Raw genomic sequence first — 72089 nt, 5'->3', positions numbered from 1 at the left:
TATTTTGTAGTGCAAAAATAGCAAATTTGTAACATACATTTGTATAGCTTCCTGGCAGATCTCTGGCCCGGTACCAATGCTGTGTTCTACGAGGGACAATGAGTATGTTGGGTGAAATTTGCCATTTTATTCCAATGACTGAGCAAGAAGAGGAAAGGAATTAAATTGCGGTAAAATTTAATATTATTTGACATTTTAAATATTCACACAAAACTACGCCCCCCACCGATCTCGGGCCCTACACGGAGTTCGAGATTTGCGTTTAGCAAGAGGGCGCTCTGGGTTTACATTTAAGTACATTTTACAGGTTTGGACAGTTTTAACACTATTATATTCCGAAATATAGAGCATTTTAATGAACACATTTTACAGAGAAAAAAAACACCCAGTACTAATAAAAAGATGCCCATTGTAATCTTTGGGTTGACATAACAAAATTGTCTTGGACAGACAAACCATCACGGTTAAAATATATTTTATTTTTTCTGTTTACGTTTTAGAAAACAGAAAACATACCTAATCTTTAGGAAGTTCAAATGTGGAAATAAAGACTTTTAGGGAGTCACCACGGTTGAAATGTTGCTCCAGCTTAGCGGCCTGTGTTAGCTCTGCTCTGCACATTTGCACATCTGCACCCATATATCAGTGAATTTCCACAAAAACATTCCTGAGGAAAAAGCCGGCAGTTGATTTGTGTGCCTCTCTCCTTCTTTTTCATTAAAATGTATTCAGGATCTCGACTGATCGCTGAGCTAAAAGCTAAAAGGCCTTTTAAATCAGTCAGTCCTGCAGAATTTGGACATCAGCGCTGATACAAGTGTTTCCTTCATGCGTCCGCTATAAAAGTCCCTCAGTAAATAGACACAATGGTGCCTCAAGATGTTTTTAAGTATTTAATAAATTAATCCAACATACAATATAAGGGGTCTAAACATGGTAGACCATGTGGCCCCAAACATACAAGCTGGTTCACTTGGACAGTTTATGACTCTGTGACGAGCGAGTCCACATCATACTTCTAATTTATAGAGTGATATTTTATTTGGAAATGCAGCGATGTGTTTTCTAGCAGAGGTGGGTAATAAAAGGACACAGGTGATGTTGGAATGCAGCGGCTTTCATGTTTTATCTCACAAAGGAGGAGTGCACTGGTATTATGTTCTTGTAGGGGGTAATATATGACGTTTGTTTGACTTATTATCAAATCATGGGAGCGCAGTGACCCCAGTGGACCATATGGATTCCTCTGGACATTAGTTCATACAGTTCAAAACAATACTCCCAAACAAAGCAGGTAATACAATAATTCTGAAAATGAATGTGGGTGCTCATTAAACTGGATAAATCATACTTGGGAGTCAAACAGGAGCTGCAGTTTTGACATGCAGTATTATATTCACTAAATACAAGGTTTTTAATGAAACTATATTCAGATAAATTACATGTGGTGGATAAATAAGCTATGTCAAAAAATAAATCCTGACTGATGAAAAGTCACATTTGAACAGGGATGCATAATTAGAAGAGGCAGGTGAGGCTCCTTAACTGTCCATCCATCCAACCATTTTTTTCGCTTATCCGAGGTTGGGTCGCGGGGGCAGCAGCCTAAGCACAGAAGCCCAGACTTCCCTCTCTCCAGCCACTTCGTCCAACTCCTCCCGGGGAATCTCGAGGCATTCCCAGGCCAGCTGGGAGACATAGTCTTCCCAACGTGTCCTGGGTCTTCCCCGTGGCCTCCTGCCGGTCGGACCCTAATTTTGTCCTTTCGGTCATAACCCAGAGCTCATGACCATAGGTTTTTTATTGATTGATTAAGACTTTTATTAGTAGGTTGCACAGTGAAGTATATATTCCGTACAATTGACCACTAAATGGTAACACCCGAATAAGTTTTTCAACTTGTTTAAGTCGGGGTCCACTTAAATTGATTCATGATACAGATATATACTATCATATATACTATCATCATAATACAGTCATCACATAAGATAATCACATTGAATTATTTACATTATTTACAATCAGGGGTGTGGAGGGGGGGTGGGAGGATATGGACATCGAGTAGTGGACATAGAGAGAGAGAGAGAGAGAGAGAGAGAGAGAGAGAGAGAGAGAGAGAGAGAGAGAGAGAGAGAGAGAGAGAGAGAGAGAGAGAGAGAAAGATCACAAGGCATAAGAAAAAGTATCTGCATTTGATTGTTTACATTTGATTATTAGCAATCCGGGGAGAGTGTTAGTTTAGGGTTGTAGCTGCCTGGAGGTGAACTTTTATTGTGGTTTTGAAGGAGGATAGAGATGCCCTTTCTTTTATACCTGTTGGGAGCGCATTCCACATTGATGTGGCATAGAAAGACAATGAGTTAAGACCTTTGTTAGTTCGGAATCTGGGTTTAACGTGGTTAGTGGAGCACCCCCTGGTGTTGTGGTTATGGCGGTCATTTACGTTAAGGAAGTAGTTTGACATGTACTTCGGTATCAGCGAGGTGTAGCGGATTTTATAGACTAGGCTCAGTGCAAGTTGTTTAACTCTGTCCTCCACCTTGAGCCAGCCCACTTTAGAGAAGTGGGTAGGAGTGAGGTGGGATCTGGGGTGGAGGTGAGGATGGGAACGTAGATCGACCGGTAAATTGAGAGCTTTGCCTTCCGGCTCAGCTCCTTCTTCACCACAACAGATCGATACAGCGTCAGTATTACTGAAGACGCCGCACCGATCCGCCTGTCAATCTCACGATCCACTCTTCCCCCACTCGTGAACAAGACTCCGAGGTACTTGAACTCCTCCACTTGGGGCAGGGTCTCCTCCCCAACCCGGAGATGGCACTCCACCCTTTCCCGAGCAAGAACCATGGACTAGGAGGTGCTGATTCTCATCCCAGTCACTTCACACTCGGCTGCGAACCGATCCAGTGAGAGCTGAAGATCCTGGCCAGATGAAGCCATCAGGACCACATCATCTGCAAAAAGCAGAGACCTAATCCTGCAGCCACCAAACCGGATCCCCGCAACGCCCTGACTGCGCCTAGAAATTCTGTCCATAAAAGTTATGAACAGAATCGGTGACAAAGGGCAGCCTTGGCAGAGTCCAAGCCTCACTGGAAACGGGTCCGATTTACTGCCGGCAATGCGGACCAAGCTCTGACATTGATCATACAGGGAGCGGATCGCCACAATCAGACAGTCCAATACCCCATACTCTCTGAGCACCCCCCACAGGACTTCCCGGGGGACACGGTCGAATGCCTTCTCCAAGTCCACAAAGCACATGTAGACTGGTTGGGCAAAGAGTATAGAGCTGGTCTACCGTTCCACGACCAGGGCGAAAACCACACTGTTCCTCCTGAATCCTAGGTTAGACTATCCGGCGTAGACTCCTCTCCAGTACATCTGAATAGACCTTACCGGTAAGCCTGAGGAGTGTAATCTCACGATAGTTGGAACACACCCTCCAATTCCCCTTCTTAAAGAGAGGAACCACCACCCCGGTCTGCCAATCCAGAGGTACTACCCCCGATGTCCACGCGATGTTGCAGAGTCTTGTCAACCAAGACAGCTTAACAGCATCCAGAGCCTTAAGGAACTCCGGGCGGATCTCATCCACCCCCGGGGCGTTGCCACCGAGGAGCTTTTTAACTACCTCGGCAACCTCAGCCCCAGAAATAGGAGAGCCCACCACAGATTCCCCAGGGACTACTTCCTCTTAGGAACACGTGTTGGTGGGATTGAAGAGGTCTTCGAAGTATTCCCTCCACCGATCCACAACAGCCACAGTAGAGATCAGCAGCACACTATCCTCACCATACACGGTGTTGACAGTGCACTGCTTCCCCCCTGAGGCAGCAGATGGTGGTCCAGAATTGCTTCGAAGCCGTCCGGAAGTCGTTTTCCATGGCTTCCCCGGACTCCTCCCATGTCCGAGTTTTTGCCTCCGCGACCGCTGAAGCCCCACACCGCTTGGCCTGTCGGTACCTGGCAGTTGCCAAAAGGACCCAATAGGACTCTTTCTTCAGCTTGACGGCATCCCTCATCTGCTGGTGTCCACCAGCGGGTTCTAGGATTACCGCCACGACAGGCACCAACCACCTTGTGGCCACAGCTCCAATCAGCCGCCTGAACAATAGAGGCACAGAATATGGTCCTCTCAGACTCAATATTCAGTGCCTCCCTCGTTCAAAGTTCTTCTGGAGGTGGGAGTTGAAACTCTCTCTGACAGGAGACTCTGCTAGATGTTTCCAGCAAACCCTCACAATGCGTTTTGGCCTACCAGGTATGTCCAGCATCCTCCCCCACCATTGGAGCCAGCCCACCACCTGGTGGTGTTCGGTAGAAAGCTCTGCCTCTCTCTTCACCCGAGTGTCCAAAACATGAGACCGCAAATCCGATGACACAACTACAAAGTCGATCATGGAACTGCGGCCAAGGGTGTTCTATGGCCAAGTGCACATATGGACACCCTTATGTTTGAACATTGTGTTTATTATGGACAATCTGTGACGAGCACAAAAGTCCAATAACAAAGCACCACTCGGTTTCAGATCTGGACGGCGATTCTTCCCAACCACGCCTCTCCAGGTTTCACTGTCGTTGCCAACATGAGCATTGAAGACCCCCAGCAGAACAAGGGAATCACCCGAGGGAGCACTCTCCAGTTCTCCCTCAAGGAAATGCAAAAAGAGTGGGTACTCTGAGCTGCTGTTCGGTGCATAAGCACAAACAACAATCAGGACCCGGCCCACCACCCGAAGGCGGAGGGAAGCTACCCTCTCGTCTGCTGGGTTAAAGTCCAACGTGCAGGCTTTTAGCCGGGGGAAAACAAGAATTGCCACCCCAGCCCATCGCCTCTCACTGCATGCAACGCCAGAGTGGAAGAGAGTCCAGCCCCTCTCAAGAGAACTGGTTTCAGAGTCCGTGCTGTGCGTCAAAGTGAGTCCGACTATATCTAGCCGGAACTTCTCCACCTCGCGCACAAGCTTTGGCTCCTTCCCTCCCAGCGAGATGATGTTCCACGTCCCAAGAGCTAGCTTATGTAGCTGAGGATCGGACCGCCAAGTGCCCTGACTTCAGCTTCCGCCCAGCTCACATGGCACCCGACCTCTATGGCCCCTCATATGAGTGGTGAGCCCATTTGAGGGGGGACCCACGTTGCCTCTTTGGGGACAGGCCCGCCATCGTGCCCCACCTCCAGGCCTGGCTCCAGAGGGGAGCCCCGGCGAGGGAAATCTAGGTCCTCGATTTTTACTAAAGGTCTTTGAGGCTCCTTAACTGTCATCATTAAAAATATATATATTTGTCCATTTGAACAATGTTAAACCTTTTTTAAAGGTTTCCAGCTGTTTTTACCATTTTCTTAAGCAAAATTGCTAATTATACACATTTCCTGTTCAAATACAGGGCAAAAACCTGTGATGAGGCTGCTCTGATTGTCTCCTCTCAGCTTAGTGCGCAAGCATGAGGCTAATTTAGTGTTTGCAGAAACATTTATTTACACCATGACTTTATACAGCCTGCATAATGTGTTTATGTAAGTGTGACATGATTATTCTTATTAATCAGACCATAACCTGCATAAATGTCATCAATAAGGCACGTGGAGAAGAATCATGGGCGTACATGAGCTGGCAAGTGGTTGACGCTTCTGTCTTTCTACAATGAAGCGCAGCTGTTGTGGCAGTGTAAAACAATATAACAAAGTGGCTGAGAGACCTAAAACTCAAAGAAAGTAAGGAGGACTACAAATAAAGTAGCATTACTTTTCCCGGAGAAAGATAGGATATGGACTTCTTACACAAATGAAGGTAACACCACAAATGGTTACGGTTATTTTGAACATGTGTATACATCTACAATATGATACATCACATATCTTCAGTTTCTCATTGCAGCAGAGAAGCAGAGCTTATTTAATCTTACTCCTTTTCATTTCATAGCAATTTCCAACACATTTGTTGGTACTCAATCTGTAACATAATAGTGACCAAATTAATAAATTAGTAAGTAAATAGATAATAAATACATAAATAAATAATACATAAAGTTCTCATGAATAACTAGAATTTGAAATTCCGGTTGGAATTGCGTGTAAATGCCCTATGTGCGCGAGCCACCAATACGCGTGAGTGGAACTGATATGCATAAATGTACAGGGTGAGTGGAGTGTGTGGATGTTAGAACGGTTCGAATCGGTTGAGGGATATGGGATATGGAGAGGTTTGTATATTTCCCATTAATTTTCAATGGGGGAGAATTCCTGGTAGTTCCGGGTAATCAGGGAGTTTTTAGAACTGGGCAACATGCTGGCTTGTTGTGGTTGTGGCGTGTCTGTGTTTACTAACAAGACATCATGGCGGAGCCAGAGTCGAGTTTCTTAACATGGCGATATTCTCACTACTTTTCTTTTGTCGAGCACAAAGAAAATAACATTGTAGTTAAATTTAAGTTGTGTCTTGGATCAATCACACACTCTGTCAATTCTCTTATATACTGTTACTCTTTCATTCTAGACTTCTAGAGTGTCTGATTATCACACCACTCTAAATGTATAGACTATAAAGTTCACAAACAAACAGGGATCCTAGTGGGCCAGGCCAATCTTTCCTTTTCTCTAAACTAAAACTGGGGAAATGCGTAGAGTGTTCTGGGCTTCAGTACAGTGTTGATCTCCTGAAGACATGATTTTATTTCACAATTCCTTGAGAGAAAAAAACATCTGGTTAGGCGTGTGTATGCAGTATGTGTGCTGTATATAGTGACATGACATATAACAGGGGTGGGCAATTAATTTTTACCGGGGGCCGCATGAGCAACCCGAGCACTGCTGGAGGGCCACACCGACAATATTTCAATTAAGTTTTGCACAAATTATTTTTGATATACCGTAAGATAGATAATAATAATAATAATAATATTTTCATTTAACCTAACTTATCTTTATACAAAAGCAGATGGCTTTTGATGGTTTTATTTTTAACACTTTCTTACACAACACTTCTTGATGTATATTACAATACAAAAATTTCAATTTCTGTCACTTCATCCTGCATCCTCTTTGTTGTGAACGTAGCACGCCTGTAAGGTGATTGGCGAAAAAGGAAGAAGCGTTGCTGTTGCGGAAATGAGGAGTGAGGATTGGTTTTCCTTTTGGAAAGAACGAGATAAGTTGAGCTGTGTTAGTATAGCATGCTCAATAAAAGTTTAAAAATAATGTCAGACTTGGTGTGCACTTCTTCTGGACGCTACAATTGATGTCACAAGTGGGATGAAATGCCTCCCAGTTCGCCTTGCCATCACACCTGGGAGTCTTCATTGAGGGCGGAATTCCCCCCGTGGCAAGCAGCGTGGCTGCACCTGTAAACGCTGTCTCTCTCTCTCGCTCTCTCTCTCTCTCTCTCTCTCTCTCTCTCTCTCTCTCTCTCTCTCTCTCTCTCTCTCTCTCTCTCTCTCTCTGTCTCTCTCTCTCTCTTTGCGGCGAGCTCCTCACGTGGCACGTACCTCCCGATGACGTAGCACACAAGCAGCGCAGTATCCGCAAAGTTTTACTTCTGACACCAATTGTAGCGTCCAAAAGAAGTGCACAGCAAGTCTGACGCAATTTTTAAACTTTTATTGAGCAAGCTATACTAACACAGCTCAACATATCTCGTTCCTTCCACACGCACGTCTCCTCACTTCTCATTTACACAACTCAAGAAGACAACATCTACTTCAGCAGGTCGTTACACTATATTCTTTAAACACAGCAACATGTGTACCACAAATAAGCACAAGGCTTTACCTTTACCTGGCAGTCCATGTCTTTTTTAAAACACGCCATTCGTCATCAACTTTTCTCTTTTTAGCGTCTCGGGGATAACCGCTGTGCGCCTTCCCTCACAGGACATACGCACATATAACACTTTTCAAAATAAAAGCAGCACAGTTGTATTGCACGCACGACAAAGATGTTTTTTTAAATTTATTTTGTATTTGTGATTGCCGCTGCGCGCACGAGCATACGTCCACGCGGAAGTAATACAAATAACACTTTTCAAAACAAAAGCAGCACTGTTGTATTGCACACTCGAAATAGATACTTTTTTAAATGTATTTTGTAATTTATAATTGGCCTCACGCGGGCCGGACAGGGACGTACAAAGGGCCGGATGCGGCCCGCGGGCCGCAGAATGCCCAGGTCTGACATATAATCATGTCATGTGTGCCTTCTTTGGGTGAAGCCGGGTTTACAGCTATGTTGTGACATGTTGTTATTATGCGGTTTGTTACTTATGTATGTTATGTTGCAGCTATTTCAAATAGTTTTGTCAATTTGTTCTGGCCTGGAATAAATTGGCCCTTTGAAACATATCTTTGTCTTTGTGTGTTGTATGTAGACCACATTGCTTAGCATAGTTCAGTGATGCAAATGCATGTCAAGTCGATCAACAGATTGTATTATTCTCCAGTGCAATAACAGAACTGAAATGAAGGCTAAAAGGGCATTAATGGAGCCTTAAAAAAAAAAGGAAAAAAAAGAAGTAACTAAATAGTTACTTTTCACAGTAACGCATTGCTTTTTGGTGTAAGTAACTGAGTTAGTAACTGAGCTACTTTTGAAATAAAGTAGCTAGTAACTGTAACTAGTTACTGGTTTTCAGTAACTAACCCAACACTGGTCATTGATGAGCTCTCCTGCCTTCATAAGCCTGCACAACCTGCTATCCGACGCCAGAACCTAATCATCCGTTGGAGTACCTCTGCCTTCGTTCCTCGTGACGAGCTGTGCGTCTCGTCTTTTCCCCCGTCTTCCTTCTGCTTCCCTGACTGCCTCTTGGATCTCGACCTCCCGCTTGGACACGGACCTCCTACGCCACGCTATTGCCCCCGACTTCCTGCTTGCCTTACGGTTCTTTGAGCCTGCCCTGCCCCTTTTGGACTTGCCTCTCGCTCAACACTCTGGTAACACTCAGCAGTTAATTCCTACACATAGACACACACATACACACTCTTGGATTTTTGTCACACTCCATTCCCTTGTTGATTAATATTATTATTGTTTGTTAATATATATATATATATATATATATATATATATATATATATATATATATATATATATATATATATATATATATATATATATATATTATAAATCATAGAACTATACTACGCCCCCTTGTGGTCTGTGCCGTCTACTCCTCCTTTACACAACAATCATATTAGTACATTGTTTAACTTCTTTGCTTAATCCATTCCATAATTTCATTCAACATACTGATATACTAAAGGTTTTAAATGTTGTATGTGCATACAAATGTTTTAATATAGATTTTTCTCTAAGGTTATATTTCTCCTCTTTTGTTGAGAAGAATTGTAATAGATTTGTGGGTTGCAGGTTATAGTTTATTTTGTGCGTAATTTCAGACGTTTTGCAAATGCACCAAGTCATTGAATTTCAACATTTGCGATTCAAGAAATAAAGGGTATTAATGTTATCTGTATCCAACGTTATGCTCTCCGACGTGTCTACATGCAAGAGAATCCCCTGCTGACCCCACTATGGACTGGACTCTCCCATTATTATCCGTATGCACTCGGCATCCATTGGGGATCCCCACATCTGCGGTCCCTTCCAAGGTTTCTCGTTTTTCCTATTGGGTTGAGTTTTTTCTTGCCCTGATGTGGGATCTGTGCCGGGGATGTCGTTGTGGCTTGTGCAGCCCTTCGAGACATTTGTGATCAAGGGCTATATAAGTAAACTTTGATTGATTGATATGTATTATTCTCACTGACCTCTTTTGTAACACGGTTAGTAAATGAGGTGTACTTTTGTAGTTATGTCCCCATATTTCTACTCAATAACTCATACACTACGGTAAAAATAGCTAGCAGTAGAGAATATGGAGTGATTTTTGGTCCTGAACATATACAGCTTTGTTAATTTTTGAAATATTCCTTGCAACCTTATGTTGTAAATTGCTTACAGTATATGAGAAGTTCAATTAATTTTATCGTCTATTATAACACCCCCAAAATGTGATTTATTTTACTTTGTCAATGTCTACTAAGTCTTTTTGTATTTGCATTTGATTTTCTTTTCTACGATAACCAAATAAAAGTATTTTAGTTTTATTGAGATTCAAGGATAGTCTGTTTTTGTCAAACCATCTCTTTATTTTGTTAATTGCTTCTGTTATTTGTATTAGCCTCTGGGTGTTTTCTTCTTTCCTTTGTAACTTTACAAATGTCGTTTATATAAAGGTTAAACAATTTTGGTCCCAGTCTTGATCCCCGGGCTACGCCCCAAGATGTATTGTATTTAGCGCTGTAGACATATGTTTGTCTCGCTTTACGCATTGCTTCCTATTGTCATGAAACGTGCACAATCCCGCATGTTTTGGTCTGACAAAGGATTCATCCAACACGCACATACAACATACCCTGGTAACATTTACATTGTTAATTCTACACATCGTTTTGCATTTACTTAACAAGACCAACCTCTAATGCCATATTGTTGTAATTTGTTAAATAAGATATTACAATTAATTGTGGCAAATGCTTTTGTTATATCCATAAACACTGCAACATTGCTTTTCCGTTATTTCGACTAATGCCATCGATGTTGAGATGTTAGCTCTGTAACCGTATTGGTTGTCCACTTTTATTTATGAATTTGTCCAATCTGTTGTTAAACATTTTTTCAATAATATTATAAAATTGTGGTAGGAAGAAAACCGGTCTATAGTTTGTAAACTGGTGTTTCTCCCCAGTCTTATAAATCGATCCAACTTTTGCTATTCTTATTTTGTTTGGGAATGTTCCTGTTTGAAATCACATATTGCTTATATACATGTTAAAGGTTCCGAAATCTCGACTTGTCCAGGGTGTAACCTGCCTTTTAGCTGTGCATAGTCTTTGAATTATCTTTAAATCGTCCTTGTTCCTCTTCCTGTAGTTTTCATCATAGATTGTGAAAACTGGTAGATGATCACTGATGTCGGTTATTAGCAGACAACTTGAAGTATTAGTATCAAAATCGTAAGTAAAACATATATACTGTATAAATATATATATATATATATATATATATATATATATATATATATATATATATATATATATATATATATATATATATATATATATATATATATATATATATATATATATATATATATATATATATATATTTATATATATATACACACACACATATATATATATGTATATATATATATATATATATATATATATATATATATATATATATATATATATATATATATATATATATATATATATATATATATATATATATATATATATATATATATATATATATATATGTAACCCTTGAAGCTGGCTTCCCCTATCCCGGGTCCGTCTAGTCCTCGGTCTCCCTATGAAGTCTCTGCGTTGTGTATTGTATTTTTGTGTGCGTGGGAAGACGGAGAGAAAGACCAGGCAAGGAAGCATAGGATCTGGGTGGAGTCGTCTTTATATCAAATCTTCACCTTTAGAAAAGACATGGAGTTGTCTCAAAATACAAAATATGTCACACTATAACACTTTATATTTTCAAACACAATCAACTTCTCTCATCGTGACCAGTAATATACCCAGCAGGTAACGTGTGTGTGTGTGTGTGTGTGTGTGTGTGTGTGTGTGTGTGTGTGTGTGTGTGTGTGTGTGTGTGTGTGTGTGTGTGTGTGTGTGTGTGTGTGTGTGTGTGTGTGTGTGTGTGTGTGTGTGCGTGCGTGTAGACATAAACGACTGAGTGAGTGGATAATCATATGAAAAGAGCCAAAACATGTCCTAGCATAACATGCTTCTGGGATACCACACACACTGGCATAAAAACATAACAAAATCAACAGTCTCTTCACAATTTACAAAACCCCCACCTTAATATAACTCTTAGCCATCATATTTTGTGAATACATCGGCTTAATAGTGCAAAACAATAACTTTTTTTCATCTTTTAACTGGGGAGCCTGGTCCCTTCCTGCTTACCTTTAGAAAAGACATGGAGTTGTGACCTAAGATGGCCACAACCAACGAAGAAGAACATTCACAGACAACAGTGAACAGACCACGAAGTGGCGCCCCCTGGAGGCTTCCCTAACAACTGTCCCAACCTTTTGAAAGAACCTCTGCAGACTCCCCACATCAGTTCACCTCCTTACATATATATATATATATATATATATATATATATATATATATATATATATATATATATATATATATATATATATATATATATATATATATATATATATATATATATATATATATATATATATATATATATATATATATATATATATATATATATATATATATATATATATATATACCAGCTCTTCACTGGTGATCTGAAGGATACCGCTGCACGTCAAGCTACCAGCGATAACTTCAACATGTGGCTCTCAGCTGTGGACAAGTCAGGACTTCCTGGAAAGTTCAAGGCCTTGATATATCAGCATGGCATCCTGCCTCGTCTCCTCTGGCCGCTGCTAATGTACGAATTCCCAAAGACCATCGTGGAGGGATTTGAGAGGGAGATCAGCTCGTCCCTGCGCAGGTGGCTGGGTCTGCCACGGAGCCTAAGCAGTTTTGCTTTGTTTGGGCACAACACAAAGCTGCAGCTTCCTTTCAGTAGTCTGGCAGAGGAGTTCAAGGTTTCCCGGGCCAGAGAAGTCCTGCTCTACAGAGATTCTGCTGATGGGAAAGTATCTTCAGCAGGTGTGGAGGTCAGAACAGGAAGGAAGTGGCGTGCCCAGGATGCAGTGGAGCGGGCAGAGGCGAGGCTGTGGCACAGCACCCTGGTGGGAACCGTAGCCACTGGTCGGGCTGGGCTGGGTAGCAACACCAAACCAAACTACAGCAGAGCCAGAGGAAAGGAAAGACGAAAGCTTGTCCAAGAGGAGGTTCGCGACGAGGTGGAGGAGGCTCGCTTCAGCAGAGTGGTGGGAATGAGCAAGCAGGGGGCCTGGACCAAGTGGGAGCACATAGCTGGTCGCAAGATCACCTGGACCGAACTCTGGAAAGCGGAGCCACACCAGTTTAAGTTCTTGGCCCAGTCAGTTTATGATGTCCTCCCAAGCCCCGCTAACCTGTTCACCTGGGGCCTGATAGACGCACCTGTGTGCCAGCTCTGTCAGAAAAGAGGATCATTAGAACACATCCTCAGCTGTTGCTCAAAGGCATTGGGAGATGGCAGGTATCGGTGGCGCCACAACCAGGTCCTGCGGGCAATAGCAGACACCATCTGCACGGGCATCAACACCAGTAAGCGGCAACACCCAACCAAGAGCACAATTGCCTTTGTCCGAGCAGGAGAGAAACCTCAACCCTCCAAGAAGACCCAGGGGGGCCTGCTAACAACAGCAAGGGACTGGCAGCTCTTGGTTGACCTGGGAAGGCAGTTGCGATTCCCAGACATCATCGCAACTACAACACTCCGGCCAGACATGGTCTTGATTTCTGGAACCAGCAAGCAGGTGGCACTCCTTGAGTTAACTGTCCCCTGGGAGGACAGAATGGAGGAAGCTCAGGAAAGGAAGAGAGCAAAGTACGCAGATCTTGTGGCTGACTGCCGGAGGAACGGGTGGAAGGCCCGCTGCGAGCCTATTGAGGTGGGCTGCAGGCGTTTTGCAGGCAAGTCCTTACACCGGGTCCTGGGGCTCCTTGGGATTTGTGGACTGCACAGGAGAAGAGCCATAAAAAACATCTTGGAAGCATCTGAAAAGGCTTCACGTTGGCTCTGGTTGAAGAGGGGGGACGCGTGGCGTAGTGCGCTACCTGGACACAAGTCGAGGGACTGATCACCCTCGGCTGGGTCGCCCGGGTGAGGGTGTTTGATTAAGACCCGAAACACCCTATGACCCCGGGAGAATCACTGATGATGTGTTCAGGTTGCACCATGAGGTGTATTATAGTACTATATATATATATATATATATATATATATATATATATATATATATATATATATATATATATGTATATATATATATATATATATATATATATATATATATATATATATATATCTCAACAAGCAGCACAGTGTCCTGTGATTCGGCTTGATCTTGGAAATGTTGGATATAAACTCATGCTATACATTGTATCCATCAGGTCATCGATGGTATTGTGCTTATTATAGGGTTTAAGAGGTCAATGATGAAGTCAACACATAAGAAAATTACTTTTTGATGTATTTGAAATTTTCAGGAGTTATGCAGATCCCAAATGCACAACAGCAGGTACCTATCGGTTCTACATGATAGGGCCCCTTTAATCCAATCCTTAAACATTTCAATACTTGATTTTGCTGTTCAATATATACAGATGATCAATATGTTTTTGCTTTTTTTCATGACCTATTGCAGAGGTTAGAATTCTAATATATTATCGATATCAAATAACATGGTTTTTTTAAAGGCCTACTGAAACCCACTACTACCGACCACGCAGTCTGATAGTTTATATATCAATGATGAAATCTTAACATTGCAACACATGCCAATACGGCCGGGTTAACTTATAAAGTGCAATTTTAAATTTCCCGCGAAACTTCAGGTTGAAAACGTCTATGTATGATGACGTATGCGCGTGACGTCAATGGTTGAAACGGAAGTATTCTGACCCCATTGGATCCAATACAAAAAGCTCTGATTTCCTCACAAAATTCCGCAGTATTCTGGACATCTGTGTTGGTGAATCTTTTGCAATTTGTTTAATGAGCAATGAAGACTGCAAAGAAGAAAGCTGTAGGTGGGATCGGTGTATTAGCGACGGACTACAGCAACACAACCAGGAGGACTTTGAGATGGATAGCAGACGCGCTATCCGATGCTAGCCGCCGACCGCATCTATGATCGGGTGAAGTCCTTCGTCGCTCCGTCGATCGCTGGAAAGCAGGTGAGCACGGGTGTTGATGAGCAGATGAGGGCTGGCGTAGGTGGAGCGCTAATATTTTTATCATAGCTCTGATGAGGTCCCGTAGCTAAGTTAGCTTCAATGGCGTCATTAGCAACAGCATTGTTAAGCTTCGCCAGGCTGGAAAGCATTAACCGTGTAGTTACATGTCCATGGTTTAATAGTATTGTTGATTTTCTGTCTATCCTTCCAGTCAGGGCTTTATTTCTTTTGTTTCTATCCGTATTTAAGCCCGATGCTATCACGTTAGCTCCGTGAGGTCCCGTAGCTAAGTTAGCTTCAATGGCGTCGTTAGCAACAGCATTGTTAAGCTTCGCCAGGCTGGAAAGCATTAACCGTGTAGTTACATGTCCATGGTTTAATATTGTTGATTTTCTGTCTATCCTTCCAGTCAGGGGTTTATTTCTTTTGTTTCTATATGCATTTAAGCCTGATGCTATCACGTTAGCTCCGTGAGGTCCCGTAGCTAAGTTAGCTTCAATGGCCTCGTTAGCAACAGCATTGTTAAGCTTCGCCAGGCTGGAAAGCATTAACCGTGTAGTTACATGTCCATGGTTTAATACTATTGTTGATTTTCTGTCTATCCTTCCAGTCATGGGTTTATTTATTTTGTTTCTATCTGCATTTAAGCACGATGCTATCACGTTAGCTCCGTAGCTAAAGAGCTTCGCTGATGTATTGTCGTGGAGATAAAAGTCACTGTGAATGTCCATTTCGCGTTCTCGACTCTCATTTTCAAGAGGATTTAGTATCCGAGGTGGTTTAAAATACAAATCCGTGATCCACAATAGAAAAAGGAGAAAGTGTGGAATCCAATGAACCCTTGTACCTAAGTTACGGTCAGAGCGAAAAAAGATGCGTCCTGCACTGCACTCTAGTCCTTCACTCTCACGTACCTCATCCACGAATCTTTCATCCTCACTCAAATTAATGGGGTAATCGTCGCTTTCTCGGTCCGAATCGCTCTCGCTGCTTTGTAAACAATGGGGAAATGTGAGGAGCCCTTCAACCTGTGACGTCACGCTACTTCCGGTACAGGCAAGGCTTTTTTATCAGCGACCAAAACTTTATCGTCAATGTTCTCTACTAAATCCTTTCAGCAAAAATATGGCAATATCGCGAAATGATCAAGTATGACACATAGAATGGATCTGCTATCCCCGTTTAAATTAAAAAAATTCATTTCAGTAGGCCTTTAACACTTTGTAGTTCAGGTTCTTTCACCTACATTGCTACTCCTCCACCGTTCTTGTTGGTTGTGTTGATGTAATTTAGTTCATATCCTTGCAAAAGCTATCCCTTTTTTTTTAGCATCGGTCCATGTTTCTGAGATAGCGAATACTTTAAAATGTTCATTAAATTGTTCCAAAAAAATATTTTTCAATTTTATAAACAAAAAAAAATACAAACAAGAAAACAATTGTTTTACTTAAATTTAATTATTTTCTTATTTGTCTTGTTATTATCTTTATAATGAGCAACTGTTTTTATTATGAAATAACCTGTATGAACACAACATTTACAAAATCAAGAAATTATTGTGATGTTGCCTTTACGTTGCCTTTAATTTCTTTATTCTGATTTTAATCACAATAACACATGAGATGAAAATGTTAGTATTTTTATCAACCTATTTGTTAGCAATGAAACAATACAGTAAGTATATACCCCTGTTTTACATACAATTGATTGAAAACAATAAAGTCAGTAGTGACAAAAGTAAATACTACATATGTTTCTTGAATCCAAATCCTCTATCTGAGGACGTATTCCCTGACTTCGTAAACAATATAACCACTGCAAGCTACCTCGAAAATATAGTAGGCTAAGTTCCAAGATATTCTACATTAATGTAGCTTCACTACACTGAAGCTATCCACCAGAAGTAAAGAAAATAATTTATTTTCATGACATTTAGTTCTCATTTTCTAAATAAAATCAGTTATGATACACTGCACTAGCATGTTCCATGTAAAAGTAGTTTTAACTGAATTTGACCAAATTCAGTTAAAGGGACGAATGGTAGAAAATGGATGGATACATATTCAACAAAATAGTTAAGCCTGACACAAGCAAGGATGGTAAAAATGTTTCACTTGCAAAGGTTACAGATACAGCGACGGCTGCTAATAACCAGAAAATGCATCCAAAATGCAACAAGTGTCTTTACACTACACGTCACATTCACTATTCTCTCACATAAAAATACACATAACTTCTTTAATTCACTTTGGGTGTATTTTTGTTTAACACACTTAAATATACAGGGTGTCCACAAAGTCTAAGCACATGGTTAAAAACACATAATATTTTGCCTCGAGACCAGTATTGAAGATTCTGTCTGTTGATTTCACCATTTACGTAAAACATAGCTTCATCATTGAACAACACAAAGTCTTTAGTACAATTTATATTTTCATCTACCGGTAATTGATCTGAAAACCATTCGCACATCTGTACCCAGACTTTATGGACAGCCTGTATACACTGCAGTAGGTAGGCTATACTTATTAAATAATTTAATTCATGATTTATTTTTTGATAAAATGGATTAAAATAATTTAATAGCCTTTTATTTATAACTTTTGATACACATTGTACCACTTTTGTCGCCTTAGTTCAGATGCCAGTGTGACTTTGCAAAGAAAGCCACTCACAGTCATCATTCCCTTGCGGCTTTTGGGGTGCTTGGATGACATAATGCAGTTGAAAAGAGAGCAGAATAAAAATAGCAAATTTTTATTGGATGAATTTAAAGCAATACTAAGACATAGGTAACTGCAAAATAAGGAGAAATTGATAAACACAAAGGTTTTTACTTTTCAATTTACGTGGAAACACTAAAAAAAAGTTTATTATTACAAAAAATATATAGAGCAGTGAATAGGGAAATATAAGCCTGAGAAATGTCTAGTGTGGCGTGAGGCGTGAGAAAGGGTTACATTGTGTGACTCTTAACACTCAAAGCATGAGGCTTGGCAGCCCTGAGTTGGCTATTTCTTGTCTTCCAGAAACATAGTTTAATATCCGCCATGGAAGTGAGGATTGTTGACTTAGAAGTGGCTCTACACTGTAGAGGGAGATTAGCCGCTAGCAAATATACTACAGTGCTACACGTTTGTTCGCTTGTTGCTGTCAAATTTGCGAGACACAGTTAGAATGTGTCATCAACATGCATTATCACGATATAGTGAGAGTATTAAAAGCTATGATAAATTTGTGTAATTAGTTTTCTATATCATCTTTAATTGTGCAACCCTACACCACGCTACCGAAAGATTTAGATAAACTAGCCGCTATTCGTAGTGCTGCTTTGTGTACCCAACAATGGATAGGTGTTTTTTAATATATGGTAAAATATTATTTATGATATACATTATGAACAATACACAAAAAAACACAGATTCGTGAAACCAAACACAGAACTTAAAAATATTAATCCTATCACTGCATTTTTTTTTTTATCCCATACTGATACTACCCTTGACATTGATCAACTGTATATTGCACTGTATAAATGCAATTGGAATGTTAAGCTGAACAATATAATATTGGGTCAGCCATTTTTAACTAACCTTTAGCTTAATTCAAATTTTTTGGACAAACTTGTGTTCGATGAATGGCATGGCCAGACCCCAGCCTGGTGGTGTGTACCTTGAATGTGTACAATGCAGTGGATGCAGCACATGATAAAACCAACACAGCTTGGTGTGTTTGGTTAAGATGCTCTTGTCAAGTGGGGTGACAATCAAGTCCGTGCTCATTCAAGTGAACCTCTTATCTGTACCTCCATGTCCCACTCAGGGGACGAAAGCACTTCCTTGTGTTTGTATGATGTACCTCTCAAGCAAAGTGCACACGCTCATTTTGCACATTAACTCGCTTTTATTTGATTAACAATGATACCTTGCTGGAGATAATGTTGCTTCATTTCAGCTTAATCATTTCAGTCAAATCATAGCTACAAAAAATTGAAAATATAGTATAATGTGTTAATATTTCATTTGTTTCTATGTGTTTCATTGCTTTCACATGCCACGTAATTATGTTATATCTGTGAAGCTGTAGAGGTCAATCATCTGTTTGTGGAATGTGAGAGTGTACATGTGTTTTGGGAGGAGATCAGAGATTGGCTGAGAAACAAGGGTGTGGAGATGTCCCCATTCTCTACAGAAGAGCTCAAATTTGGTATTTTTATAAACAACTGTAACATAGAAATGTTTGTCAACATTATTATGCTCCAGGTAAAAAAAAAAAATCTACATAAATGTCGATTTATGAAAGTAAGGTCAACATTTTCTATTTGGCTTAGAAATGTACAATTTTTAATCAAATCTTGGAAGATGATTAAGAGTACAAATGCCCTTAAATTGATATTTTTGTTAAAAACATTTAAAGTGATTTAGGTAGCCCTTTTTGTCTTTCATATTTGTTATTATTATCATTATTTATCATTATTTATTATTTTGATTGATTGAGACTTTTATAAATAGATTGCACAGTACAGAACATTTACCGTACAATTGACCACTAAATGGTAACACCCGAATACGTTTTTCAACTTGTTTAAGTCGTGGTCCACGTTAATTAATTCACTCTATATGTATTTGCTTTTGTTTTCTTTCCTTGACATGTTTCGCTGATGTTATAAATGTATGTTTGTCGTTCAATAATAAAATAAAATAAAAAAACATGCCACGTAATTATTTCCGTTGGGTGTGTCGTTTTACAGCAGCAGGAGGGAGTTATAGAGGCTTTGCAGCTGACGTCATCAGCCACGTGACATTAGCTTGTCGGCCATCTTGCCGGTCACCAGTTCACTGCCGGTCAACGACTCACACACGCTTTCTTGTTTGATCTGCTGCTATTTGAGCTTGGAAATGCCGAAAACCTGCTGTGCTGTTGGATGTAGCAATAGACGAGGCGATAAACCAAATCTTAGCTTCGGATCGCGGCCTCAACTTCCGCCGGCGTGTACAGGAAGTGACGCCAGACAAGGAAGTAGCTGTCGTATCCGGTCGACGGCAAGTGATTAGCAATGGAGAGAAAGAACTCGAACTACAACTTATCCTAACAAGTACCTGGTGTAGGAAAACAAAAGCACCACGTTTGTTTATCAATGAAGTCGAGCCGTGTTGGACTGAAATGTCGCCTCAAATGACTCTCAGGTAAGAGTAATCTATAAAGTGGTGTGTGACTGCTAGCGCTGTAGGTAGCCGCTTAAAGCTAATGTTGTGGTGCAACTTGCTCGTTTTAAACAATCACAACATGTGTTCGGTAATAGTTGTTGTTTATTGTTAGTGTCTTGTTCGGTAAACAAATGTTTTATTCTCCGTGTCAAGCTTCTGCAAATTGGCTGACGATGGCAAGCGACATGTCACACTCACAGTAATGTACTGTGCACTTTCTGCGTTATGTAGTTGAAATAGTAGATTAAGACTCTTCATTGTATAACATTGCATGTGTCGATGTGAGCCATATACAAAACAATAATTGAAAATATTGTCAGTCACTAGTAGTGATAGTGTAATCATGGGCGTTTCCTCTGCATCACTGATTTAAGTGTCACCATGATGTGATCATCACTTTTATTTCATCCATCCATTTACTACCGTTTGTCCTTCTTGGTGATAAAATAATCACATGCATTTCAGCAGTGTTCAGTGTAGCAGGACGATTATATTCTGAAAATACTGTATATTAATCTCTCAGAACAAGTAATTATTGCTGTAATTCCTGTGCACCATGACTCATGCCATCGATCATAGGACAAGATGTACATTTTCATTGTGTTTCTTTTTTCCCCCCTCCAGATGACTTTCTAATGGCTTGGACACCTGTGAATTGAACTGTGTATGTTTATTACTGTAGGTAGACATCATTAACATGAACAACAAGTTATTGTTAAGTATGTTTTATTACATTACACTACACATTATTTACATTACACGTTCAGTTCTGTAACACTATAAACAATTGACAATGTCCCTGGGTGAACAATCACAGAAGTGGTTTCCAACTCATGTCCAAGCCACTGTTCTTCAAGCTTCGGGTTTACAGCCCAAAGGCAAAAATGGCACCAATGATGCGTACACTATCATCCAGCTGGGGAAGGAAAAGTACTCAACATCAGTGGCGGAGAAGACACTCAACCCTGTCTGGAAAGAAGAAGCTTCGTTTGAATTACCAGGGTTACTTTTGGATGGCAACCCGGAAGTGTATGAACTGTGCTTCATTGTTATGCATCGGTCATTGGTCGGGCTGGACAAGTTCCTCGGTCAGAGGACCGTCAATCTCAATGAAGCGTTTGACGACAAGGAAAAACAGAAAACAGAGTGAGTATTCCAGATTTCCAGCCTTAATAATCAATTGATTAAGAATAACAGATACATAAATAATGACTAATTTAGAATTTGGTAAAGTTTTCCCACCATTCTCCTTAGATGGTCTGCCTGGTTTCTATCATAAACAATGGTTCATTTTAGAACAGAGTATAGGAAGTGGAAAATATTTACAGAAGTTGCATCTACTAAATCAGTTTTCTCAATAGGAAGTAGTGTGTCATCTCTTAAAGGGGTCATATATGATTTTGTTTCTACATTTAAAAATGTTGTGGTCTACATCAGTGTTTTTCAACCACTGTGCCACGGCACACTAGTGTGCTGTGAGATACAGTCTTGTGTGCTGTGGGAGATTATGTAATTTCACCTAATTGGGTTAAAAACATTTTTTTATAAACCAGTAATTATAATCGGCAAATAAATGTGCCGTTGTTGAGTGTCTGTGCTTTCTAGAGCTTGGCAGAGTATCCGTATTATACTCTTTCATATCAGTAGGGTGCAGCAGGTAGCTTATTGCTTTGTAGATGTCGGGAACGACAACGATGGTTTGTAGTGATCACAATATGCAGACGACAGCGGTCAAAAGCTATCTAATGCTTAAACCAAAAATAAACAAAAGGCGAGTGCCGCTAAGAAAAGGCATTGAAGCTTAGGAAAGGCTATCCAAAACAAAACTAAAACTGAACTGGCTACAAAGTAAACAAAAACAGAATGCTGGACGACAGCAAAGATTTACAGCGTGTGGAGCAGAGACGGCGTCCACAAAGTACATCCGAAATGAAAATGACAATCAACAATGTCTCCACAAAGAACGATAGCGTCCACACAACTTAAATAATCTTGATTGCCAAAACAAAGCAGGTGTGGGGAATAGCGCTCAAAGGAAGACATTAAACTGCTACAGGAAAATACCAACAAAACAGGAAAAGCCACCAAAATAGGAGCGTAAGACAATAACTAAAACACTACACACAGGAAAACACCAAAAAACTCAAAATAAGTTCACGGCGTGATGTGACAGGTCGTGACAGTACACCTACTTTGAGACAAGAGCTATAGTGATGCATAGTTGGTTATGGTTTAAAGTCATATCCAACAATGGCAAGAACAACTTTTTATTGTCAATATCGACTACTGAGTTTCATTTTTTAATGATTTCTGCTGGTGGTGTACTTCTGTATTTTTTCAATGAAAAAAATGGGCCTTGGCTCAAAAAAGGTTGAAAAACGCTGGTCTACATAACTTGTTAATGCGGTCCTTGGTTTCTCAATGTCTCTTCAGGATGTGCCGTTTTGTCGGCTGTCTTATTTACGTGCCTCCACTTCGACTTTGGCTTCTTCCCCTCAGCTATGTTGTAGTTTTCTAGCGTTTTTATGTCAACATATAACTTTGTATTAGAAATGGCAACAGTGGAGAATGACCATGCATTTACGAGTCTCGGCCAAAAATAAAATTTCAGATATTTTTTTTTTTATTCAAAAGAGGAGATTTACAATTTTCCCTACTTTAAAAAAAAAACAATAAGCACGAATGAGAGATAATTCATAATACGTTTTTTTTTTTAATTTGATCGAAAAACTAGTAGTTTGAAATGGCAATGCATACACTGCATCTTACTTTTAGCAAAATTCTAATTTGAATAATGCTGTTCCTTTTAGACCAGAAATAAATTTTACTTTTTTGAAATATTTTTCAAAGAACTATATTAAGAGCTTCCTCTGGAAAGCTATACTTCTGTCTTGAATAAAATACTTATGTTAACAAAAATTGCACATTGGATGTAAATAAATAATAATCTTCAACATTGAGGTTAATAAAGTCCATCCATCCATCTTCTGCTTATCCGAAGTCGGGTCGCAGGGGCAGCATCCTAAGCAGAGAAGCCCAGACTTCCCTCTCCCCAGCTACTTCGTCCAGCTCTTCCTGGGGGATACCGAGGCGTTCCCAGGCCAGCTGGGAGACATAGTCTCTCCACCGTGTCCTTCGTCATCCCGGTGGTCTCCTACCGGTCAAACGCGCCCTGGACACCGCCCCAGGGAGGCGTTCAGGGAGGACTATAGTTTTAGTAAGTGGATAAACACTAGCTTTTTCTTTCACACATCTTGGCGATGTGCAAAGCAACTGCTTTAGTGATCGTTCTTTACTGTGCTTCTTTCTCATCATACATGGTATCGTCATACATACTTGGTGTAAATGATTCCTCCACAATAAGCTGCTTTTTAGCCGGAGTTTGTTTGTTGTTGCGGTCTTTTCGCCTTGTAAACAGTTACATTTCCTGCACTCAACTGTAGAACACTTTAATTTTCTTTGGAATAAACGTCTCGCTTTCGTTAGCGTTAGCATTAGCCATACTTTGCTAGGTTTAATTTAGAGGGAGGGTGGAAGATACGGAAGCTCCTGGGGTCAAAAACTGCCGTAGCAAGAAGAGAAAAATAAAGATTTTTGGATTTTTTTTAAATTGCTTGCAACAAAAAACTTGGAATTTATCAATAAAACCGATATGCCGCCCAGGTCCATACGAGCCAGTCTGCCCCACGACAAGATGATAGAGAAAAATAAAGAACTTATTGACTACAATGTCGGACTACAGTGGCGGATATTGCGCACAGCTCTTCGGGTAAGCCTTTACCATTTATGGACCTATTCGTTGATGTCACATGTCACAAGTTGTGCAAATTCCAAACGCCTCGTTTGGAGGTAGTACTGTATGAAGGAAGGAAAGATTGTTTTATAAATATCTGCGCAATGTTTTAATGGATCCTAACTACTCAAAAACAGGTACCAGTAGGTAAGACATTTTATTTTTGCATAATACAGGCATGTCAAATGTTGCGTCAAAATATCACTAATGCGTTTTTTTATGAAATTTTGTGCAAGAATGGCAGTCGAAGAAAGAGTGTCAAAAGATTAAGCTAATTGTTTCAATGACTTTCAGACCTCCATGGCTTCTCAGTGCAACAACACCGGAAATGTGTCCCGTGAAAACCCGTCCGACCGGACTCCCTAACAATAACAACAGTTCCGTGGTTGAATTATTACCCACTACAACATCAAAAAATAGGATCAAAACAAAATTTGTTGAATACTTGCCTCAAGCGCAGGTACTCGCTGTTCCTCTTACCTAAACGCCGCACTGAATTGCAGGACCGGGAGATGATTAAGGGCACCGAAACATGCTCACTAGTTAGCATAGTTAGCATCATTTAGCCTAGATGCCTTATTGTCGCCTGCATTCGCTCCCCGAGCCACAGAGTTGAAGGCTTTCTACTTTGCTGCTTATCATATTTGGATGATTACAGTCCGATGACTGTTAGTTCCGAATCAGTTGTAGTTCTAGAACATCTATTATTAGCCAGCGAGAAGGTATACATTCTGTGGTACATTACATGGGACATGTCAATGTCAACAAGACTGCCAAAAGAGGTTGGTAGATGAGAATAAAATCTAACGGTAAAATATTGTGTAGAAATGTGGGCGGTGTGATTCAGTTTGTAGAGCGGCAGTGCCAGCAACTTGAGGGTCCCTAGTTCGATCCCCGCTTCTGCCATCCTAGTCACTGCCGGTGTGTCCTTGGGCAAGGCACTTTACCCATGGCACTGGGATTATCTAAATGTAATCAGTTTCACAATGTAAAGCTCTTTGAGTCGCTCGAGAAAAGTGCTATATAAATATAATCCACTTCACAAATGCACCTAATTGCATGAAAGGTAGTCTTGATTTTCAAAACGTTCTTTCGGGGCTTGGGTGGCAGCACTTCTTGCCGATAGAAATTTTATTTTTTTTCTGTCATTTGTCCTTTTTTTTTTTTTTTTTTTTCTCTCAAAGGGTGCTCACATGCCTGATAATAGGTCCCATTTAAATTAAATGATCATGTGAAACACTTAGAATATAGAGACTAGCACCTCTGTTACTGACCTGGTAACCCTTGGATTATCTATTTTAGTGGTAGCCTAAACAGGTTTTCCCACAGGACTGCAATCTATTTTGGCATTGAGTTGTGAGTGGCCGTGGGTGGGACATTGTCTAATTTGCACAAATGGCCTTGGACGCATGTGCATGCAATTTTGAGTGATGCTGTGGGAGACCAAAAGTGAGCAGCAAACATAAAACTCAAAACCAAATATTTTTAAAAATTTAAATATTTTTTTTTCTATTGCTTGTTTTTCTGGGGCGGTCCGCGGCAGCACCAGCTGCTTGTTGAGAAGAGCACTACATGTTTTCATAAAAAATATCCCAAAACACCAGAATAGTTTGCTCAGTATATTTTTATTAAACAATCTAGATGGTTTTAAATTAGGGATGTGCGCATCGATTGGCCACCGGTCATTATCGCCGATTTTCACGAAAAAGTGTGTAAGCCCCATTGCCGATTATTAGCACAGGACCAGGAATGCTAAAAGCTAACATAGGTGCTCAGCTGGCTTGAAAAAAGAGACAAAATACGTTCTTAATAATGTTTAAGAAGGGTAGATGGAACTGCGTTACAGCAGAAAGTCATTTGTTATTAACAGGAAATTTAACAAGTAGATTAAGAGTCTAAAGAGAGAAAAATACAACAACAACCGTTGTTGCAGTCAGTACACAACATGTAAGGGAAGTGGGTGGATCGATCCATAAATTAGTAGTGTCGACAAAGGTAATATAGTAACATTATATGATCGATACTAGAGTAATTAGATGGATATTTTTATTTTTTTATGTTGTTTTTGTTAATGTGTACAGATTCAGGGAATAGAGCATCATCTTTTTTAGGGCAAAAAGGATTTAAAATACCGTATTTTTCGGACTATAAGTCGCAGTTTTTTTCATAGTTTGGCCGGGGGTTTATACTCAGGACCGACTTATGTGTGAAATTATTAACACATTACCGTAAAATATCAAATAATATTATTTAGGTCATTCACGTAAGAGACTAGACGTATAAGATTTCATCGGATTTAGTGATCAGGAGTGACAGATTCAGTGTTTCCCACACATTCATTTATTTGTGGCGGCCCGCCACGAAAAAATTAAGGCCGCCACAATTAGGTTTTTCTGCTTTTTTTTTTTTTTTTTTGTCCTGTCCAGCTTCTCAGGCAAATCATATACTTGATGTAGATGCCCATATCGGCTGTTCAGATTTACTTTACAAAAGAGAAGTGTAGGATCAAGATTTATGGAGCTCTTTGTTCAGTGGATCAGATGTTTGATGAATTTCTGTGTCTCGACCACCACTACTGTTTTATGTTTATTTGTTACTGACTGTGGCAGGACACCTCTGCCTCTGTTTCACTGTATGTTGCTGGTAAATAATATGGTTGTAGTACAGTGGCGTGCAGTCACTAGAGGCAGGGGAGGCGGGGCCTCACCTGCCATCATGGAAAGAAAAAAAATGTAAAAAGAAAAAAAAAAAATTTAAATTGTTATATGTATCCAGTCCATCCATCCATCTTCAACTGCTTATCCTGAATCGGGTCGCGGGGACAGCAGCTCCAGCAAAGACCCCCAGACTTCCCTCTCCAGAGCAACATTTGCGACTTCCTCCTGGGGAATCCCGAAGCGTTCCCAGGCCAGAGAAGAGATGTAATCCCCCCATCTGGTCCTTGGCCTGCCGCGGGGCCTCCTCCCAGTGGGACGTGCAACGAGGACCTCCCTAGGGAGACGTTCGTGAGGCATCCGCACGAGATGCCCGAACCACCTAAGCTGGCTCCTTTCCAAGCGAAGGAGCAGCGGCTGTACTCCGAGTCTCTCTCGGGTGACTGCACTTCTCACCCTATCTCTAAGGGAGATGCCAGCCACCCTTCTGAGGAAACTCATTTCGGCCGCTTGTATCCGCGATCTTATTCTTTCGGTCATTACCCACACTTCATGACCATAGGTGAGAGTAGGAATGTAGATAGCTCGGTAGACCGAGAGCTTTGCCTTCTGGCTCAGTTCCCGTTTCGTCACAACAGTGCGGCAGAGAGACTGCAATACTGCCCCAGCTGCTCCGATTCTCCGACTGATTTCCTTCTCCATCTTTCCCTCACTCGTGAACAAGACCCCGAGATACTTAAACTCCTCCACCTGGGACAGAGTCCTGTCCCCTACCCGGACTGTACAAACCATCGGTTTCCTGCTGAGAACCATGGCCTCAGATTTGGAGATGCTGATCCTCATTCCAGCCGCTGAACACTCGGCTGCGAACCGATCCAGTGAGAGCTGAAGGTCACGAACCGAAGGTGCCATCAGGACCACATCATCTGCAAACAGCAGTGACGCAACCTTTAGCCCCCCGAGACGTATACCCTCTCCGCCATGGCCACAACTCCGCCTAGAAATCCTGTCCGTGAAAATCACAAACAGGATAGGTGACAGAGCGCAGCCCTGGCGGAGACCAACCTCCACTGGAAACGGATCCGACTTACATCCAAGCACCCGGACACAACTCTCGCTTTGGTTGTACAGAGATTGGATGGCCCTCAACAGGGTTCCCCTCTCTCCGTACTCCCTCAGCACCTCCCACAAGATCTCCCGAGGGACCCGATCATACGCCTTCTCCAAATCCACAAAACACATGTAGACTGGATAGGCATACTCCCAGGCCCTCTCCAGGATTCCCGCAAGCGTAAAGAGTTGGTCAGTTGTTCCACGACCAGGACGGAATCCACATTGCTCCTCTTGAATCTGAGGTTCGACTATCGGCCGGACCCTCCTTTCCAGTACCTTGGCGTAAACTTTCCCAGGGAGGCTGAGTAGTGTGATACCCCTGTAATTAGCACACACCCTCTGGTCCCCCTTTTTGAAAAGGGGAACCACCACCCCAGTCTGCCACTCCCTCGGCACTGTCCCAGACTTCCACGCAATGTTGAAAAGGCGTATCAACCAAGACAGCCCATCAACACCCAGAGCCTTCAGCATTTCTGGACGGATCTCGTCAACCCCCGGAGCTTTGCCACTGTGGAGTTGTCTAACTACCTCAGTGACTTCACTCCGAGAGATCGACGTCGATCCCCCATCATCCTCAGGCCCTGCTCCTATCAGGGAGGGTGTGTCTGATGTATTTGGGTTCAGGAGTTCCTCAAAGTGCTCTTTCCAACGCCCCACGACTTCCTCACTTGAAGTCAGCAAAGTCCCATCCTTGCCGTACACAGCTTGGATGGTTCCCTGCTTCCCCCTCCTGAGGTGCCGTATGGTCTTCCAGAACAGCTTTGGTGCCGCCCGATAGTCCTTCTCCATGGATTCCCCGAACTGCTCCCACACCCTCTGCTTAGCCTCGTCCACAGCCACGGCCGCTGCCCTTCGGGCCCGTCGGTACCTTGCAACTGCCTCCGGAGTCCCCTGGGATAACATACCCGGGTAGGACTCCTTCTTCAGTCGGACGGCTTCCCTGACCACCACTGTCCACCAGGGTGTTCGAGGGTTACCGCCCCTTGAGGCACCTAAGACCTTCTGGCCACAGCTCGCATCTGCAGCTTTAGCAATAGAGGCTTTAAACATTGCCCATTCCTGTTCAATGTCCCCAACCTCCACAGGGATGGCAGAGAAGTCCCACAGGGATGGCAGAGAAGTCCCGCCGGAGGTGGGAGTTGAAGTCCTTCCGGACAGAGGACTCCTCCAAACGTTCCCAGTTTACCCGCACTACACGCTTGGGTTTGCCAGGTCTGTCCAGAGGTTTTTCCCCCGCCATCTAACCCAACTCACCACCAGATGGTGATCAGTTGACAGTTCAGCCCCTCTCTTCACCCGAGTGTCCAAAACATACGGCCTCAGATCAGCTGATACGATTACAAAATCGATCATTGATCTTTGGCCTAGGGTGCTCTGGTACCAGGTACACCTATGAGCATCCTTATGCTTGAACATGGTGTTTGTTATCGCAAGTCCGTGACTAGCACAGAAGTCCAATAACAATCCACCACTCAGGCTCAGATCAGGGAGACCGTTCCTCCCAATCACGCCAGTCCAAGTATCACTGTCATTGCCCACGTGCGCGTTGAAGTCCCCCAGCAAGACTATGGAATCCCCTGCAGGCGCCCCATACAGGACCCCATGCAAGGTATCCAAGAAGGCTGAATACTCTGCACTCCTGTTTGGTGCGTATGCACAAACAACAGTCAGAGTTTTCCCCCCTCCAACCCTAAGGCGAAGGGAGGCGACCCTCTTCTCCACTGGGGTGAACTCCAACGTACAGGCACTCAGCCGGGGACTCGTGAGTATCCCCACACCCGCCTGTGCCCTCACACCCTGAGCAACTCCAGAAGTGAACAAGGTCCATCCCTTGTCCAGGAGTGTGGTTTCAGAGCCCTTGCTATGCGTAGAGGTAAGCCCCACCAGATCCAACCGGTAGCGCTCCACCTCTCGCACCAGCTCAGGCTCCTTCCCCACCAGCGTAGAGACGTTCCACGTCCCGAAAGTCAGCCTCTGCTGCCCCGAATTGGTCCGTCCGGAGCCTCCACTTTCACCGCCATCCACTTGGCAACGCACCCGACCCCACTGGTTCCGACCGCGGGTGGTGGGCCCACGTGGCAGAGAAGATGGTGTGTCCACGTAGCTTCTTCGGGCTGTGCCCGGCCGGGCTCCGTGGCAAGCCCGGCCACCAGGCGCTCGCTTACGAGCCCTACCTCCGGGCCTAGCTCCGGAGGAGGGCCCCGGGCTTCCTCCGGGCCGGGTAACGCATCCTCTTTTAGTGTAGTTCATGGGGGGTATCGTAACCCTGATGGGGGGGGCATTCGGGTGCTACACCTTGCCCAAGGGTGACCCGGAACTATGTAAGGCAGGGGCGTTCAACTCCCTGAGGCTTAATACAAGCCCACATACCTAAATGTATCCAGTGATTATACTAAAGTTATTTTCCATTTAACTTCCCCAGTTTTAGATTATTTTTATTTTTATTTTCACATTTGCCGTTCAAATACTGTGAAGAGACGGTGCGGTGATCAGCAGCCAGTTGAGGCACGTCACTGATTTGTGCCTCAACATGGAATGTGCACAACTGCTGAGCTGCTGTGCAGTGAGACTGTATTGCTATATGAACTATATCAGCTAACTAAACCATAGTTTAGTTAGCTGAGGTATATAATGTACAGTGTATTTTGTCAACAACTGTATGTGTGTAACGTATTTCTTCAGCTGAGCATTCATAAAACTGCTGCCAAAGACGTACTGTCTGAGGCTCGCAGTAATCCGGCCTCCTGGTGGTAGAGGGCGGTAGTGATCCCAGAGATCATTCCTTGCCGCAGAAGAAAAAAAAAAAAGAAAAAAAGTTAGCAATAATAAGTGCAGCATTTTTTTATTTCCTCTCGCCTGAACTTTTATTAAAAACATGGAGGATTACATATGTAAAATAAAACAGTTTTCTAAACTGGACTTTCAATCGAAGCAGGAGGTAATAATTTAAGGTAGACCAACGCCGGAGCTAAAAGGTTTGCTTTTGACTTCGGGACAGAAGACCCGTTCTTTTCAAACGGCGTGGTACACACGCAAAGGCTGGATGTCCAGCAAGAAAGGTAAGACCATAATAATGTTTTTTTTAATTAAATGTGCTTTTTTGTGTGCTAGTTTGTATGTGTAAAGAATGCTGGTATGAGCTTTAACTGCTGCCAATCACATGGTGAATAAGATACTATTTAGGGTTCATATGTTTGTAAATCTGACTGTGATGATGCATTGCCTCACCAGACATTAACCTCACCGCACGCCACTGTTGTAGTAGTAGGCTAAAGTTAAATTATTTAGTATACACTAATTAAAGGGGCAGAGCTTTAAGAGACATTTTAGCTTTTATATTTTTATAAGATATATTTTTTGTAAGAACCACAATTAATAAATATATTTCAGTGAATAACTTATTGTTCAAATCTGTATATAAATATTTTCATAAAGTGTTGTAATTATATTGTAAAATTGATGGATGGATGGACGTTTAAAACAAAACTGTTATTATTAATTAGTAAGTATACATTTTTAGAGAAAATCATATCATTGTAGTAAATTATGCAAATTACTCAATGATGTCATGGTGACCACGCCCATAGCCACGCCCCCACCGCCACAGGTATCTTGGCAGTTTATGGGAAACACTGAGATTGTTTGGTAAACGTATAGCGTGTTCTATATGTTATAGTTATTTGAATGACTCTTACCATAATATGTTATGTCAACATACCAGGCACGTTCTCAGTTGGTTATTTATGCGTCATATAACATACAGTTATTCAGCCTGTTGTTCACTATTCTTTATTTATTTTAAATTGCCTTTCAAATGTCTATTCTTGGTGTTGGGTTTTATCAAATCAATTTCCCCAAAAAATGCGACTTATACTCCAGTGCGACTTAAATGTTTTTTTCCTTCTTTATTATGCATTTTCGGCCGGTGCGACTTATACTCCAGAGCGACTTATACTCCAAAAATACGGTAATATTAGACAATCATTTTTTATTTTGTTGTTGTGTACTAATGACTTTGTTTTGCCCAAACAATTGTATGTCATAAAAAATAACAATTAACTATTTTAAATATTGTACTGATATTGTTAAAGGGGAACTGCAATTTTTAAAAAAAATGTTGCCCATCGTTGACAACCATTATCAAAGCCATGACAACAGATTTTTTTTAATGCATTCTAAATATTACATAAACTAGATAAAAGTCTGCATACAGCAGAGCTAACAGGATGTCCACTATTTCGCCCATTAAATCCAATAAATAACCAATCAAAAACCGGCAACGGTACTCCATTTACATTTCGTAAATGTATTAGTGATATAATATTGTCATTATATGCCCTAAGCAGACAATCTATTTTAACGGCGCCGTGATCACTACCGTGTGTCCCTAAGTTAACATCAATAAGTGATCTGCTGCTTTCTCGCTTCTTTGCTCCCTGCAAGTTTATTGTAGATCATAAATCATGCATCTCACCTGGACAGAAAAAGTCTGAGGAATTACCGTAATTTCCGGACTATAAGCCGCTACTTTTTCCCCTCGTTCTGGTCCCTGCGGCTTATACAAAGGTGCGGCTTATTTACGGCCTGTTCTTCTCCGACACCGACGAAGAGGATTTCGGTGGTTTTAGTACGCAGGAGGAAGACGATGACACAATGATTAAAGACTGACTTTTCATATACCGGTAGGCTGGTTATTTTGATAACGTACAGGTGAGCACTTTGTATTACTTTGCACCGTTGTATTATTTGTACTCTGCACGAATGCTGTTCGCCATGTCAAAGATGTGAAAGTTTGATTGAATGATTGAAAGATTTATGTTAATAAATGGGACGCTTTGCGTTCCCAAACAGTCATCTCTGTCCCGACAATCACCTCCGTGGTAGCAGGAACCCCTATATACTACGGTAATTACACATCAAAACCCTGCGGCTTATAGTCGGGTGCGGCTTATATATGGAGCAATCTGTATGTTCCCCTAAATTTAGCTGGTGCGGCTTATAGTCAGGTGCGGCTTATAGTCCGGAAATTACGGTAATCTGACGAGTTGGTACACTTTGACAGCCATTTAGGGCCCGGAAATGTCGACAAAGACACAAAAAGATGCTTGGTTTCTTTCATTTAAATGGGAATATTTGAACATTCTACTGTAGCAGTCGGCATCCTATTGACAGCAGACATTGCACAGTAAGATATTTTTTATTACGTTGGCTCTCATAAAGTCTGCCGTGAGTAATGAACAGCGATCAAGAGCAAACAAAAGTAAGCGTGATGCATTTTTTAAATTGATGCGCTGCGTATGCTTAAAATGATCAAAATATGTAAATATTAAATGTTATTATAAATGTACCCTTTAAAACATCACATATATACTTACATCATGTTTATAAAACCTCAATGGAGGTGTTTGAATGTTTTTTAAGGGCTTTAAAGGCGGAATTGCACGCCTCCCATAGGTTCCATTGTAAGCAAACATTTGATCACATTTATTTAATATTTTAAATGCAAAAAAAAAAAAAGATCCATCGTTATGAATCCCACAATGATTGTGAACGATTTTCGGAATTCCAAAAAAAAAAAGTGCAGTTCCTCTTTAAACTGTCACTAGCACTCATACATAAGATGAAACACTTACAGTTAATATATGTGATCTGTATCAGTTTTTGGTATTGGCCGATTTTACTCAAGGATTATCAGTATCGGACTCCTCAGCATAAATCCCCAACCAGAACATCCCAAGTTTAAATACTCGCTAAATAGAGCTACAAAATCGCAACACATTCTCTTGCAGATTGTAGCAGGTTGCACAGAATCGGTTTGTGGCAGTCATCTATGAATAAGTGGATGTATGGGAATTAATATTAGTGGACATTCTGGACTCTTTTTGCTGTTAGTAGTAACGTTACTGTGCTATATTTTGCCACAACATAAGTTAGGGTTGCACAATACTCACAAATATGCCTGACAAAATGAATTTGTATTCTATCGATATATCGGGATTATGCTTGTTGACATATTCTAGCTGCTTCCTGGAAGTTTAACAGCGCCAAGCATCCTCAACGCAATGTTGTGTCCTCTCTAGTGAACACAGATAATGTCCATCTACAGTACGATATATCGGAACTGACAATACCAGGTACAGTGTCAGTATATGGTCGATACTACAGTGATTAGATTGATAATTTTTTTATCATTACTATATTGGTGTTTGTTATTTTTGTTATTGTTTACAAACTCAGAAAGTACGTTCCTAGACACAAGAGGACTACTGCGCAAAAACAAGGATTCAAACCACAGGCAATGATAGTTTTGTTTGTGTTTAGCGAGTGTGTAATATAAGAGACAAATTAAGTAATGAATTGATAATGTTCAACCACCATACTGTTTATAAATCTGTTTATATTTGTGATCAAAAATTCAATTTTCAATGATCTTGGAAATTCTAAGAATCATTGGTATGGCCAGTCTTGCCTCTAACTGTAAGTATCCAAACAACAAAAGAATAAGTGGATTGTGCAGATAGAAGTGTAGATACAACCATGTTACAAGAGAAAGTTACCAGCTAGTAACAATAAATTAATGATAGTTTTTAGAAAATAATACAGCTGGGAATGATGCAATATGTTACCGCATACTCGAGCAGCCAAATTAGGAGCCTTTTTAACCGGTTTGAAATGGTTCTTTTGTCATTTATATGCCAAAAAAATATTATATATTGTTGAGGCTGCAATGTATATCGCGGTATAGATTTGAGACCATTCCGAGCATAAGTGTGATTTTATATTTACTTCTTTCTCTTTTACGAAAAGGATGAAGTCAAACATTTTTGCTGTCTTGTGGCCATTTACTGACCTGATATGCCCCCCGCGACCCCGAAAGGGACAAGCGGTAGAAAATGGATGGATGGATGGATGGATGGATATTACCTTGTTTGTGACCCTTTTAATGAGGCTTAGAAATGGCTCTTGGCCTCCTTTCTGTAGGAAGAGTATTTTTAGCCTGATCACTAAAATGGGTAGCACTGATTGACCTACTGTATTTAAAACAAGTGGAGCTTGCTAATAAATGAACATGTTATGATTGACCATAGAGCTGGGCGATATATCGATATACTCGATATATCGTGGGTTTGTCTCTGTGCGATATAGAAAATGATTATATCGTGATATTCGAGTATACGTTCTCACGCAGTTGCTTTTAGCTGCGGGCATTAAACTGCATGCGTTTCCCACTCTTTCTTGTCTCTTTTTCTCACAGAGACTTAAAACAAGCGCACCTTCTTACACACGTCACGTGAGCGACGTCATACGCTCTCACAGAACAGAGAGGTAGCGACAAGGTAACATTAGCTGTGATGCTAACGGAGCGTTGAGAGTGGTAATACGAGAGAAAGAAGGTGCGAATCTAGTAACAAATGAAGGAAGATTTAATTTCCAAGAAAAACAGCACAGGGTCCATCGTCTGGCGGTGGTTTGACTTCAAGCGGGAATATGTTGAACAATTATGCGGCAAAAGCGTTGCTACAAAAAGTAACAGCTCTGCTAATTTGTAGCACCATTTGAAAAGTCACCCGCTAGAGAATGAAGAGTGCTTCAAACTGTGCATGTCAACATCTCCGTTCGGTGCTACACGCACAAAATGCCGAAGCAACTATTTCCACATCAACACCATAGGACAGGGGTGTCCAAACTTTTTCCACTTAGGGCCGCACACTGAAAAATCTAAGCAAGCGGGGGCCATTTTGATATTTTTTATTTTAAAAACCAATACAATATATGTATAAAAAAGATACATTTAGGCCTCCACTCAGACTTGATCCCGGGGACCCCAAAAGGTTTTGGTCAAAAAAAATATTACAAATCAATCAATCAATCAATGTTTATTTACAAGTGTCTCAAAGGGCTGTACAAGCCACAAAGACATCCTCTGTACAGAGCCCACATATGGGCAAGGAAAACTCACCCCAGTGGGACGTCAAATGTGTCATTATTTAGTATTATTATTATTATTATTATTATTATTATTATTATTCAAGGTTTAAATCTGTAGATCAACATTAGGTCTATCTGTCAATATAACACTTTTAAAGATTTAAGTTGTATGCCATTTTTGTCAAGGAAAACCGTGTTTTTTTATGGAAAAAAACAAAATATGCAATATTTTCCCCCAATAAACTTTTAAAGTGGAATATTTGAGATTATATAATAATTGGATTCTTAAAAAAGTCAATAACTCATAACAACATTGATTTTAAGTGACGGGGCTCTCCCTTTAGAGATAGGGTGAGAAGCTCTGCCATCCGGGGGGAGCTCAAAGTAAAGCCGCTGCTCCTCCACATCGAGAGGAGCCAGTTGAGGTGGTTCGGGCATCTGGTCAGGATGCCACCCGAACGCCTCCCTAGGGAGGTGTTTAGGGCACGTCCGACCGATAGGAGGCCACGGGGAATACCCAGGACATGTTGGGAAGACTATGTCTCCCGGCTGGCCTGGGAAAGCCTCGGGATCCCCCGGGAAGAGCTGGACGAAGTGGCTGGGGAGAGGGAAGTCTGGGTTTCCCTGCTTAGGCTGCTGCCCCCGCGACCCGACCTCGGATAAGCGGAAGAAGATGGATGGATGGATGGAACATTGATTTTATTCATTATTTTTTTGAGCAATGACACTTAAAAAAAAAAGTCCCACTAAAATTATTGGGGATCCAAAAGGGTACTGCTCAGTAAAGTTTAAAAAAATAAATCCAACATTTTTTTTAACTTTTACCACAATAGTCTCAAGATCAACTTTAGATCTATCCGTCAATTATAAGTTTTATTGTTGTTTATGTTTGTTCGTTTTAGGCCCTTCTTTAAAAAACTTTGTTTTTTAAATGGTAACCAAAAAATATGCAACATTTTCCCCCCAAAATATCTCAAAGTGGAATATTTAATGTGAAGTAAATGGAGCCTTGAATAGGTCAATAATTCATAATGACATTGATTTTGATTCATTATTATTTTTTAAAGAAAGAAATAGCCTGCATGGCAGCTTTGTGTTATTAGAGTAAATAATGCAACATTTTCTTGTTACATTTCACCTGTTTGCTCTTTTATACCACTTTTTATGTTTTTTGTTTTTTTTCATCGTATTTTTAGAATGTGCCGTGGGGCCGTTAAAAAATTACCTGCGGGCCGCAAATGGCCCCCTGGCCGCACTTTGGACACCCCTGCTATAGGACATATACTATTTGATAGAGATGTTTGATAATATCGGCCTGCCGATATTATCGGCCGATAAATGCTTTAAAATGTAATATCGGAAATTATCGGTATCGGTATAATTTTTTTTTTTTTTTAATTTAATAAAAAAACATAAAACATAACATAAAAAACACAATATACACTTACAATTAGTACACCAACCCAAAAAACCTCCCTCCCCCATTTACACTCTTTCACACAAAAGGGTTGTTTCTTTCTGTTATTAATATTCTGGTTCCTACATTATATATCAATATATAACAATACAGTCTACAAGGGATACAGTCCGTAAGCACACATGATTGTGCGTGCTGCTGGTCCACTAATAGTACTAACCTTTAACAGTTAATTTTACTCATTTTCATTAATTACTAGTTTCTATGTAACTGTTTTTATATTGTTTTACTTTCTTTTTTATTCAAGAAAATGTTTTTAATTTATTTATCTTATTTAATTGTATTAATTTTTTTTAAAAAGGACCTTATCTTCACCATACCTGGTTGTCCAAATTAGGCATAATAATGTGTTAATTCCACGACTGTATATATAGCGGTATCGGTTGATATCGGTAATTAAGAGTTGGACAATATCGGAATATCGGATGTCGGCAAAAAGCCATTATCGGACTTCCCCACTATTTGATATGCAGCTAATTTTTATGTGACACTTATTGAAATATCTTGTGTGACATCATGCACAAAAGTGCACTTTATTTGTTTTTAACTATTGTAGTGGCGTTCTGTACAAAAAGTACACTTTAATTTAGTGTTGTTTTGATATGTCATCTTAGTGACATCATGCACAAAAGTGCACTAATAGCTTGTTCTAAAATGTCTCTGACAATCTTGCACTTTCTGTTTTGGAAATGACATGAATGTTTGTGCCACTGCTTAATAACTGTTTAATAAATATAGTTTTGGTAAATTGACTTAGTTGTGATTTCCCTCTCTGCATGAAAGTTTAAAATGAGCATACATTAATGAAGTATGAACAAGAATGTTTTAATGTAGACACATAGAATCATCATAGTGCTGTGATTATATGCATCACATGTTCATTCAAGGCTAAGGCAAAATATTGCGATATATATCGTGTATCGTGACATGGCCTAAAAATATCGATATATTAATAAAAGGCCATATCGCCCAGCCCCAATTGACCATTCTATTCATTCAATCTTTTTTATGTTTTGGAAGTAATGCAGTTTATACCTTTTCTGGTTCATTTTGCTTTACTTCATGTTTGATAGTCACTGACTGATAAAAGACTAGCTAATGTATGGTGAGGTGTAGACTGTATTAAACATCACTGTGATTTACCAAAAGCCTGACGTAATAATTGTAGTGTAAACTAACAAATTAGGTTGATTTTCGACCCTTAAAGACCCACATGCTCTTGCTTAACTCTACATTAAGGAAACAGGAACATATCAACCAAATTGGATCTGGTGTTAATTAGCTCAGCAATAAGGAAACACATTAGTACTTCCTCACCGCCCAGCAGTTTAGACAATGTAATATGTTATAATCAGTGTGGATGTGGGACAGATTTTATTTTTCTGCCGGTGCTTATTCACTCCAAGGCTGTGGGCTTTTTTCATCATAGTGTTGGTAAGTGTAGTGTTGCCCACGCTTCTCGTCAGCCCATTCCCACACTGCAGGCAAGTTTTACAATGACACCTGGACCGTAGAAACTATATCCACACTCCACTGTCTTATATGCTACGGCTCATTTGTGATGTTTTGAACTGATATTTTGGGGAGAAAATACTGTCTCTGTATCTGAGTGGGCAGCACATAATTATCGTGCACCTGTGTTTGTTGATTGTGGTGAGTTTCTCAGCAGTCTGGGGGCCAAACAGGAGGATTGTCGTTGCAAATGCAAGGTTTATCTTGGCCTTGAGACGCACTTGAGCTGCAGCCCCGGCCCCACAGCGGAGGCCTGCTGTGGATGCTGATCTGACCGAACATGCTGTGCAGCCTGGGAAATGGATCCAGTAAGGCCCTTCATGATGGGCTACTGGGCCACAAGCTTGATGGTTTAGATTAGCACTCAATAGCTGCAGTTGCGTCAAGCCAGTTGCAACATATTTTGGAATTGAACTGATAACTATTCATAATGGAATTCATAGGATATAATACCAGTCATAAATATATTCATTGAAAGTTAGTGGGACATCGAAACGACAAAAGCATTGATCATGCAGCAATGTCATTGAAGACGTGCATATTTGTGATGACCTTTTGTAATGACAATTACCTATACAAAAAGAATAGCTCTTTAATTGGTAAAACAGGTGGGGTTTTTTTAGTGTAGCATAAATTATTATTAAAAAGTATGTCAATTGTGTGAAATGTATTATGGATTGTGTCTTTGAGTGAGTGAGTAATGCAAAATGAAGTGTAGTCCTCAGCTACAACCCGCATCGCTGCTGCGGATTTTGTTTCAACAAAGAACAAGAAAAATAATTTCATCTCTGGGAAGTCAAGCTCTATCGTACGGTAGCATCATTTTGCAGTTAAAATGATTAGAAGAGATTGTCCCATCCTATTAAAATATTGTTTATTTTATTTTACGCATTTATTTGTTGTAGTATTTTGGTTTCATGAACTGTGTTTTGTAAATGTCTGATAACACAGAGGATATGGCTAGTTAGCGTGAATGAACTGGCTGGTCACCCTGTGGTTCAGTGTCCCAATTGCTTGTCTTTGCACTTCTCAACAAAGGGCAGATTTGTGCAAATGCCATTTTATTTTTCCTCGGAGTGAATGCATAAATCCCATTACTTCCAGTTAAAAACGTGGGGAAGTTAAATGAGTAAGTGCCCAAAAAGAAGCCTGAAATACTTTTATTCAAGAGCAGGCTATTTTTTTATATTCTGATTTGCAAAGAATTATGTTTGTCCAAAATGTATTCTCTATAAATGAAATAATTTGAGCCGCTCCACTGGTGTGTCGCTTTTGGATTAGTCTGCTCAAATTAACCTTGTATCGTCTCCATAAATTCTGCTTAAATGGGTATTCAACAGGATGAATCCTGTTCCTTTTTGTATAAATGGCCTCATTTAATACAGAGTATGCTAAGCTTTTCCCATTCTCATTTCAGCTGGTATATCCTGAACTCCAAGCCATCAAAGAAAAAAAAAGAGCGAGGACGTATCCAAGTCAACATCAAGTTTATGCGGAACAACATGACAGCCAGTATGTTTGACTTATCCATGAAGGAAAAGCCCCGCTCACCTTTCTCTAAACTTAGGGGGAAGATGAAGGGTCGAAAACATGACAGTGGTTTAGGTGACACTTCGTCAGCCATCTTGCCTCACTCTGCAGTTTACAACTCCGAACTCAATCATCATATACCAAAAGCCAAAACTGATACCAAGCCTAAGAAATCGCTGCTCTCTGGGGCCCATAAACTCTCTGCTGCCCATTCCATGTCAGATCTCATTGGTACCCACTCTCGCCCCAAACTGGACTCCATGAACTCCATAGAGGAAAGCGGTGAGTAAATATAAAAAAAAAATGGTATAGCATGTCATTTGTGTTACCATTGTTCAAAGCTCTCACTGTCTACCTGTTGAGTATGGTAGTTTTAACTTGGCAGTAAGTAATGTGGTCATTAATACAACAGACACATCTCTAAAATTGCCACTCTCATTTATCTCAAAAGCCCCTAAAAATATCCATACTCTCATATTTCAAATACAATCCAGCACTGCATAGTGATGCTGAGATTAGGTGATATAATCAACCATGAAAATCAGTCCACAGGAATTATTTTATTTGAATGTGTTGTTTTTCTATTGGACACTTGTTTAATTTTGGTCTCCCAGCTAACACATCTTATTGTATTGATTTTTATCACGGAGATGCATGTTGACGACATGTTCTTGTGGCCCAGAAAATTGAGAGCGACTGGAAAAAGGCTGCAACGAACACGTTGTCAAAAAAATGCAGCGTTTTGACAGGTGGCTAGCAAGTATGTTCTCACTCAATGGGGGATCTGTTCCTCTACGTTTTTAATCCTCAACTCAATGGCGACAAAGAAACTACATTTCTTACACCTATCCTCACCGGAGGAGATGCCAGGCATGCAACACACCAAGCTAGAGCAAGCAGGAGGAGACAGGAGGCCATGCTAACGGCTAATCTAGGTTGAATGTAAAGTAGCCAAACAACAGTTCAGTACACTTCAGTAGAAGTTTAGCAAAAACCAAAGTGCAGCGAAGAGTAACAAGCTCTGAACAGGAAATTAGCAAGTAGAATAAGATTCAACAGAGGGAATAATTTTTGGTGATTTAACCCCCAATTCCAACCTTTGATGCTGAGTGTCAAGCAGGGAGGTAATGGGTCCCATTTTTATAGTCTTTGGTATGACTCGGCCGGGGTTTGAACTCACAACCTACCTATCTCAGGGCGGACACTCTAACCTTCCAAGGCGCGGCCTACGCTGCTGCCCACTGTTCCCCTCACCTCCTAGGGGGTGATCAAGGGTGATGGGTCAAATGCAGAGAATAATTTCGCCACACCTAGTGTGTGTGTGAGAATCATTGGTACTTTAACTTTTTAACTTAATAATACAACAACTACATAAACACTACAATAATAAGTTATCATATATGTCAGCAGGCAAAGGAAGAGCTTTTGTAAGCTGTTATAAAAATGGTTGCATTACAATTAATTAATGTTAATACAATTAATCCCTCAAGAGCACGGTGACAAGGCCAGCATTTATACCAAAGTAATAATTTTGGTATATATCGTGCGCAAGAAGCTGCAATTCATTATTAAGCAGAGTGGACACACTGATTGATTTTTTTTTTCCGGGTTGTTTAGATTAGTCGACTATTGGAAAGATTAGCTGTTTGAAAATCAGTTGTTATTGGCAGCACTATCAATGTACAGGTATACTAAGGCCAATAAATCAGTTCTAATGTGAACAAGGCCAGCAGCATCAAGCCTTGTCCTTACTTCGCCTGTGTTTATAAAAGTGTTGTATTTCCATTTAGATACCACATTCCTCACCAGCGATGGTTTGGGATTTACAAAGGTCACACACAAAAAATGCTACAGAATGTCGTTATGTTGCAGAAATTTAAAAGATCGTAGGACAGCACTAAGTTTGACCAATATCAGAATGACTTGTAAAAAAAATTATATATTCATGTTTTTATTGACCATTAAAAAGTTGTAACAATACAAATGACATGATAATCAACTCTAGGAATTCAAACATTGATGAGTGATGTAATTCCATTGCTTCTTGGTTCCACATACAGCTGGTCCTCACAGGCGTTCCCAGAGCGAGGTACCAGGCCTCGAAGACAACGAGGCACACGGTGACCCTTTCACTGATATCAGTGACACCCTGCCACAGAAGTATGCCACGCTCCCACGCAACCGCAACCCTTTTGAGGGGGAGCAAGGGCAGCTGTGGGACCGGGCTGAGCGGAAAGAGAAAAAGGAGAAGGTCAGCCTACTAGAACGCATGACTGGAAAGAAGGACGGCCGCAAGACTAGCAATGGGGGTCGCTCTGGCAGCTCTGGAGACCCCAACCCTTTTAGTGGCAATTCACAAGTGTACACTAACCCTTTCAGCTCCACCTACAAAACAAGGTACATGAAGCGTTTTGGTTAGTAGTTTAAAAGACCACTTATGATTTATGTAAAATTGTCAATTTCCTTAAATGCTTAATTAATTCCGGTGGCATGGCCTGTTTCAGCATAAAGTCGGAGTAGTTATATTATACACTGGAACAATTGTTGTCTGTAATTCCTCCCTCAAGAGCACGGTGACCAGCCAGCCTTTACATCATTGATAAATGTGTATGACGAATTGTACATTACACCTGTTATAACTGGTATTTCAAGTCATTCATTCATCCATTTTCTACCGGCAACTTTTAATTAACTCTAACAAATACAGTAGGCTCAGCCGATGTAAAATGACATTTTATACTTAAGTTCAACCGGTGTCTAATATTGTGTTGATCATATTAAAATAATTTTATATGCAGTAAATACATTTTTCATACATCTTTCATTCTGCCAGTTATTGCTGTTTTCATTGTGCCTGTTGTGTCCCTACCTTCCCTAAAGAGTAGTGTAGCTCTGCAGTTATATAGTGCTTTATCAGAAAAGAAGGTGTCATTAGTGGCTCTTTAGAGAGCTTTAGCTTGATAACAGAACCCTCTGAGCAATCATAATGCGATCCTCTGCAGTGATAGACCACCCAATTAACCACTTATCTTTATAGGCACAAGTCCATCATCTTTACTGCAGCCTTTGTTATCCAGTAGCTCATTGGTCAGTTGTAATGGGGTGCATTGATACATAGAAGTGGTTTAATATCCGTAATTATATGCATTTCGAACATAATCACAACTGAAGTGTAATATTCATGCACATCTGCCCTATTCCTTTCATATATTTAAACATGCTTGTTATGTACCTGATAGTTATATGCATAACTTATCGATATGTCCTTCTGTTTGTTTACTTTGCAGTGACAAAAAGGCAGTTGGAAATGAAGTCACAACCCCAGGCCAAAGGAGCAGCAACATCGACGGCATGAAAAATGTGAGACAGGGAGCAGAACTTGGCATGTCAAACTACATAATTCCTCAGGTTATTTATTGTATTGCATGGTGTCACTGTAATAATAAATTAAAATGGAAGAAGGGACTTCCACTCTATAATGCTGAAGCGTTGTAATTGAGAACATGTCTCATTTGACGCAGCAGCTGGTGACAATGATCCATGTGGCCTAGTCCTAAAAATTCAAATGTGTTATTCCACTAATTAGCAGCTGCACACTTTGGTCATCATGTCTGATCTGAATTTGAAGCAGTGTTAAATTGTCATAAGGTTTGTTATTTTGCTATGTTTTGTACTTGGAAGTTTTGGTTGAGAAAATCTATAGAAAAATAGTTTATCTTTTTTTAAATATTACTATTTTCACATGCTATAATATTCCTTCTACTTAATCATATGAATTATATAAAATGTTGTCATCTATAACACAAAAAATTGGTATTTATAGCACAGTAGTAGCTCAAGAGATGCCTAAATGAGAAAGTGAATGCTGATAATGGCTTTCGTCACCTTTCTTCGAGGGTGTTGAGGTCTGTCATTATCCACACATGTGCCCGTGCACATGGTGCAATGGCTTGCAGAAATGGCAGCTCCCATTTCCTCCTCTTCAAGGACCTAATTAACCACATGCAAGAGTGTGGGGTGGGGGGGGGTAGGGGCGTTAGTGCACAGGATTGAGCTTTCAAATTCTCAAAGTTTAGCTCATTAGAAACAGTAATGATGCAACTCGAGAAGTTTATTCCTTATCTTTCCTTACCTGTGATTGAAGAGGAATAGTCATCATGTCAGTTCATGGTCAAAGCTTTACCACCAACCACTGATGCTCATTTCAATGTGAGAGATTGAGTATGTACGCTTAGTCCAACAAATGTGAACCCGAACTCTATTACCTAATGCAGGGGTTCCTAAACTTTTTGGGAACGGGGAATTTTGCAAGGACCCACTTTATAATTATTATACCCATTAAAAAATAAATCTATATTTTTACCATTTGTACTAGATGCCATAGGAATTTATTATATTTTTAACATTTCAATCTTAATACTTCTTATCTGTTTAAATGATCTTAATCAAGTCTCAAAGCTTACAGAAATTGACAGTCAACAAGACTAGAATCTTACAAAAGACAAAAACGTTTTAAAAATGTTGCTTAATTGATTCAACATTATTATTATCATTATCATTCAACATCATAATAACAATAGTATTATTACTGATTGCCTCCTATTAAAATTACTAGCTGAAATGTAAACATTGAAACAGTGTTAATGAAGCCTGAGCTTTATTTAATTTACCTGTAAGCGCCTGAAAAGATTTGTCATTCAGTATGTCTACGTGCTCACAAAAAATATTGCTTGAAACCAGCTTTTCAAAACACACGTTAACACCATACATAGATTGTGTTCTACATTTGAAAGATACTGTAGGATTATCATACCTACTGTAGATTATGCATATGAAAGCAGTACTCGTTTGCATTTACCATCATTTTCTAACTATAAAGCGGACCCACTTAATTTTTGGACAGATTTTATTTTGTAGATATATTGGCCGCACAAGTCTATAAGCCCCAGGTGTACACATTATAATATGGAATATTTGCACAGGTAGTTGTGCTCATTCACACATTTAACAAAAGACAGTGCCTGCAGTAAAGAGTAGCCTTCCGGGGAGGTCAAAGAGCACCAATAAGAATACAAATTAAAGATGCATAGGATGAAGTGCATTTTTAAAGCATATTATACAATAAAAACCGACCTGGTGTGTCAGAATGTTCTCAAAGAAGATTATTTTGTTACGTGTCGGTAGACAATTATCAAACACACATTTTATACCAACATCTTTTTGTATTCACAATGGAATTTAAATACAAAACCCAAAACCAGTGAAGTTGGCACGTTGTGTAATTTGTAAATAAAAACAGAATACAATGATTTGCAAATCCTTTTCAACTTATATTCAATTGAACACACTGCAAAGACAATATATTTAATATTCGAACTGAAAAACACATGTTTTTTCATTAACTTAGAACTTAATGGCAGCAACAGATTGCAAAAAAGTTGGCACAGGGGCATTTTTACCACTGTGTTACAGCCTTTCCTTTTAACAACACTCAGTAAATGTTTGGGAACTGAGGAGACCAATTTTTTAAGTTTTTCAGGTGGAATTCTTTCCCATTCTTGCTTGATGTACAGCTTAAGTTGTTCAACATTCCGGGGTCTCTATTGTGGTATTTTAGGCTTCACAGGTCTGGACTACAGGCAGGCCAGTCTAGTACCCGCACTCTTTTACTATGAAGCCACGCTGTTGTTACACGTGGCTTGGCATTGTCTTGCTGAAATAAGCAGCCCCTGCTGCTTGGATGTTGTCATCCAAGCAACGTCCATGATAACGTTGCTTGGATGGCAACATATGTTGCTCCAAAACCTGTATTTACCTTTCAGCATTAATGGTGCCTTCACAGATGTGTAAGTTACCCATGCCATAGGCACTAATACACCCCCATACCATCAGAGATGCTGGCTTTTGAACTCTGCGCCTTTAACAATCTGGATGGTTCTTTTCCTCTTTGTTCCGGAGAACACGACGTCCACAGTTTCCAAAAAACAATTTGAAATGTGGACTCGTCAGACCACAGAACAGAGTATTAACTTGCACTTACAGATGTAGCGACAAACTGTAGTTACTGACAGTGGTTTTCTGAAGTGTTCCTGAGCCCATGTGGTGATATCCTTTATACACAGATGTCGGTTTTTGATGCAGTACCGCCTTAGGGATGGAAGGTCACAGGCATTCAATGTTGGTTTTCAGCCTTGCTGTTTACGTGCAGTGATTTCTCCAGATTCTCTGAACCTTTTGATGATGTTACGGACCGTTAATGATGAAATCCCTAAAATCCTTGCGGTAGCTCGTTGACAAATGTTGTTCTTAAACTGTTCGACAATTTGCTCACTTATTTGTTCACAAAGTGGTGACCCTCGCCCCATCCTTGTTGGTGAATGACTGAGCATTTCGTGGAAGCTGCTTTTATATCCAATCATGGCACCCACCTGATCCCAATTAGCCTGTTCACCTGTGGGATTTTCCAAATAAGTGTTTGATGAGCATTCCTCAACTTTCTCAGTCTTTTTTGCTACTTGTGCCAGCTTTTTTGAAACATGTTGCCGGCATCAAATTCCAAATGAGCTAAGATTTGCAAAAAATAACGTTTTCCAATTCCAACGTTAAGTATCTTGTCTTTGCAGTCTATTCAATTGAACATAGGTTGAAAAGTATTTGCAAATCATTGTATTCTGTTTTTTTTTACAATTTACACAACGTGCCAACCTCACTGGTTTTGGGTTTTGTAGATTAAAACAATTGGTGTATGTTTTGTTAGTCAGTAATGAGAACACAACATTAAGCGAGCTGTAGATAACATAAGTACTTTAGTGAGTCTGCCTCAATAATATATTTTAGTGAATGAGAAAAACATCTCAATGTAACATCCTTAATCATACTTCATTTAGTGACATAAGAATGAAACGTCCATATACAAGGTTTGTATATAAATTTAGATCGTCAATAGTTATTCACAGCTGCTTTCAATCAAACCCAACTCCATACAACTGTCAGTATTTATCTTTGCATCCCTTGATAAAGTGAATAGACCAGTGGTTCTTAACCTTGTTGGAGGTACCGAACCCCACCAGTTTCATATGCGCATTCACCTTCTTTAGTGAAAAATAAAATGATGTTTTTTTTTCAAATTCAAGACAAAGTTATATGTTTTTGGTAACACTTTAGTATGGGGAACATATTCTAAGTAACAAAGACTTAATTTAGAGTTTTTTGGACACTAGGGGAACAAATTGTAAGTAACAAAGACTTAATTTAGAGTTATTTGGTTAGGGTTAGGGGGTTAGGGCCAGGGTTAGAGGGTTAGGGTTATAATAAGGCTATGCCGAATAAAGCACTAATAAGTACTTAATAATGACTAGTTAAGAGCCAATATGTTACTAATTTGCATGTTAATTAGAAACTAATTAATGGTGAATATGTTCCCCATACTAAAGGGTTACCATGTTTTTTTTACTGGTGCACAAAATGAACCGTGCATGAACATCACCTTGTTCAAAGAACAAAACCAACACAGTGCATAAACTCACAACAAATTACACACCTGCAAATCAGTGTGACTTCTGCTGTTGCCGTATCCGTAATACGCCGATAGGGAGAAGCTTTTATTTACACGATGAGTCTGGTGTGTTTTGACCTCCGCCGAACCCCTGAGCCCGACTCACCGAAGCCCTAGGTTTCGATCGAACCCAGGTTAAGAACCACTGGAATAGACACATATTTGTCCATTGTGCTATTTAGATCAGCAGCACAAGTCGCACACTAAAAAGGAGTCAAGTGAAAGATTTACCTGGTGCGTCATAGTAATGTCAGAGTTTTAAATGCATGAAACCTTAATGTTAGCGTTATTGACTCTGAATGTTTGCTTAATTGGCCTGATGATGTCACACTTTTTAAACATAATGTCATTGTTTTAAATGGCCAAGTGTGGTATTTTAATTGCATTTTTGTTTCTTTCCAAGTCAGTATCGTTACTTTTCCCCTGCACCCGCCCACTCCTCAGTAGCCTTTGTGCTCCTAAAAGTGATAAGGCACCTGGTGAACAGTTCAACACAGTGCCCTTCTGCATTGTCTGTACTCAGTAGTCGAGGCATGGGAGTGCAGGATGATAACTGTGGTATTTTAAACAGTCAACCATTTGCCACGCTATCGATTTAGGGGAGGATATTCAGCATTAAGGTGATAAAGTGCTCCCTCATTAAAAACGATTACAGCTACTGTGGTTCTCATGCAATAAGATCCTTGCATAGAATGTCCATGCCGGTGAAATAGAATGTTCTCATTTGAACAAAGAGGGTAATCCACCAAGAAAATGTGTGAGCCAACAAATGATGTTGTTAAAGCTGATGGTTTTGCAAAATTGTTAAAAAAGTACAATATAGTTTTGTGGCCAAGTGAGTAGAGGAAAGGAGTTTTTATTTACATTTCACAGTTACAGTCCACTACACTCTGAACTGGTCACCAGGCAATCACAGGGCTCTAGACAAACAACCACTCTCATTCAGACTATCACTAAATTGGAGCTGAACTACTGCAGTAAGAGTCACTGCAGGTCAGGGTTTCCATCCGTACAATTCATTGACATGTCACTTCTAGGTCTACTATCTTAATGTGTTCCAACTGGCCTTTTATTAGCAACACTCAACACAATTTGTCACCTCACTGTGGTCGATTAAATTTGTCCAGCACTTAAAAGGTAGTCTCATGCCCTAAAGATATGTTAATCAATGTATCTATGCATGAAGCAGAACAGATGACACACCTTTTAGGTGAAATTAAGCATTTTGTGTGTTTTCACCTCTTTCCAGGCAACAACACAAGGAAATATGGCACCCTATAGAAACATGTCTTTTGAGGAAGTGGTGCAGGAACTTATCAAGCATAAAGAAGTGGTAAAAAAGAAAGATGCCCATATCAGGGAGCTGGAAGATTACATAGATGACCTGCTGGTACGTGTCATGGAGGAGACGCCAAGCATACTGCGAACACCCTATGAACCCAAGAAAAAGGCTGGTAAACTGGGTAAGAAGTAGATGAAGGAGCGACACAGGCAATAGACTTTGGCAGTTGGTTGTGCATCATATGGTGAATTAGGCTTGATTAACTTAAATGAAACTATTATACTGTGGTCATGGTTCCTTCTTCAAATCAGATATTTCCAGTTATAAATTGTTTAAAGCTACCAATGCTATATGCATTTGCGATACTTATAATGATTTAATTGAACACATAACACATGGCTCCAATTAAGTTTTGTTGTTTGCACTTGTTGCACACGTAGCCTCTATCATTTTCCCAGAATCTCTTCAAGTATGAAAAAAGCCAAATTTGTGTTTACTAGATGCTGTATAAACAAATTCATATCGTTTATTAAAAGGTGATTGTGATAAATGAGTATGTAACACTTGCGTTTACGCTGAAGCGCACGTCTTAAATCCACCACATGTAGTCCAGACAGTAACCGTTTACTCCCGAGTTGCTTCCTCGTATTTTTTGCTTATTTTAAATGAACAATTTTAACATTCCTAGCCTTAATTCCAGGGTTGTTTACTTTTAAGTGTGAAGACTATCATTCACGACCATTATCTCTTTTTTTGTGGAGAATGATTTTACTTATATGAAGTGCAATAATCATCTTTTATGCATCTTGCTTTATATTATGCTGGTAAACTTGTTTTCTTTTTTAGCATGTTTTTGAGTTCATCTCACCATTTTCATTATTCTGATGAATATACAGTTTGTTCAATTTTTACCAGCGTTCATCTCCAATTCAGTGCAACTTACTGATGTGATTGTATTCATGTTACCTACCATAGTTTACCTTTTACTTTACTTACTAGATGCTGACACTGCTCTGTTACATTTGAATACTAATTGTATATATTGCTAAGCTGGGATGCTACTGTATCTGCACACCCTGACCTTGTCAATGACACTGCTGTTTTAACACTGGTACAAAATGCCTGCTATAAGAAGCGATATGGCAATATACATAATGAATCTTTTTGCGTTTAAATGCTTCTTTTTTTTGGAAAGTACTGTAGTACAGTATGTGACAGCACTTTTCTTTCTCTGTGTCTCTTTAGAAGAGTCCAAAGCAAATCAATTATTTAATCATGGATTTCCTACATAGTCTGTTAACACTAAATTATTACTATGAACTTGTTTGACTTTGTGATGTCATCTCATCTTGATGTGAGTGAGGTGCAAAAGGCAGCTGTTGAATCACACTGCTGGTACTGACATTAACAAAACAGTTAACTTACCATATTTTCTTAAATCACCTGTGCTATGTGTTGAAAAGTTATCTTTAGGTTTACTTTTTATTATTTTGAGAGAAAGCAGCTGCATCCTACAGTGTTAAAGCCTGTGTTATTCCTATTGTGACTGTCTTACATCCAAAGTTACGTATGAGCAGTTTATTAACCCTCTGCTGTAAATGGTATCATCATTCCTGATTCTTGTTCAACCACTTTGACCTTTTATGATACAAAATGATCAGGGAAATCACTTGATTAATTACCCTTGCTGCCATTAAGTAGTTATTTTGCCAGAAGTTACGTGGTTTTGTACCTAAAGCCAAACTTTTTTCTCGAGAATGTATTTTGGTTGGAATCCAAGATTGTTTCATGTGTAAAGATGTCAAACCAACAAGGTCATTGACCCTTCCTTGCCTTTCTGTTATGTCACAGTTCCAAAGAAATAATTTAATCTAATAAATTTGTTTTTTTACCTCCACAACTTTTGGACAGGCAAAGAAGACGCTTACAGCTATGTGGCATGTTTATACTCCAGGTGTAATGAAGGAACATTTTGTGAGTAGATTAGTCCATTTTTGCATGAATACTGTACTAGTTATGTAGATAAAAATCAGTTTTTCCTTTCTGGAAATCTTATCACTGATTGCCTTCTAACATGTGCTTAAGTGTGACCTTACTGGCGTTACATTCTTGACCAACTGCTTTTGAAAGTGTATTTGGTAGCTGGTTAAAAGGAACTTATGTTGGTTTGTAACCATCCTTGTCTACCCTCAAAATGTTCACCTATGTCGTTTCTTGTAAATTTTTATTTAAAAAAAAAAAAGGTAGAGCAGCAATGTAAGAGGGAAATAGTGCAACACATCGGCCAGCAGTAGACAGGAAGAAGTAGATTCTAATGGAAATGATGGTGGAAAAAGATCCGAATTTGTCTTTTTTCAGAAATAATCCTTATTTTCAAGTGCAAATGTTGACAGGTATGATTATAATCAAACACTCGTTGAAATAATAGTCTATCTGTGTTGTTGGGCTTGAAAATATTTGAAAATATTTTCTTTGGCGATTTACAAGTGCACATTTTTATTATAGAATTGAAGAGGGAAACTTGCTACTCAGGAACTGACATTGTTCTCCAACTAGGGCGCTTTCACAGCCAAATATGATCTTGTAAACCTAATAAATCAATAGAGTTCTATCAGCGTGATATAAAACACCATATAATTTATGCTCATTCCCACCAGGTGCCTGCAGAGTGGAGCATATCTTACTAAAATGATGAACTAGTAACATTAAAGATGAGATGCATTTAACATATTTCCACCCTAAGGAGATTTAATTCACACAAACACAAAAAAGATGAGTGATTTGTGGAATTTAACTGTGCTTTTTGTGTTGTCTTTTAGCTTCATTGCAACATTTGCATTATGTTGTCATATAATTTGGTTCTTTGGTAGTTGTCTGACAGCAACATGTAAATCTAAAACGAAAAGCATTTTCAAATCATTTTTCAAGCACAAAAGTGAAAGGGAAGTGACTATCCTCATTATACTTCTTTGCTGCCTCTTTGCATAATGTTTATCATTCAGTCAATGCTGCTGTTTGAATATGCAAAGCACTGAATACGCTTGAAGGTAATATTCCCTACAAAATATGGTTATGGCCGTCTGTCTGATTGCTGTGTGGAATCATTGTGTGTGAATATATCCCAAAAGGTAATGTAAAGCTACTGATTATTCCCATAATTATTTTCTTGCCGTATTCTTGCGCTGCATCGCTTAACAATGTTTATAATGCATAACAGTTCTAGAATGAAATATGACCGTCGTTGACAAACCATTACAGTTACGCACATAATTAGATGAGTTCATCAAATGGTACTTAAGGGTTCTTATGAATGTATTTAAGGTCTTCCGTTTAGTTCATTTACATGCCTTGAAGTGTAAATGACCAACTATTTAATCAGTATGCTGTCATCACATCTGCATGTTTATCATCAACAATTTTATACTATTCACCGTCATATTTCCCAATAATTTTCTCAAGTAAGTACTAGTAAGTGTTCCTTCTTGAAAGGTTGGAGGTTAACTGACTTATATTACATTAATATTTGCCTTCCGTGGCCAGTTTGAGGTTTTTAAACCAGAATATTTGGGAGCAAGGTTGTATTGACTTTCGTGCAAGAAGGATTTGATTATGTTTAAGGTATAATTCAGACATGATGACTGTACGTCAAGTGCCAATAAAAACACTCAAACTAAATAATGCTTACATGTGTTTGATGATTAAACGAATGCAAATAACTTGTTAGTAATCATGTTGTAATTGAATTCCAAGGGTAATTTGAATATAGCTTGAAAGGCACAATCAAGACTGTATTGCCCTTCTGAATAAACTCACTCAAAATTCTGCTGACTCACTGCTCTTTTTTTAATGTAATTCCTGTCAAACTGTTAATTTTTAAAATTCGATTCATCACACTTTTGAATTTTTATTAATTGTGATTCCAATTGTCAGGAGCGGGTCCTGACTGTTCTCAGTGCATTTGGACTAAATGTAAGTTCAGACTACACAGCCTTCTTGGAGTCTATCTTGTGGTTGCTGGAGAGCATCCCCACTGAAGATTATGTAGTTCTACTGGGAGACTTTTATGCCCATGTTGGCAACAACGGTAGGACCTTGCCGGGCACGATTGAGGGGAACAGCCTATCCGAACTAAACCCGTGCGGTGTTATGTTATCAGACTTCTGTGCTAACCACGGTTTGGCCATAACATCCTGATCATGTTTGAACAATACTTTAAAACCCTTCTCAACCCCATTGACACACTTTCTTTAGGAGATGCAGATTCTGAGGATACAACCGCAGATGTGTCCATCACTGTGGCTGACATTGCTGAAGTGGTCTAATTATCTCCTCAGTGGCAAGACGAATGTATCCCTTAATTCCTTAAAGGCCTACTGAAATGATTTTATTTTATTTAAACGGGATAGCAGATCCATTCTATGTGTCATACTTGATCATTTCGCGATATTGCCATATTTTTGTTGAAAGGATTTAGTAGAGAACATTGACGATAAAGTTCGCAACTTTTGGTCGCTGATAAAAAAAAGCCTTGCCTGTACCGGAAGTAGCGTGACGTCACAGGTTGAAAGGCTCCTCACATTTCCCCATTGTTTACACCAGCAGCGAGAGCGATTCGGACCGAGAAAGCAACGATTACCCCATTAATTTGAGCCAGGACGAAAGATTCGTGGATGAGGAACGTGAGAGTGAAGGACTAGAGTGCAGTGCAGGACGTATCTTTTTTTCGCTCTGGCTGTAACTTAGGTACAAGGGCTCATTGGATTCCACACTCTCTCCTTTTTCTATTGTGGATCACGGGTTTGTATTTTAAACCACCTCGGATACTATATCCTCTTGAAAATGAGAGTTGAGAACGCGAAATGGACATTCACAGTGACTTTTACATCGGTGAAGCACTTTAGCTACGGAGCTAACGTGATAGCATCGTGCTTAAATGCAGATAGAAACAAAAGAAATAAGCCCCTGACTGGAAGGATAGACAGAAGATCAACAATACTACTATCAGGAAACACCGAACCAAACACTGGACCTGTAACTACACGGTTAATGCTGTGCCGCCTGTCGAAGCCTAGCAATGCTGTTGCTAACGACGCCATTGAAGCTAACTTAGCTACGGGACCTCGTCAGAGCTATGATAAAAACATTATCTCTCCACCTACGCCAGCCCTCATCTGCTCATCAACACCCGTGCTCACCTGCATTCCAGCGATTGACGGCGCAACGAAGGACTTCACCCAATCATCGATGCGGTCGGCGGCTAGCGTCGGATAGCGCGTCTGCTATCCTCAAAGTCCTCCTGGTTGTGTTGCTGCAACCAGCCGCTAATACACCGACCCCACCTACAGCTTACTTCTTTGCAGTCTCTATTGTTCATTAAACAAATTGGAAAAGATTCACCAACACAGATGTCCAGAATACTGTGGAATTTTGGGATGAAAACAGAGCTATTTGTATTGAGATACAATGTGTCCGAATACTTCCGTTTCAACCATTGACGTCACGCGCAAACGTCATCATACATAGACGTTTTCAACCGAAAGTTTCGCGGGAAATTTAAAATTGCACTTTATAAGTTAACCCGGCCGTATTGGCATGTGTTGCAATGTGAAGATTTCATCATTGATATATAAACTATCAGACTGCGTGGTCGGTAGTAGTGGGATTCAGTAGGCCTTTAAGGCCCTGAATGTTGTAGGACTGTCTTAGATGACCCATCTCTAAAACATTGCACAGAAGTCGAGACCAGTACATATGGATTGGGGTCGTGGTCCCACTTTTCAAGGAACTTCACCAGAGGGTATTGGCACTACAAGAGGATCACACTTTTCAGCCTCCCTGTGAAAGTCTTATTACAAAGTACTGGAGGGAAGGGCAAGACCGTTAGTCAAACCTCAGCTACAGGTGGTACAGTTTTCGTCCAGCAGTAAGTTGAGCATGTTCACTGTGAACATTGGACTAGGGCGGCCAAGGCTGCCCTTTTTTACTGGTTCTGTTCATACTTTTTATTGACATGAATTGTATTACCATGAATTGATTTACGTGGATCCCGACTTAAACAAGTTGAAAAACTTATTTGGGTGTTACCATTTAGTGGTCAATTGTACGGAATATGTACTGAACTGTGCAATCTACTAATAAAAGTTTAAATCAATCAATCAATCAAAGACAGAAAAGGCATTGAGGGTGTTCAGTTTGAGAGCCTTAAGATCTCATCTCTGCTATCTGCACATGATATGGTTCAGATGGCCTCATAAAGCCGTGACCTCCAGCGCTTGCTGAGGCGGTTCATAGTTGAGTGTGAAGCTTCTGAGAGGAGACTTGGCACCTTCAAAACCAAGGCCATAGTTCTCAGCTGGCTTAAGGCGGATTGCAGCCATTGGTTAGGGAGCAGAGGAGGAGTAGCTCAGGATCTTGTAAACGAGTGAGGGAAGGCGGGAGCGTGATATCGACAGGCGAAACGGTGCAGCTTCTGCAGTTATAGGCCCTTTTCCACCTGTAGTTCCTGGAACTAGATGTTCCTGTAGAAGTGTGTGGTTTATGTTTCCACCGCATTTTACAGTTCAGGGTAGTTGACTCCGAGTGGTTTACCATATTTCTACACTCATACCATGAAAATAAACAGACAATATTAGGACACAGTTATTTTACTAAAAAGTAAGTAAATGAAATACAAAACAATAATATACAAAACCATATGACTTAAGAATAAAGTGGACCAAATTGTTCATGAAAAGTCAGGCTTTTGTCCACAATGTCCAACAGTCAGAAAGGCGTCTTCTCAGTAAATGCTGAATTAATGAGGGTCAGGCGGTTGCTTATGGTCCATTTCAGCTTTAAATAACAATATATAAATAATACATTTCATGCCGACAACACAAACACATAGGCTTTAGTGTTAGCCTGTTAGCATTGACATTCTATTAACACGGGTTGAGGCTAATAACTACACAAATAGAGTGTCACTGACTACTTTTACAATATGTAATAATGTAAATAGTTAATAATTAATGCCATTTGTGTACTACCTCCTTTATTTCACATTTACCCTACAAAGTCAGAATAGTAAGCACCTGAGGTTGTTGCTTCGAGACCGGCTTCATACTACTCCGTAAATTACAGTATGTTTAAAAGAGTCCATACACTTCTCGTAGCTTTGTGTATCGAAATTAAGTTTGTAAAAATAATAACATTAAACTGCCATTAATTGATTTACTTGGACCCCGACTTAAACGAGTTGAAAAACTTATTCGGATGTTACCATTTAGTGGTCAATTGTACGGAATATGTACTGTACTGTGCAATCTACTAATAAAAGTTGCAATCAATCAATCAATGCATGCAGTTTAAAGACTGGAGCGGAGTAAAAACACTGCAAGAAAGTATACTTTGTTCTTCCTTCTTTTCATTGTCAAGTTTATTGTAATAGAAATACACAAGAAATAAACAAGTCGTCCTCGCATACTCTGTAATGGCGGTCGTGTGTTTGAAAAATATGTTTTAGGAACATTGTTCAACCAATAAGCATTTGACAGCAGAGCCCGCCCCTGAGAATATTCAGGGTAGCTTTGAAAAGTCACTAATAGCTAGGAGGAACTCCAAAAGGTTCCTGAAGAACTAAATCGACCTGGGTAGTTTTTGGTGGAAACACAGGGGGTAACTTAAAGTAAGTGGGAAAGTTCCTGAAAAAGTTATTGAGGTAGAAAAGGGCCAATTGGCTGGAATAATAGCTTGATGTTTACTATCTACAAGCCATACCCTTACCTATGTTCACCAGTTTTGGGAAGTGACTGAAAGAGCAAAATCACGGGTACAAACGGCCGAATTGAATGCCCTCATTTGCAGGGTGGCTGGGTGACTAAAATGACCGTGTGGGGGGCCCGATCATCCGAGAGGAGCTGTTCCTCATTTCCAGAGGAACCATTTGAGGTGGGAATCTTGTCCAGATGCGTCTTGGACATCTTCCCGGTAAGGTGTTCCAGGCATGCCTAAGCCGGAAGGGGACCTGGGGTACACTTGGACACTGGAGGGATTATGTCTTGCAACTGGCCTGGCCCTGGGAACACCTCTGTTTCTCCAGTGGACCTGTAAGAGATGTCCTGAGACCGAGAAGTCTGGGTGTCCCAAAAAAAACAGACCTAGGATAAACGAAAGAACATGAATCGAATATTTGCAGTAAATTACTTGTTTGTATTTTAATTAACTGTAAAAAAATTAATTTAAAAAAAGACCAATATTTTGACCTAATGTAAATGCAATGTTATTGTCAGAATGTCATAAACTATTTTTTAAAATATTTTACATGAATGCATGTCTTTGCATATTCGACTAAAATTTGGTAACCGTTTTTTCTAAAGTGGAATTTACCAGTGAGCACACCAGTCATTGACTCCTTACTCATCTTTGCACTGACCCCATGCCACCTTCCAGGTAACAATCTGCGGTTAAAGTAAAGGAGCATGTGCAATCGGAATATATGGTTGCTTTGTTGGGTCTGCTCCTGTCTCTGGCCATGCTCCCCCCACCCTAGCAGACGATGGCGTGGACAACCGCAGAGGCCACCACAGGGTATATGTTATTTTTTTGTTTTTTTGTCGTTTTTTTGTTTCGGTTGTGACTGTGCGTAGAAGTGGCTGGTTGCATCAGCTCTGCTCTTTTAATGTCCTTTGTATTCTTTGATGTTTCCCTCTTACACACACGATTATGTGTGCTATGGCTATGAGTTTTTTTTTCCTTGGCCTCAGTCTGGACCCCCTCTACAGGGCGCAGGCTTAGGCCATGTCTACACTAAGTCGTTTAACCCCTTGAACGAATAATTCTTTAGGCTAAACCCCGTTTCAGCCACACTAAACCAGCGTTTAAGGTCCCCCTCCTCGGACACATTTTTACACGGGTAAGTCAGCCGTGTAATTCTTGAATCTCCGGCACTTAGCTTTGTATGGGCTCAATGATCGTTTACAAAGCCTAAACTGGCTCACCTGCATTGGCTTCCTGTGCACTTAAGATGTGACTTTAAGGTTTTACTACTTATGTATAAAATACTACACGGTCTAGCTCCAGCCTATCTTGCCGATTGTATTGTACCATATGTCCCGGCAAGAAATCTGCGTTAAAAGAACTCCGGATTATTAGTGATTCCCAGAGCCCAAAAAAAGTCTGCGGGCTATAGAGCGTTTTCTATTCGGGCTCCAGTACTATGGAATGCCCTCCCGGTAACAGTTAGAGATGCTACCTCAGTAGAAGCATTTAAGTCCCATCTTAAAACTCATTTGTATACTTTAGCCTTTAAATAGACCCCCTTTTTAGACTAGTTGATCTGACGTTTTTTTTTCTTTTCTCCTCTGCCCCCTCTCTCTTGTGGAGGAGGGGGGGACACACAGGTCCGGTGGCTTTGGATGAAGTCCGGCTGTCCAGAGTCGGGACCCGGGGTGGACCGCTCGCCTGTGCATCGGTTGGGGACATCTCTGCGCTGCTGACCTGTCTCAGCTCGGGATGGTTTCCTGTTGGCCCCACTATGGACTGGACACTCACTATTATGTTAGATCCACTATGGACGGGACTTTTACAATACTATGTCAGACACACTTATACTTGCCAACCTTGAGACCTCCGAATTCGGGAGATGGGGGTCGGGGGGTGTGGTCGGGGCGGGGAGCGTGGTTGGGGCGTGGTTAAGAGGGGAGGAGTATATTTACAGCTAGAATTCACCAAAAGTCAAGTATTTCATATACAGTATATATATATATATATATATATATATATATATATATATATATATATATATATATATATATATATATATATATATATGTATATGTATATATATATATATATATATATATATATATATATATATATATATATATGTATATGTATATGTATATATATATATATATATATATATATATATATATATATATATACAGTATATGTATATATATATATATATACTGTATATATATATATATATATATATATATATATATATATATATATATATATATATATATATATATGTATATACATATACTGTGTGTGTATATATATATATATATATATATATATATATCAATCAATCAATGTTTATTTATATAGCCCTAAATCACAAGTGTCTCAAAGGGCTGCACAAGCCACAGCGACATCCTCGGTACAGCGGCCACATACGGGCAAGGAAAAACTCACCCCAGTGGGACGTAGATGTGAATGACTATGAGAAACCTTGGAGAGGACCGCATATGTGGGTAAGCCCCCCCCCCCCCCCCCTCCTCTAGGGGAGACTGAAAGCAATGGATGTCGAGTGGGTCTGACATAATATTGTGAAAGTCCTTTCCACAGTGGATCCAACATATCAGCGAAAGTCCAGTCCATAGTGGGGCCAGCAGCGCAGAGATGTCCCCAACCGATGCACAGGCTGGCGGTCCACCCCGGGTCCCGACTCTGGACAGCCAGCACTTCATCCGTGGCCACCGGACCTGTGTAACTCCCCCTCCACGCAGGAGATGGGAGCAGAGGAGAAAAGAAAAGAAACGGCAGTTCAACTGGTCTAAAAGGGGGGTCTATTTAAAGGCTAGAGTATACAAATGAGTTTTAAGATGGGACTTAAATGCTTCTACTGAGGTAGCATCTCTAACTGTTACCGGGAGGGCATATTGGAGCCCGAATAGAAAGCCCTCTATAGCCCGCAGACTTTTTTTGGGCTCTGGGAATCACTAATAAGCCGGAGTTCTTTGAACGCAGATTTGTTGCCGGGACATATGGTACAATACAATCAGCAAGATCGGATGGAGCTAGACCGTGTAGTATATTATACATAAGTAGTAAAACCTCAAAGTCACATCTTAAGTGCACAGGAAGCCAGTGCAAGTGAGCCAGTATAGGCGTAATATGATCAAACTTTCTTGTTTTTGTCAAAAGTCTAGCAGCCGCATTTTGTACCAACTGTAATCTTTTAATGCTAGACATAGGGAGACCCGAAAATAATACGTTACAGTAATCGAGACGAGACGTAACGAACGCATGAATAATGATCTCAGCGTCGCTAGTGGACAAAATGGAAGGAATTTTAGCGATATTACGGAGATGAAAGAAGGCCGTTTTAGTAACACTCTTAATGTGTGACTCAAACGAGAGAGTTGGGTCGAAGATAATACCCAGATTCTTTACCGAGTCGCCTTGTGTAATTGTTTGGTTGTCAAATGTTAAGGTGGTATTATTAAATAGATGTCGGTGTCTAGCAGGACCGATAATCAGCATTTCCGTTTTCTTAGCGTTGAGTTGCAAAAAGTTAGCGGACATCCATTGTTTAGTTTCATTAATATATATATATATATATATATATATATATATATATATATATATATATATATATATATATATATATGTATATATATATATATATATATAAGAAATACTTGACTTTCAGTGAATTCTAGCTATATATATATATATATATATATATATATATATATATATATATATATATATATATATATATATATATATATATATATATATATAAAAGAAATACTTGAATTTCACTGTTCATTTATTTACACATATACACACATAACACTCATCTACTCATTGTTGTACTTGAAAGTGCAATGCTTTGCAGCCAGAAGCACAGATTGCTGCTTACTAAAAAACAGCAACACTTACCTTTAACTATTTGAGTAGCCTTCGTTCTGCCATTTGCGTACTGGCGAACGATCTCTGAATCCGGGAACATATCCTTCACGGATTTGTTGAAGACATCCGCAAATGAGAATGGGATGTTGCTTCCAGCTATCAGTATAGCCATCTTTGTCTCGGCATAAGTTACACCCTCGGGTCTCCATTTAGCGAGGTGGCCCATAATACTGGGCTGGGACAGGTGCTGCACTGCGGCCACCTTGTTCTTTGCTGACCGTTCATGAGTGAGTATATCCGTTCGGCCACCGTGTTCAATGCAGAAGTCTGTTCTACAAAATTTACAGGCAGCATACCCCTTCCCCTTCGAACTGTCCTGGATAAACTTTTGGAACTTGCAAGCGTATTTCTTCATCATACTCGTCGTCGGCGTCGCCATGTCTGTATCTTCCTCGTTCTTCTGCTTTGTCTCCTTGTTGTGTGCGCAGTTGTGCACTCTAAAAGCCATAGATGTTATAATGTGATTGGGCAGGCACGCTGTTTATATCGTGGGAAAGCGGACGTGAAAACAGACTGTCGACTCGTCACTCAGGTTCCGGCTGGAAATCGGGAGATTTTCGGGAGAATATTTGTCCCGGGAGGTTTTCGAGAGAGGCGCTGAAATTCGGGAGTCTCCTGGAAAATTCGGGAGGGTTGGCAAGTATGGACCCACTCCATATCCATTGCTTTCGGTCTCCCCTAGAGGGGGGGGGGTTACCCACATATGCGGTCCTCTCCAAGGTTTCTCATAGTCATTCACATCGACGTCCCACTGGGGTGAGTTTTCCTTGCCCTTATGTGGGCTTTGTACCGAGGATGTCGTTGTGGCTTGTACAGCCCTTTGAGACACTTGTGATTTAGGGCTATATAAATAAACATTGATTGATCGATTGACAAAGTGAGTTCGGAGAGTAAGTGACGGCAGAAAGACCCCGCTCCACACAGGAAGAGACCTCTGAAAGAACGCGCCATAGTCAGCTTCATAACAAAGATGGAGGCGGATCATCCATACATGCTCGTGTTTCTCCTTCTTCTCCATGTACAGGCGCTTTTGGAAATCAAAAATCAATACCTTAAGAGAAGGCAACAGACGATTGCAGCTATTTTGGATACAACACAACTACAATAGGGCCCCACAGCACACTGGATTCTAGTTCATTGAAATACCACAACACTGGATATTGTTTAAAGGAGATATATTTTAATTTATAAACTTGCACACAAAACACAGCAAACAAATGTAAAATGCAAAGCAAACTATTTACAATATAGCTCTTTTAAATGACAACTTCACAGTGAAGTAAAGTCACCTACTGGAGAGTTTGGAGCAGATGGACGCTCAGGTGGATTTAAAAAAAAAAAAAAGTCTGCGCATGCGTTGCGCCGGCGGACGGAGGGGGCGGGGGTTTTAAACGGTGGCATTGTTGTGTGTGGACACGGATAAGGTTAGGTGTGATTTACCCTGGATAACCTTAACCGGCTTAGTGTACACGGGGCCTCAGACTGATTTTTTTTTCTTCTCACCCATCCCCCAGCGTTTACCTGTTTCTCACCTTTTTTGTAAGGGGCGCCGGGAGTTGGCAGACCCGTCAGCGATCCTGTTCTGTCTCCCTGTAATGTTTGTCTGCTCTTGAATGGGATTGTGCTGAAAATCTTTAATCTCCCCTCGGGGATTATTAAAGTATTTCTGATTCTGATTCTGATTGGATACATGATTAATGCAATATTTTTTTTTGTGATTCAGCCCTAATTTAAATACAAAACAAATCATTAAAGCACACATAACATTCTGTATTTAGTGATTAATTGTAGTGCAAATGTATGCATTTCTTCAAAGTGTCGCTTTATTTTATAGGGATTCTTCCCCATTACGCTGGTAATTAAATGACTATTAGCTTTTTTTTAATCATGTTTTTTGTCAATAATGTGTCTCTCCTTTCCATGAGCAGGCTCTTCATTTTGTTCTTGAGGAATTCCCATGCCTCTACTGCTGAGGCCCCGCATTGTAAATGCTTGTTAACCCCCCCCCCCCCCTTTTTTTAATTTGCCTATGTGTATAACGAGCCTGTGCCAAAGACAAGTGATGGGAAACACTTGTGTTGTTTACCGTCTGACGCTTTTGTCACCGGCTTTGCTCGCCACCTAGCAGGTTAAAACCGTGCCCTCTCTCCTGTTACCCCAATTATTAAAGTATGGCAGCTGCTGCAGAAACAAAGGTTACCTGGGGAAACAAGGAAAACATAAGTGCACTGACAACTCTATTAGATTATTTAAAATGAGGCAAAAAATAGACGCTCATACTAACAACCTGCAATCATGATGAATATTTCATCCTCTGCCTTGGAAGATAAGTTGTAATAGGGGTTTACATAGCTGTCACCTGTTGTATTGATAAACTAATTGGCACACTCATTGTCATCCTTAGTCATTCATCGCCGGATCAGATGACAAAGGTGGCAGCTTGTGGCGTTGGCACGTGTCACCCGAGCGCCTTCCTTCTGAGCTACGCGTGCATTATATCATATTGCTGTAATTTGAGGAAATATACGACAAATGTGTTGCGCAAGATTCTGAGAGCCTAAGCGTGCCACGGTGCCCTTTAAAAGGTCACCTGCACACCTTTTTAAATATGGATGGGCGTCATAGCGAGGGGATCAGTGTCATTCTGCACGCGTCTGTGGCTGGGATGGCCTCAGGTAGTTACCGACAAACTTGTTTGGGGAGAAATTCAGCAGATGGATGAGGTGTTTTTTTTCAAGAAAAACATACCTATCTTGTCCTATTTAGTCAGCTGGCATGAACTTGGTGGATGGACCGAGGGCCAGATGTCATGGTTAGCTCTTCAGAGTGTTAGACCCCACCCAGTCCCCCAACACAGGACTCTTTTGTTGCATAGTTAGCTCATCCAAATAGGTGCTCGACATAAATCAGGTGTCAGACGTGCCGCCGACCCTAAGTTGCTTATATGTGGAAGCTATTGTTTCTTTGATAGCGGCCACGCGTGTGGTGTCAGGTGAACAGACAGGTGACGACTAGTGGAAGGACAGACGGCACAGACGCCAACTCATTTAGACGAGTGTACATCATGACCAGTCCGTAAAGAAACAAATGCAGTAAACAACTATCAACATAATTGAGTTCAACTCTTGCAGTTAGACGGTGGAAGTAGTCATAACATTGTTGTATGGTCATGAACTACAGTTAACCTTTAGTTTAGATAATAATGAGTCATATATTGGAATATGGGATTCATTATTTAAATTTATTTTAACTATTAAATGAACCTAAAATATGACTTATTTTATCTTTGTGGAAAATATTGGACACACTGTGTTGTCAAACTTATGAGATGCGATGCAAGTGTAAGCCACTGTGACACTATTGTTCTTTTTTAAAATGTTTTTATTATTTTATTTTATTTTTTATAAATGGCTGTGATTATAATGTAAATGAGGGATTTCTAATTACTGCTTTTTTGGAATTCTTATTAATATCGATACTGTTGTTGATATTATTCATTTTTGTTTGACTACTTTTGGATTGTTTTGTGTCATGTTTGTGTGTCCTCTCAATTGCTCTGTTGATTGCTATTCTGAATGATGCTGGGCCGGGTTTGGTTTTGGAATTGGAATTGTATTTTTATGGTATTATTGTGTATTGTTTTGTTGGACTGATTAATTGAAGTTAAAGTTAAAGTCCCAATGATAGTCACACACACTAGGTGTTGTGAAATTATCCTCTGCCTTTGACCCATCCTCATGTTCACCCCATGGGAGGTGAGGGGAGCAGTGAGCAGCAGCGGTGGCCGCGCTCGGGATTCATTTTGGTGATTTAACCCCCAATTCCAACCCTTGATGCTGAGTGCCAAGCAGGGAGGCAGTGTGTCCCATTTTTATAGTCTTTGGTATGACTCGGCCAGGGTTTGAACTCACGACCTTCCAGTCTCAGGGCGGACACTCTAACCACAAGGCCAAAAAAAAAAGGAACTACAGTTAGACACAAGTTTGCATGAACTCATCACAGGCGGTAATGTCATATTTATTGTGGGCTCCCTATAATTGGTTAATTAATTGGTTAAATTTGTAGTGTGCAGTGCACCGTACCATGTGCTGCAAAAGAGCATGGCCATATTTGGGTTTCGGTTTGACACCTCATTTGCAAATCATCCAAAAGGTTTGTGCCACTTGGAATTTAATTGAAATACCTTATTTTTGGCACATCTTGGATCAATTTGCAGAACGTTGATGGGGGGCTGGATGACATCATTGGCACCAACAATTAAAAGTAGTGTAAACTTGTTTAATTAATTAACTAAATCAACACAATAAGTTTAACGGTACACAATCCATTCACTTACGAAACAAGACTTTGATTGAAACTTTGATGTGCATATAAAATAATCTTGAATCACTCAAACAAAAATAGCACTAACAACTGCAAGTGATCTTCCTCAACGCAGATCACTCGCTGTGCGTACGGCCCAGCTTTCTGTTGGTGGCTCCATTTGGGTGAAGAAGCACATGTAAAATGTCAATGATTGACAAGATGCTTCATATGAAATTGTATAGCTAAGGTATTCCTAGCCGCCTCCTGCTCAGTTACTAATAAGAACATGATGGGAAATTTCCCAACACGGTAACACCAGTGTGGTCTATAAATTTATGTTAAAATTGTTATTTTTAATTGAACAGTTTCTTAATTAATGTTACATACAAATTAGAAATTGTAATAGGGTGGTCCAAACTAAATTCTGCTTAGGGCCCCAATTAAGCCAGGGGTGGCCCTTTAAACAGCACAAACACAGCAAATAGCTCAGTCTTGGCCTTGTCTTACCACCAAACCGTCACACAGAAATTATGTAGCTTTATCGCAGCTACACAATTTTAGAGCATGAGCTTCTTTCTCTTTCAACTCATTGCTATTTCCAGCAGTTTTCAGTTATTAACAAGCTTAAGCTTTCCTGATAACTATAGACGATGCTTAAGCATCCTACCCAATGTACTTTCTCCTGAGAGTTTCCAGTCTTTAACAAGCAAGGTGTGACACATGTAAACAACTTTCGTTGTTGTACGATACAACAGATTATGTTTTAATCAGCAGTTGTATCCAAATTGCTCCGGAAGTCTTTTTGACCATCATGTGAAAATGTACGATTCTCTTTCTTAGTTCTTCAGAGATCTTTGGACTTTCACTTTGTTCTAAGTATTGGTTCAACCTAATGAGTGCTGTCACAGATTTTTTTTTTTAAACTACCATCTGCAGTCATTCCTGACCACTAACCATACATTCTAGATCAGTGGTTCTTAACCTGGGTTCGATCGAACCCTAGGGGTTCGGTGAGTCAGGCTCAGGGGTTCGGCGGAGGTCAAGACACACCCGACTTATCATGTAAATAAAAACTTCTCCCTATCGGCGTATTAAGGATACGGCAACAGCAGAAGTCAGACTGATTTGCAGGTGTGTAATTTGTTGTGAGTTTATGCACTGTGTCTGTTTTGCTGTTTGAACAAGGTGATGTTCATGCACGGTTCATTTTATGCACCAGTAATAAAACATGGTAACACTTTAGTATGGGGAACATATTCACCATTAATTAGTTGCTTATTAACATGCAAATTAGTAACATATTGGCTCTTAACTAGTCATTATTAAGTACTTATTAATGCCTTATTTGGCATGGCCTTATTATAACCCTAACCCTCTAAATGGTAAATGGGTTGTACTTGTATAGCGCTTCTCTACTTTTTTTAAGGAACTCAAAGCGCTTTGACACTATTTCCACATTCACCCATTCACACACTGATGGCGGGAGCTGCCATGCACGGCGCTAACCAGGCCCATCAGGAGCAAGGGTGAAGTGTCTTGCTCAAGGACACAACGGACGTGACAAGGATTGTAGAAGGTGGGGATCGAACCAGTAACCCTCAGATTACTGGCACGGCCACTCTCCCAACTTCGCCACGCCGTCCCCTCTAACCCTGGCACTAACCCTCTAACCCTAACCCTAACCAAATAACTCTAAATTAAGTCTTTGTTACTTATAATATGTTCCCCATACTGAAGTGTTACCAAAAACCTATAACTTTGTCTTAAATTTGAAGAAAAAAAACATTTTATTTTTCACTAAAGAAGGGTTCGGTGAATGCGCATATGAAACTGGTGGGGTTCGGTACCTCCAACAAGGTTAAGAACCACTGTTCTAGATCCTTCAGCATAATTAAATATAATATGTATATGTCCATATTTTGTGTGTGTGTGTGCACAATAATATATATATATATATATATATATATATATATATATATATATATATATATATATATATATATATATATATATATATATATATATATATATAGCTTCAAGAGGTAGTCACCTGAAATGGTTTTCACTTCGTCACCTGAAATGGTTTTCACTTCACAGGTGTGCTTGAAGCTCATCGAGAGAATGCCAAAAGTGTGCAAAGCAGTAATCAGAGCAAAGGGTGGCTATTTTGAAGAAACTGGAATATAAAACATGTTTTCAGTTATTTCACCTTTTTTTTGTTAAGTACATAACTCCACATGTGTTCATTATATAGTTTTGATGCCTTCAGTGACAATCTACAATGTAAATAGTCATGAAAATAAAGAAAACGCATTGAATGAGGTGAAGGTGTGTCCAAACTTTTGGCCTGAACTGTATATATATATATATATATATATATATATATATATATATATATATATATATATATATATATATATATATATATATATATATATATATATATATATATATATATATATATATATATATTAATCATCTTTAAGCACTCAAACAAAAATAGCACTAACAACCGCAAGTCTTTCTCTGATGATGCAATTGTTGATGACTGAAGTGTTGATATCAACCAAACCTAACGCCCCCTCCACATCCCACACCCGGGATTGTAAATAATTCAATGTATATACTCTGATGATTATCTTGTGTGATTACTGTATTTTGATGATAGTATGTATATATATAGTATATATCTGTATCATGAATCAATTTAGGTGGACCCCGACTTAAACAAGTTGAAAAACTTATTCGGGTCTTACCATTTAGTGGTCAATTGTACGGAATATGTACTGTACTGTGCAATCTAATAATAAAAGTTTCAATCAATCAATGATCTCACTGAACACAGATCACTCGCGGAGAGTGATCTGTGAGAGAGAGAGAGAGAGAGAGAGAGAGAGAGAGAGAGAGAGAGAGCATATTTGATGTTCTCAAATAAAATGTATTAAGATTTAGTTTTTTTAATGTGTAAACCAAAAGCATTTTGCAAGAAAAAGATACATGTTCTTTTTAAAATATTTCGCATAAGACTATCCATTGTTTGGATTATCTTTTATTTTTGCTGGTGTATGAGTAGAATGTCCCAATGAAATAAGAATTAAATCGGTTAAAAACAACTAATATTTAAATAACAATCATAAGAATATAAAATTGTAATTATAAACAGTAGTAATTATATATTAAGAATAAAAAAATAAGAATAGTTTGTAATGATAATTAGAAAATGAAATAAGTTAACATAATTAGACGGCCAATTTAGTGTTGCCAATGCGCCTATCCCTAGTTGGGATAGGCTCCAGCCCCCATCCCTAGCTGGGATAGGCTCCAGCCCCCCGCGACCTCGGGATGGAAAAGCGGTCAAAAATGAATGGATAATAAGAGGTATTCAAAATAAATTAGTAAATAATGAAGCAAAATCTGTCAGAAAAGTGTAATTAAAAAATACTGAATGTAAATTAAGCAATAACCTAATAAGGTTTTAACGATTATGCATATCCTGATATTTCTATTATTGTCATGCATGCTTCTGCTATTTGGATGAATTATACTTTGTTATAGGTTCATGGAATAAAGGGAGTAATTGAAAATGTAAAAATAAATCATGTGACTATTGTATAAAAAGGGATTAAATTCTACATGTTGCCACAATTTTTAGACAATAACGGAATCATACAACATTTTTTAACATTTTTGATGATTATTGTGAGTTATCAGGCCGGACAAAATCAACTTTACAGGCTGGCCTCATTATCATCTAATGTTATCGTCTAATGTTATAAAAGTACACTTTGTGACTGACGGTGTTTCACTTTCAACAGTGTTACGAATGCACAGTATTCAGGCTGTGTTTATTACAACTTGTGTTGTTTCTGTCCGCTTTGGATTTAGGATGTGTGGTCATCACAGCAGTAGACAAGTCGCTCCCTGCTTGATAGAACATAAAGTCTGCAATGTTTGGATCACATTAAGTTTCCTGCAATAGTTTGCTAAAGCCATGCTAAAAGTGAGTAATACAATCAATCAATCAGTCATCTCTTGACTTCACAGCACAGAGGAGCCCTGCTGGAATGCTGCTAAGCTGCAGATGTACCAGCCAAATTACTCCAGAGGGGGAATTACCAGGCCATAAATCCAGACGTCACAAAGACGACTGTAGCCTATTTCACGGTAAGAAAAGGGGTGGTGGGATCCGTGAGACTTGTTTTCATTACTTCCATAAAGTGTGTTTGGAGTTGAAATGTCTGTGGACAGATCTAAACATGTTTGCTTATAAACATGGATCACGCAGCCCTGCACCATGTTGTGGCAAGTGATTCTTAGTTGAATGATTTATGTCTTGATGAACGGTAAGAGCAACAGTAACCAGCAGCTCAGTCACTTTTAATATAAACCTCCAAACAGTTGACACTCACTGCTCCCCTGTGGGGATGGGTCAAATGCAGAGGATAATTTCACCGCACGGCGCGACAGGGGTAAGTGCATGTGCCTCACAATACAAAGGTCCTGAGTTCAATCCCGGGCTCTGGATTTTTCTGTGTGGAGTTTGCATGTTTTCCCCGTGACTGTGTGGGTTCCCTCTGGGTACTCCGGCTTCCTCCCACCTCCAAAGACATGCACCTGGGGATAGGTTGATTGGCAACACTAAATTGGCCCTAGTGTGTGAATGTTGTCTGTCTGTGTTGGCCCTGCGATGAGGTGGCGACTTGTCCAGTGTGTACCCCGCCTTCCGCCCGAATGCAGCTGATATAGGCTCCAGCACCCCCGCGACCCCGAAAGGGACAAGCGGTAGGAAATGGATGGACGGAATTGCACCGCACCTAGTGTGTGTGTGACAATCATTGGCACTTTAACATACTATACTGTAACACTGTCACGTGATCATGGCAGCTTACTCACACATCTACATACAGGTATACAGTGCAACCTACAATGTCCGCTGCATGAAACATTTGAATTATTTGCAAGACAATTATGGTTTAAGGACACCTTAAGACATCCACACTTAATACAACCACAACTTGTTTTTTAGTGGCCCAATTTAAACATGATTATGATGAACTATCTGCGTGGTCGCCTATAACTGAACGTTGTGACTTAAACTGTTTTTTCTTTAATTATATTTAATATAGTGCTGTCAAACGATTAAAGTCAGTCAAAGGAAGTTGCCCTTTAATACCTCCTTGTTGAATCTTAGAAGACGTTTCGCCGCTCATCCAAGTAGGCTTCGTCAATTCGTGCTCAGAGACTTAGATTGGTCAGATCTAGTCTAGCGGCTGGTGCCAAAACCTCAAATATTTATACTCCAAAACCAGGAGGGTGTGCCTGGGCAAGGATGGTTTTGCCCTATCGTAGTGAGAAAAATAACTGTTTTGATGCAATTGAGCAATCCTACTGTCAAAGCTAACGACAGTCGTTGAAGTGTAAATTCACTTCGTTAGCATTGATGTACTGTGTGGCAGAATGATCGCTGTGGATCGACTACTACCAGTCCAAAATAGTCGGAATCCCCTACGTAAGAATTCCATTCAGTTGTACCCAAATGGCACAAATTTCTAACTCCTGTTATTTGTCTGAGTCTTTTAGGAATGGTTGAAAGGACAGTGTTGTATGTGCGAAACAGGTGGTGTCGCAGACCACCTCCTTTGTTCAACCTTGACATAGATGGCTTCCCTCACTCCTCTTTTGTACCATCCGTCCTCCATGTTCAGAATCTGTACGTTTTTGTTCTCAAAGGAGTGTTGTTTCTCCCTGAGGTGCAGGTAGACAGCTGAGTCTTGGCCTGAAGAGTTTGCCCGTCTATGCTGTGCCATGTGTCGGCTTAGTGGTTGTTTTGTTTCCCCAATAAATGAATCAGTGCATTCATCATTACACTGGGTAGCATACACCAGATTGTTTTTGTGGGTGTGGGGTGTCCGGTCTTTAGGATGCACCAGTCTCTGTCTCAGAGTGTTCCTTGCTTTGAAGTGTACTGGGATGTTGTGTTGGTTAAACATTATTCTGAGTTGCTCAGATAGACCTGATACATATGGAACGACAGTATTTTTGCGTCTGTCATCTTTTTCCTTCTCCACTTCTGTTATTGTTACTTCTGAAACTGGATGCATGCTCTCACTACAATAGGGCGAAACCATACTTGCCTCCTGGTTTTGGAGTATACATATTTGGGGTTTTGGCACCAACCGCTAGACTAGATGTGACCAATCTAAGTCTATGAGCACAAACTGATGACGCCTACTCGGATGAGCGGTGAAACGTCTTCTAAGACAAACTAAACAGTCCAGTTGCGATCAATTGAACGCCCTGAGATGACGGTGACCTGCATGAATGAGAACATTCAGAGACATACCTCCTTGTCGAACTAACTTAATGCAGAAGACATTGAAGTGTTTTTGATCTTGGGAATAAATTCAACAACTTTTTGATCAAGAATGTATGTATTTACACAAGAATGATAAATATTTTCTTTTTTTGGGCCTTTTTTGTTTTCCAACAGGAAACCGTTTTTGTAAGCTGCATTCCTTTGACTATTGTGTGATCTATACTAGCATAACAATTGTATTTAATTGATGTGGAGCTGTTAAATTTTGAATGTGGTGTTTGTTTTGTATAAATATGTGTTTTCTCTTTTGCCTTAATGTTGACCATGTGCTAAAGCATTGTGACATTTTAGACCTTAAGAAGCTGCTGCTATCATAGCAGCTAATGGGGATCTTAATGCACAAACAGACAAACATTTTTAATCAGAATAATCCCAGGATTGGATTCATTTTGATTAATCTTGTTTTGGTGTAATTTATTTAAATCTAAATTAATTGTGTTACCTTAAGAAACCTTAAGAAAGTCAGTGACTTCACTATTAAAATGGGTAACATTGTTATCACCAGGAAAGATGAGGTCACCTACCTAGGTTCTATTCTAGAGGCTAATCTTTCCTGTGATAAAATGGCAACCAAGGTAATCAAAAAGGTAAACCAACGAATAAGATTTCTCTACAGAATCTCCTCTCTGGTCAACAAAAGCACCATGAAGATTCTTCTCATTCAACCCTTTTTCGATTACGCATCACCTCCTGGTACCCCAGCACCTCCAAAACCCTCAAAACTAGACTCCAAACATCCCAGAACAAGCTAGTCAGATTACTTCTAGACC

The 72089-nt window shown here is 40.0% G+C and overlaps 1 protein-coding gene across 1 annotated transcript; it reads left to right on the top strand.

The window, feature by feature from the left end:
• The first annotated feature begins 19765 nt into the window (after nucleotides 1–19765).
• LOC133657400 (rab11 family-interacting protein 2) lies at nucleotides 19766–52760 on the top strand. Its single transcript, XM_062058688.1, has 6 exons — nucleotides 19766–20087; nucleotides 20733–21254; nucleotides 40004–40398; nucleotides 42177–42513; nucleotides 43404–43476; nucleotides 48921–52760. Exons 2-6 carry the CDS (start codon nucleotides 20902–20904, stop codon nucleotides 49143–49145), a joined length of 1383 nt encoding a protein of 460 aa, XP_061914672.1. The 5' UTR covers nucleotides 19766–20087; nucleotides 20733–20901; the 3' UTR covers nucleotides 49146–52760.
• The last annotated feature ends 19329 nt before the right edge of the window (nucleotides 52761–72089 follow it).

Source organism: Entelurus aequoreus, linkage group LG09 (genome assembly GCF_033978785.1).
Source record: "Entelurus aequoreus isolate RoL-2023_Sb linkage group LG09, RoL_Eaeq_v1.1, whole genome shotgun sequence".
NCBI lineage: Eukaryota > Metazoa > Chordata > Actinopteri > Syngnathiformes > Syngnathidae > Entelurus > Entelurus aequoreus.
Note: the sequence above shows the minus strand (reverse complement) of the source record. Positions and strands in the feature narration are given on the sequence as shown.

What these genes read in the sequence shown, in the direction of transcription:
- LOC133657400 (XM_062058688.1), top strand. Translation starts at nt 20,902, where the DNA reads ATGTCCCTGGGTGAACAATCACAGAAGTGGTTTCCAACTCATGTCCAA. An exon ending in AGCTCCACCTACAAAACAAG is followed by an intron (nt 42,514 to 43,403) that starts GTACATGAAGCG and finishes TTTACTTTGCAG; the next exon opens with TGACAAAAAGGCAGTTGGAA. An exon ending in ACATCGACGGCATGAAAAAT is followed by an intron (nt 43,477 to 48,920) that starts GTGAGACAGGGA and finishes ACCTCTTTCCAG; the next exon opens with GCAACAACACAAGGAAATAT.